Raw genomic sequence first — 72089 nt, forward strand, 5'->3', positions numbered from 1 at the left:
AATGTCATTGAAGTTTGCAGAGCTACTCTGAAATCACGGCAGTTTAACTGACTGAAGAACCTGTATTTCTGAGAAAAGTTGGATTTAGGGAATGCTAGATCATCTGATCTAGCAATTAATGAAGCTAAGCTTTATGGTGATGGGGTTGAAGAAATGCTGTCACAAAACAGAAGCATCTAATCCAGCAGTTCCAACTGTTCTTAAGACTCCACACTAAGGAAAATAAAAGAGAAGTCTCACTGCACACTAGGATGGCCACTAAATCTGAGCTTTGGTATATCCAAGTGCAAAACAAGGCTGGAGTCCAAGAGTCCTCACAAAGAGATATCCTGTCTACTGCCTCTGGCTAAAACAGGAACCGTTATCCTAAGAGTATGGGATTATAACATGCTGAAAAAAGTAACTGAAACTTGAATTCCTACATAGTTTTTCAAACTGGTAAAAATGCCACCAAAAAGCAAAGGGTAACAAAAAAGAATGTTAAACCTCTGAATGTCTGGAAAATTAAGGGATTGAAGAAGTTTGGATGGAATTAAATCCACTTACTCCATCGTGCCAAATGGCAGCAGAAGCAAGCCACTTATTTTCTTATTCTCCTGTTTCTTAACAATCTCTTCCCTCTTCCACCTCCTCCCAATGGAGAATTGCATTCAAACATATCATATGGTCTTAGCACGCTTCTCTAGAAGTAACTGCCAACATGACTTCTCTGTGTCATTCTGCAGTAAATTATTCAGACTATCTAAGCTAACCTCTAACAATTTGTCCCAGTGTAGAGCAGAGGATGTAAAGTAAATAGTTCCTTTTGCTGTCCTGCCCCTTTCTAACACAATTTCCTGGAACCTAAACCACAGGACAATAAGGAACAGTCTTCTGTGAAATATGTTTCTCCTATGGCTCTCCTCCAAGGATCCCTTCTACTCTCTGAAATAGCCAAGAGCGCTAAGACATATGTGGCAAGAGACTGGATATTTTAAGAATTGAAGGAAAGGTATGTGCTGGCCCCCTTGAGACACTCCATAAATTTTTACTCACAAGGCAGCCCTATGTAGGGAATCCTGGACCAGTGTGAAGCTAGCACTGAGTAATTTAGGCTAGTATCTGCAGTGCAGTGCTCAATTACTAAAAAGTCTGTTAGAGTAGTATTTCCTGCTTGATTCCAGAGGCCCCTTGTGTGTGTTTTCTGGAAGAGCAAATTCCCACCTGTTCCCCTCTCTTCCCCAAGGAAACAGCCTGGTCAAATTCAGATTGGACCATTGCAGAGCAGTAGTGTTCGATACACACAGAGTATCTGCTATACTCTCTCTCTCTCTGGCTTGAAGTATACTTGAAACTGTGCACATTTTACAGAGCTTGAACAATAATTGACAGCAAATTATATCACCAGGGTTAATATATTTATTTGTTATCCTGACAGTACCTCTTCATTAGTGTCAGGGCTGATTTAGTTTAGCTGTTGAATTATTTTTTGCATAGTTTTGACCCTTTCCCCCTCTGATTCTTGTTTTTCCCCTTTCCCACTGTGCCTCTCTTACACTTCTGAGTCCTCTGCCTTCACTCTCCCATTTTTCTACCCTGGAACTTCTCTTTCTTCACACATCCTACTGCTACCTATTCTGGCCCACAAATACTTTAGTGCAGGATGTATTCAATACTTGGGTTGCTTTAGCCAAATTATAGATCATCTGTTGATAGAATAACCAATTTCCCAGTTGTTCTTCACATCCTGTAAGTGTTTGTTATGTAGGACATTTTAATTAAGCAGTTTGTCCTTAGGTGATTAAACAACATTGTTTTATCTTCAAGTATGCATAACACTAGTTACAGAATTGTGCTAGGACCCATTTTCCATTGACCCATTTTCTTTGAGCCACAAGACAATAGGCTGGACTTGTTTCTAGGAGAGATGTGATGCATTTACTATTCAGAATCACTTTGGATAGCAGTCAGTCAAAGTTTTAATATTTGGATCTAGATTTTTTGTCTTCTTTTCCATTTTTCAAGTACAGATCTCAGATTCTAAAGTAACTTTCTGCAATATCAAATCTAGAAATACAAGCAACAAAGTAAATTTATAGTTACATAAAATACAGAAAACAGCAGATTTACAAAACTAAAAATGTCACAATTTTATCATCTTTTTATTCTGCTTCTGCCCCTTTAGACCTATTAGTTGTCATCTTACTCCACTTTGGGTTCAGTACATTTCAGCATTGCTGTCTTTTCAAAAAAATGGGAATGGGTGTTGAATGCAATCCCTTCTGCTTACAGTCACTAACGGATCTCTCACGGTTCATATGTATTATTCTTCACAGTCATTGTTCCCAGTTGCTTCAGCTAAACCTTTAGCCATGAATACAACTTCCAACATGCAGATGCTGAAATTGCAACCCGAATGATGACTTTTCTGTGGCCCTTCTTCATAATGGCAACAAATCCAAAAAGTCCATGTAATACAGGACAGTATTGCATTAATCCATACAGTATTTTACCAACTTGTCCGTTACTAAAGCAACTTCCTCAAAAGCTCCATCTGATGAGAGATACCCGCCCTAGCAGGGGGAGCTTTTAGAGTGGAATCAAGAGTCGTATGCATTTAATTGGTATTTTCTGGCATTTTATTTAGCCGTTTTTCTGAAATTTATGAAATGTTGGAGTATTTCCAGCATTTGTTCCAATAGGTACAAGCAATACCTATCTGCGCTGTAGACCTCTATATCAGGGCAAGTTACCCCGACTTTGTATAGCCCATGGAGAAAAGTTTATACTTTGAGAATATAATACCTCTTGTCTCTAATTTGGAATGAGATGAACCGTGTAGTAGAATAGCCAGCTTTCTCCATTGATTAATAATAGAATTGATTAATAGTAGAATGAGTAACTTAGATGCGCACAATTTAAGTTAGATGAATCCCATGTCAGGCAGCCTCTTTTCTGCCTGAACTCAACTTTGACTGGTGGCATGGCAGTGCTGTGTTTTGAAGTTCCTTATTCTTTTTGCCAGATCTCTAGGCCTGATGGTTGTACTGGCATAAAGGTAAAAGTTGAAATCTTCACTCATTTATTAAGCTAAATTTCCACTGAAATCAGGGAACTTATTGGGACATTACTGCTTTAGATGTGGACTCTAGGGACTGGGGGAGGGACAGTTTGTCTGTGTCTGCCCATCCCAGGCTATAGACCGGGTTGCTCTTTAGAAATGGGAGGGAAAGACAGAATGTATTGGTTATTTCAGACTCCCTAGCAGTGGTTTGATGAGCAGTTGTATCCATATCATCAAGATCCATGTGGTGACAGGACAGTGACTGGGGAAAATGATATTTGTAAGCTACTGTTACGCTGGACAACTAGCAGTGTGTGTGAGAGGGTTGTCCCTTTGTGATTGTAGAGGAAAGTGTGTAGGTCACTGAAGTGTAGAGATTGCTGACAGATTCAAACTATTTGCTGTCTATTCCCTGTGGAGGAAATCCTAGGTCAAGCTGCACGTTTATTAAATGGGTGGGTGGGCGGATGGATGGGAGGGGACAATTTGTTATGACACACAAGCATCCACATGGAGAAGAGGTTTGCCAAGTTCCTGTAGAGGCCAAAGTGACCAGGAAACAGGCTGCAAGAGTGACGTAGAGGAAACTTGGTGGAGTTGCACAAGCTTAGCAAGGAACAGCAAAATGTCAAAGTTAGCAGGCGGGAGGCTCTTCTGTGTGCCTGGGTGGAGGTTTCTTTCTTTTTAGCAAATTCACAGTGATGATAGTAGTAGACAATATGATTTACCTCTGCATCTCCTTAAGGCAACAAAATTATATTTGCTGGTTTACAATCGGTTTTAAGAAACACAGCCTGTTTCCTTTTTCTCATCCAGACCATGGCAGCTGAGAAGTAGATGAAACTTCAAGCTTCCTTTGCTACCACTGACTGCGAGCTGTCAAGATTTTATTTTAAAATACATAAATTGGAGTGAAGGTAGAAACCAGACCACACTAACCTTGTGTCAACAGCCACTGTCCTGATGGAGGAGATGGCAGAGGGCCATGGCCCTGGACCAGAATGGTGTGACTCTGCAGTGTTCCTGGCAAAGGCTCTGGGAAGTGTGGAGCTGAAGGGACACCCATAGTGCACCGCCTGCCCCCAGCTTGGAGCGGATGTGCCCCCCCCCCCCCCCCCCCGCTTCTGCTGCACTGCTTGGTGCAGAGCAGGGCCTGCAGCTGGGGAGGGAACAAAGCTAGGGTTTCATGAATGCTGCATTTGCATTAAAAATGTCTTCTATTAAGTAACGCAGGAACTCATCCAAAATCTTTGAAATTTTCTCACACTGTTTTGAAAACTAATATTTTGTTATAAAGTTTTTTTTTTCAAAATTTACAGTGTTATGTCTCTGAGCAGAACTCCCTCTTTTACTGTGTAGCTTTAGCTTTTAAAATGTGTAAGATCTTCCAGTTAGCTGTAGCTCATGCAATCCCATATAGGACTGCATTTCTAGACCTGCTGGTTCATAGCTCTATTACCTGCTCTGGGGGGAGGCACGCGAGATTGATTAGGGAGACTTAGCAGGACTTGCATAAATAGATTGCATCCAGACCTTCATTGTAATGCTGAAGTCTGTCTTGCTTGCAAGTTCCCTCCTATTCTTTGGAAAGAGAGTGAGAAATCCTAGTGCTTTTACATGATGTTAATACCAACTCTGGGACATGAGACATGAAAAAACAGTTTAATGTGGGCCTAGGAATTGTTTGTAAAAGTTTGGTGTGGGGCGATAGTGCACTTCTAAACTTTTGAGGGGGCTGTTGTTGATCTAGAAACTTAAAGGGTTTTCAAACTCTACTTATATTCTTCTCTTATTTTAAACTGGAATTTCTCCAGGAATGGCTCTGCTGAGCAAGGAGTCGCTTTTCTTTTTTTAACACATTCCTTTTCCAAACTACATTCACATTCTTAATATAAAAAGAACATCTCTTCTTTATGCTTTTCTTTTCCCATTACTGTATTTTCCTTTCTTTCCAGTTTCTTAAAATCTAATGTGTGCAACCATGTTAAATGCATCTGTCACCATGGAAACCAATGTTTCAGAAGCCCAAACATCAAAAGTTGTCCCTTCCTGATTCATGTCTGGTTCAATCTTTTATTTGAAGTATATAGAAAGGTCAGTTATGTCTGACTGTATATATGAAATACAATTGTATTACAATATCTTCACCTGTTCCAACAGTGGAAGGGATGCCATAAATATTGTAGTATGCCGTGCAAATCATGCAAATTACAACAAAGATATTTCTGTGCAGTCAACATTTAGCTAAGAGGAAAAAATAAATTAGTGAATTTTTATGCACTCTACTTTCTTGGTTAAATGTACAAGTTTGTGTGTGCGTGCATTTATATATATTTTATACGTATATATATTTATACATACATACATACATACATACATATATATATATATATATCTCTAGTAACCAATGGGAACTCTGAATCACCTACTCTGTCCTCCTGTCACAGGCACTGTATTACTTTACATGCCATAGTTTACATTTTTTTTAAGTATTACTTTCTAATGCGTATCTTCTAGAACTGCCTATCCTTTTGATCTGAAGATATGAAATGCAGTGAGACCATCATAGCATTTTAGAATAGTTTAGATCAGAAGCAACCTTTGGAGGTCATCTGGTCCAACCTGCTGCTCAAAGCAGGGGTAATTTCAAAGTTAGATGGGGTTGTTAAGGCCTTTTCCTGTTGAGTTTTAGAAACTGCCAAGGATGGAGATTCCACAGGCTCTCCAGGCAGCCTGCTCCAGTGTTTGACTGCCCTCCCTGTGGAGAATGTTTTCCTCGTGTCTAACCAGAATTTATCTTGATGTAACTTGTCTGTTTCCTCATTTTGCCTAATCCGTATGAACATCCTTGCTGTAGACTTGTGCTGTATTTCTTTTTAAATCTTCCCATCTTTAGGTTCTGTTCACTGGTGCTAGTTATACCATATAGATCTATCTGAGCTACATTTATATAAAAAGTCCTTTTGCAGCCCCAATTTTCCCTCATTAAGGTAGGCACTGTGAAAAGTCAGCTCAGAACACTGCATGGAGAAAGACATGGACTGACCTCCTCCGAGGTCCATCGATGTATAGAGCTCTTCAGGAATAGCTTCTTTCTGCATAATTCTCACATGTGAGCAGCTTATTCTGGAATACATGTTTCATACTCCTGCTGAGCTTGAATTTTTTAGCTACCTGGAGACAAGCTCTAGGCCTCCCACAGCAGGGCACTTTCTCCAATTGTTCTGGACCTTCCCTTTTCTTTCCTCCCAATATTCGCCAAAATTGGAAATGTGAACACTGGACCTGCACCATTGCCCATCTGAGGGTAGGTGCTGCTCTGTTCTGTACTTATCATCAATTTATCTAAGATCTTCCCTTCTGCCTGTGCATGTGCCCCCAACTTTTGCAATTCTTGCATTTGAGAAATAGTTAAGGCAGAAAAAAGTAAATTTAATTTTGCTGTCATATTTTTTCCCCATCAAAGATTTCCTCATGACATTAAGGGCTGCTCCAGATACTTTGGCAACAATTTTTTTTTTTTTGAATCAGAGATGTTTCACCTTTTGAAAAAAAAAAAGCCCCAAAATATTTCTCTGTGAATTGTTTTGTAACAATGTATTTGAAAATCTCCATAGGAAATTGAATTTTTTTACCCACCTTTATCAAGAATCTCTCTTTCAGAGTTTATTGCATTTGGCTGCATAACTTTTGTGAAATCTAGCAGAGTAGTGTGCAAAATGGAAAGCAAGCTGCTTGTTGTGCAAGTGGAATAGTCTTCCAAAAATGTTGGGTCTTATTTAAGCTTGTCCCCTACAAAGATACTATGTGAAGGTTATGACACTGGCAATGCAATCACCTGCCAGCCATTCCAGAGGAGAGCATTTAGTTCCATCAGATTTCTTTGTTACCATGAAGCTGTTGTGTGGTGCATCTAAATTGCTTCTTCAGTCAGCTGCAGCAAGTGACAGCATATGATAATGGCTACATGGTGATAGATATTGAGAAGTATAGTGTTCATGCCTGTGCTGTGCAATTAAAACTCCGGGAAATTCTGGGAAGTCATTTGAAGTATACAGATTTTTTTAGCCAAGTGTCACAATGGTCCTTGTTTTAGTCCTTTCAGAGTACGACTGCATAAGGAAATATGTAAAAATTGCTAGGGGACTTAAATGGGAGTGGTGGATCATTTAAAATATTTGTTTCCTTTTTTTATGAACCTATGTTTTCCATGGCAACATAGAAATTAAAGCACCTGCGTAGCACCTTGCCAGGTTTTCAGCACTGGAGTTTACTGAAGAAAGTAGTCATGAACTTGATAAACTAAGAACAAGCCTGTCCAAGGGATAAGGAATAGTGATAGATGTAATGTAAGCTTTTTGCTGTAGCAATATGCTTAGTTTAGGAAAAGCAAGAAAGTCATCTGCTTCCTCAGAAAGTCAGAGGATGCTGATTACCTTTTTAAAAAGGTGTTATTCACAGTATGTGACTGACCCAAACATAAATATTGCAGATGATAATCTCAGACTGGCATACGGAAGGGATATCATAAGGCTTACTTATTAGCCAAGAAAGGACAGAGATCAAAGGACAGTACACCAAGTAATGTAAAAGGAACTGAGCCCTTTTCTGTTGGATTTTTTTTCGCAGTTATAGATGGTGTGCACAGCTTACCTATCATTAAGTTCACACTTCCTTTGCTGAAATTTTTCATGCTGGGTAACCACTTTGGAACAATTATTTTCTTTCTATTTTTGTGGGAGAGGAGAGGAAATAACCAAGAAAGGTTTAGCCTTCTACTGGAATGAGGCTAAGGAAAAAAAACATATATATTGGGGTATTATTTCATTTCAGGAAACTTTTAAAATAAAAGCTCTAATACAGTCACATGTCAGAGTGAAGGATTTCAAATCTGGCAAGTATAGGATGCAGATATAGTACTGTTCCCCTCATGAAAACTTGCCTAAATTTACCCAACCCATGCTTGGAAAATAAAGATTTGTAGATGCACAGTATAGATTTGGATAGACCTGTATCGTGGCTGTAATTGGCCATAGCCAGTGCAAAAGTAGCTCTCCAGCATGCAACAGCCAGCCTGTGACAGCAGAGATTTCACTCTTCCCCTTCACCTGAAGCAGCTTGACTTGGCTTTCATTTACCCCTCTGTAAAACCTGAAGTACCCGCTATTAAAGTCAGCAGAACTACATGCATGCAGAATCACTCTGATTTGGACAGACTCATGCCCAGTCTTGTATATTTTACAGAAAAGTTTGGGGAAAGAGCACTCTGTGCTCTTTCAAACAGTGTGGTCTCTGCAGCTTTGCAGGTTTTTGCAGGCCACACAAAACCCTCAGCAATGCAATTACTGAACAAATATTTGATATTAAGGCCTTAAAGATAAGTCTTCTGCAGCTTAATGTCATACATCACACAACAGAGGAAACTTGCATACTGCGTAGTAAAGAGTCTGTTTCATTTCCATGAAACAGGCAAATAACTTCATCTGTATAGACAAACAAAAGGTCATGGCTATTACTACCTACAAATATATTAAAATAAAAAAATAAAGAATGTATTCAGTGTAAACTGAGCACACTTTGAGTTAACTGTACAAAAGAAACACTGGAGACAACAGTTTTCTCTGGAGCAGCTGGCAGATTTGCTCTTGCTTCCCTTGCGAGGTATCTTGAGGATGCTGCTTCCTGCCTGTTTGCCTACACTCCCTGTTGCTCATTGTTTCCTCGAGACTTTGTTTTCTTTGTTTTAACTTGCCAACTAAATGAAAATGTAAAAAGAACAGCTGTCACTATTGACATGTCCCATTTGAAACAGCTCTACCAAGTCCCAAAAGATCTACCAAAAGGTACAGATGATGGGGGAGGTTTCAAAGGTACAAAGGGGCCTTGTAATGAGTCAGTGGGAGTTGTGTGACTATTTCCCACTCCTAGCTCTGACAATCTCCCTCTACTCAATAAAACCCATGTGTGTATGTGTATGTGTGTATATATATAATATACATATATATTTATATAATCTTGGTGCTTATAAAAATAAATGTACCCTCTAAAAGCCTGTCTTTTTATTTAAAAAATTTTCCATTGACTTCAGTGCTAGCATCACTCCAGTGAGGAGTTCAGGATCAAGCCCACTTGAACTTTTTATTAGATCTTTTGTAATTGTGTGGCCAAAACAGTGGGTTCAATTCTTGCCAGCCACAGAGCCCATCTTTGCAGCTGGTGCCAGGGGGAATTTGAACAAGGCATTTTGTTCCTTTGCAGTTTCACACCCTCTGGAAGGAAGTGGCATGAAGTGTAAAACAATTGTAGAGGCCCACAGAAGAGCTGTTTCTGAAACAGAACATAGTGATTGTAATAAGCGGGCACCTAAATCAAATGAGATCGCAGACAATGAGTAAAAGCAAACTAAATACTGCTCAGGGCAGGACTAAAACAGAGAGATCAGCATGAGATTTTGACTGCCTCATTGCTGTCGAGGAAACTTTAAGATAAGAGGACATTGTATTTATAAAAACATGGTTTATTGGGGTGATAAGGGTGTATGGAAGAACTACTGGCATGGGAATGTTACTCAGGAATGTGTAGTGTTTAAGTGGTAAATCTCAATTTCAGTGCTTGGCAAATGGAACTCATCTTCCTCTATTTTAGGTATCTGCTTTAAACAGGTCATCTAGGCTCCCTCTATAGTCACTAGAGGGACATGGATTCCTTTGAAGAGAAACAAAGCCCTCCTATATTTGACACCTTTCTTTGGACAGGATGTAACACCCTTTGCAAGTACTTGTCTCTCCTTGTTGTCTATAGAAGGAAGTTGGGCAATCAGCTTCAGCAAGAGGCCTTTATGAAAGTAAAGTTATCTGTGATGAAACTCACCCAAGTAAGGCCAACATCCTCAGTCTGCCTTTTAAGAGCAGGTAGCTTGAGGCCCCAAGAGCGTAAATGGTTGCGAAGATCATGCAATGAAATGATGGGAGAGGAAGAAAAATAAGAACAAACCTGACCAGTCTTTATTTTCTTGGTTATTTTCATTCAGGTCAGTTCTGTGAAAGAACCTTAAACTAGTCTTGAAACCTTCCCCTGAAAGACAAGGCCTTTGCCTTTCATCCACAGCCAGACCTTTCTCTAATGAGCCTCTGCACATTGGCTGGTTGATGAGAAGCAATCCATGCAAGTGGCACCACCACTCTAACATTTTTCTGCTCCTTCTCTGTATTGTCAAATAGTGAAAATATCAGCAGTGTTCTTGTGAAGTCCTGTTTTCATCTCGCATGTCCTTTTGAACAGACAAGCCTACATTTCTTCCTCTGATGAAAGGCTTTCACCTCTTTCTAGTGGGACTTCCCTATTACTCTGTTCCAGTATTTAAGGGTGGTAAGCTGTCTTCCCCACACATCCTACAAAGAAGAAATGCATAGTTTAGTATAGATGTAGAGAAATAGCAGAAGGGATGTTTGTACAGCATATCAGTGTATTAATATGGTAAGATAAAAAAGGAAAACTATTTGAATTGCATTATACAACAAGTGATCGTTTTGCTCTTAACCAAAGCCCCCTATGATTAGAATGTTCTGTACTCCAAACTTCTAGCAATCCAAAAAGCATTTTGGTCTCTTTGGGACTGTTGATTCTTTTCTGCTTCTAGTTTTAATCTAATCCTGATCCTACTTGATATTTGAACAGCAAAAGTGATTATCTGAAAGTTTCATTCAGGTATTGCATTATACATGATTCAGACTGTCACTAGAAAAACAATAGTGATGTAATGAATTCATAGCACAAGATGTGAAGGTCAAGATGTGTAGTTTGTAAAGTATAACCAAAAACCAATCAGTGGCTGATGTCGGTTGTTATGATGTTGATAAGGCACAAGTAATAAACATGACCTCATGTGTATGAAATCGAGATGAAATAACGTAAACACATAGTCCAGGCACATTCCTTTTTTGGAATGTGGTCAGCTGCTGTGGAATACATAGTATAAACATGCACTGTTTTATGTTACAGGTATCTCCATGGCCCTGTGCCTGCCAGAAAACTGGACTGCAGAATGTTTCCTCCTCCATGGCATGGAGTCACGTGTGGAGGTGCTCCGGGAATTCCTAGGTACTTCAGTGTGTTCCATGTATTTATAAGCAATTCAATCATACGAAAGCCATCTCATTGTATCAGAAAGCTAATTAGATATGTTGTTGTGGCATATGCAACCCTACACAACTCAGTGGTGAAATACAAAGTGGGAGGAAATTCTACTCCCTCCTACTCTCCTCCTTGTGGTTGCAGCAATAGTGTTACTGTTGCTGTGCCTCTAATGAAAGCACAAATTTGAGAGTCCTTTGATTTTTTCATCCTTTCCATCTTCCTGGGTTAGGAAGAAAAAGTAGGCTTTTTTATCTCTCATTCGAAATGATTACTTATCTTTCTTTTGAATGAATTTGCACTGTGAGTCCCTTTTATATTGTTATGTATGAAATAGAAACGATTTTATTCACAGGTGGTGTAATGTCACCTTTTTCCCATGTTGAACAATGTATTTTGATAGTTACAGACCTTGGGCAGTAGAACAAGCTAACTGTTAGGCTGCAGGTGTTCTTCAGCGACTAAAGATTAGCAGAAAAGCCAAATGTTGGTTGGCCTGTATACTTCCTCTCTGAAAAGAAAATGGGAAATCATCCAACACGTCCCATTTTCCTTAGAGGAAACTAGTCACAGGAACAGGAAGGCTGTGTCAATAAAAAAGGCAGAGCTAAGCATTTTGTGATTGTTTTTAGCCTGAAAATGTTGAGTAAAGGCTATGAACATCTATCTGTATATCTTAAAGAGTTGACACTGTCTAGCAAAGACACAAACCAAACAGTTTCAGAATTGACCCCAAAATCCACCCAAATTTACTGACTTTGTTTGGATGACAAAGTCTGCTACAAAAGACAGAGAGATTGCTACAGAACTGTAAAAGTCAGAATTGTTTTATATCTACTTAGGCTCAATTCCAGTTGGTAAGACACATCATCATTTTGTGTCATACTCTCCAATGTGTATGAAAATCACATTAACCCTACAGATGTGGCAGGGCTACACAACTCCTCATCTTCCTGCTGACTGGCTGTCTGGAAAGATCATTTACTCCAGGAGAGCTCTTATCTTGTGGCCTGGTTTTCCAAAGTCATGTCAGTATTCATTCTTTATTAAAACAACCTAGGAAGAAGGTTCAAGATGGTTACGTACTGCACCAAAAAAAAAAAAAAAAAAAAAAGAAAAAAAAAAGGACAAGGTTTATTTTACAAATATTTTTACTTCAAACTGACAGCTCAGTTTTGAAAGGCTGCCTCCTGATATTGTCTGTGATTTTTGGAGCGCAAATGCGCTAAGGTAAACATCATGTCATTTACACCTTTAATTACCTGGCTGCCTTGGCACATCAGATTGCAACTATACAAAAGACATCGTTTTCACCCACAAATATCCTAAATTAACACCTTCTTTCACTCCTATCTAGAAAACGATAGGCTGATTTTCAGACACAATTTAAGAGCATCTCCTTTCTGACAGAATTTAGGACTACTTTCTCAGGCTCTGTGTTCCTTTTCCTATGGCCTCCTGCCAAAAGTCTGGAAGGTCCTTTGTCATAGTAATTGTGTTTTGAGTGCTATATATGCCTTGGGTTAATAGCAAGGTGTATTGGTGTGAAACAGACAATTTAGGAAGCATTAGCTCATGAAGTAAGTGTATGTAAGCCAGCACCTTAAGGTGTTTTGCCTAGGGCAACAGAGACGCAATTATCAAATGAGAAATTAGAGACAATTTGCTTTTAAAAATGCCATCACGATTTCCAATTACTGGAATGTGAAAAAAAAAAGCTCTCTACCCTAAGATGAGGCATTTCCTTCTTAACCCATCCGGGGAACATGGGAGGAGGAGAATGTATGGCTAGAAATATGGATGCTTCTCTATGATGGTGCTCAGATGCTTGCTTGGAGGGGTAGGAAACATTTCAGAAACCTCTGATAGATGCAGGTGTAGTCGGGACAGCTTTTCAAATGCTATGGCATTTTTCATTCGTGGAATAGAGGGCTACAGATATGCTCAGGAGTGGACGCAGCTGTAGCATGGATTGGGGAATGGTGGAGTGGGGAAAGGCCTGCTTAGCTAGCCTGTGAGGCCTCACGCTGCATGCCTCTGATCACCTGTATTGCACTGTTCCTGTCAGCAGCATGTGAGGACTGCAGCCTCCCTTGCTCATTTTGAGTGCCCCCTCACTCATCCTCCTCCCTATCTGTAAATCTGTGACTGTTGTTTCCATCGCTGTATTAGAAAGAGGCACATGAGCCATTCAGCTGTGCTTGTTGAGCTTCTTGTTTGTATGTGTTAGGTCATGATATTTGGCCTTGATGTGTTTATAAAATACACTGTCTCTCAATGATCATTGCAGAGCTGTCAGTCTTCCATGGTCAAAATGTAAAATGAGAGCATTTTTAAAATTTTTATTCTGCTGCTGCTGTGATCATTCTCGTTTTCACAATAGAGCTAGATAGCTGCCTCATTTTTGTGCCATCCATAACCTATAACTTTCAAAATATACTCAGATGACCATTGCCATTTATGGTCTCTGAAGAACGGGCACATAATGTCCTAACATCACAAACATCTTTTATCTCCCCACAGCCATGCTAAGGAAAAAGCAACACTGTTCCCTAACTAAACAGAAACAGGGAAATGGTGCATATAAAATAGTATATCATCTCTGAACAGATTACCAGGTATCCTTCAGCTTTCCCAGGAGGAGGGAAGAAGAGTCACTTTGTTTCTTTGTTTTACAGTACTGTTATTTTAAGTTCACAAAAGATAAAGAAGTCCATGTACAACTGCTAATAAAATTACTCTTTCTGATGGAGGTTTATCATTACAGCTGTTTTCTGTGGCCAGCAATGTTCAGGGTTTTTTTTGAAAACACAGCTCTTGAGGCATTATGCATGCAGAGTCACACCCCTCATCGTTACATAGCAGTGATATAGTAGGGGCAATTTCTCTTTTTTACCTCACATGAATTTCCTATGAGAGAAAGAGATAAAAGATCCCAGCACCATTTGTTGCCTCTGCCAACAAACAGCATGGTGAACTCACTGACCTTGCATCTTTTTCTTTTGGCTAAGATAAAGTCAATTCCTCCAGGTTTCACCTTGTCTCCACAAACCTTACTTTCATGGTCCTAAACTGGGCATCTTACCTTCTCTTTCACTAAGGGGTGATGTCTTGCACCAGCTCACAGCGTCTCTGGGTAAGACTGTGTATGTGGGTAGCCACCACTGAGCAGCTGTGTCATTTCACAGCAATCCAGCAATCCTCCTCTGGGCGCATTGCATTGCCTAGAATATTATTCCTGTGAAAAATTAGATTACTGGTGGGTTGAGAAATCCTGGTGGGTTGAGACCCAGATAAGGATAGCAGTGACATGAGATGGTAAAATATTTTTTTCTAAAGGGTGATGCACAGATTGGCAATTAATATTCTTAGATTCACTGAAATCCAATGGGAGCTTTCCAAATTACGTTATTAGGGCCAAGATTCTACCAAAGTGTCAAGAGACAAAATCAAACACTGATTAATAAGGATAAATCCAGACTACCCAGAGTTCATGCCCTAGATGTTGAAAAGCTGTAAGTTATTCTCTACATTGGACTAAATCTGTCTGTAGGTTATTCAGTATATAGGTTACTCAGTTATGTGGCATATATAGGTAAGCAAGAGTAAACACAAAATGTCCACTGCTGAAGCTGTTATCACAGTCTGGTGTATTCTTTCTCCAAAATAGGAATATATTATTCTGTGTTTTTTATGGAGAATTAGTAACTTCCTACTATTATGTTGTATGCATTTTAAATACTAGTTTCATATATGTAGAATATCAATTGCTTTACATGGAAATGACCTTTCAAGATTATTCTTTTAAATATAATTCAATTAGTTATTTTGCATGACAGAGATAATACAGTTTAAATGCTTTCCTCTTCTTTTGAATAACATCCAACAATATTTTGACTAGTCATTTCTGTCAATTACAGCTCTTGAAAAAAAGGGAAAATTTTATCAAAAATAATCATAGCATGTAAATATGTGGCAAATATATTTGAAGCATTACAGTACTGTGATGACAAACATTCCCTTGCTTTGTACTCTTCAAATACATGAAGAGAGCAAATATACATGAAGTGGTAAGAACAAAATTGCTTTTCATCTTTTGTGGATGTTGGTTTTCCAATGGGATAAGGTAGGACAGCATAGAAAAGTTCCACACAAATAATTTTTTTGTGGAAAATCCAAATTCGAGGTTATAACATGTTCAGACTAGAGGGAAGGAAGCATTTCTGCAAATGTAGAAACTATACAAATTCATAGACTAAATATTGTTAAGGAGGTGTTCCCTGAGGAAAAACAGATTTTAGACAACTTCACTTATAGAGTCCACAATTTGAATATTAGCTCTTCAGGTGTTTAAGTACGAGAGACTGGTCTTAGCTATAGGAGATGAGTAAGGAAAAGGTAAAACCAATATGCTGAGACTGCTAGAACTGTGCAAGTGACCTAAATTTTACAGGTTAGTAGTGATAGTACTTATTGGCAAATAAGATATCCTGTCCGCCTGTGCTTGTGCAATGCCAGTCTCTTTCTGTTAGTCATTTAGTAGAGGTTTGATGACAGTTTTGCGTTCCTGGATCCTGGGGAATGACTGAAGGACCTCCCTCTATATGTCTTCTAAATGGCAAGGTGTACACTGGGACACTGAAGGTGCATGTTTTTATGCATATTTGCATACGCACAAGGTTTTTTGCAGAAGCAACAACAACTTGTTTGGGTTGTGCCGTGGCTCATTGCTTCCAAAAGGCTGTGTATGCCAGGCCTAAGCTCCCCTAGCTACTTACTTTTTTGGTAAACAAAGCAAAGAAGATTCATGGATCATTACAGCTGCCTGGCATGTTGGTGGCCTAAGTAACTTATCTGTTTCTGTAGGCTTTATGATATTGCCCGCAATTTCCTGGAGGTGTTTCTGGAATTTACTAAACTCAGGACACGTGAGAATAGTATTTCATGGAAAACTGACAGACTGCCTAGATATGCAGCCAATTTGTGCCTCTAGCTCCTTTCCTTGAAGCTGCTGCTTTTGACGTGTGCGGGAGGTCTAAAAGATGGTTAGAAAAGGCTATAAGTGGCAGCTTGTATTCATCTTGCTATCCAATATTTGCTGGAACATACTAGTTGATAGTGGTCCAAGATGGCTTGTGGCGATGCCACTGGGCCATGAAAGTGGGATACTTAGGGAGTAGTCACTTCCACAAACCTACCCAGATGAATGCAGAACATCTTTTGGCATGTACATGTGCTGAGTGTGCCTGGACATATCCACATGTGAATGTGCTCTGAATTAAATCTCTTTAAGAAGAATCAAATGCCTGAGAGCTACAGAAAATTAATTTCTTTAGGCTTGAGTTCTTTTATAAGAAATACAGATACAGTAATGACTGATCTTTGTGAAGTATTTTGAAGGGCTCGAATGCAGATGAGGACTTAAAATGGATATATAATGAGAGAGAATGCTACTATGGTAGTTATTAGAAGGGATAAGAGGGTTCTTCCCTCATAGAGTTTACATTTTCAGTATATACACAGCAAGATAACTACCGACTAATTACATACCCCACAATTAAAAAAATCAGGGTGAGAAGCTCTATCAAAATGCAAAACATGATTATTGCTTTGGGGTCATGCAATTTACAACATGAAAAGCAAAACATATGGGATTTCTATGAGTCAGAAATTAATTTGTGTTTCTAATGAATCATTGCCCTCCTGATGATGAAAGACACATGTATTGTATTCTGTTTACAAGTTTTATTCTGTTTCCTTGGCATTGAGGGTAAGAGTATTTTTTACATCAGCAGTAACAGAAAATTATGTAGACAGAATACAGTTTTTTTCAAATAATAATCACTTGTGTTAGCTCACCCTTTAATTGTAGATAATTCTAGATAGTTGTTCATATCATAATACCTAAGTGATTTCTTTGTAAAATCATAGATGTTTACTGTATCTCTCTCTTTCTCACACACATTCACCTGCATATACATATTATGCAATTTAGGCAAACATTCTAATCCAGACAATTCTTTGAGATTTGAGAAATCTATATATAAATTATGAATTTATTTTTGTCTTTACAAGCTTACGCATCTTTTTATCTTATGGCTGTCTCTACATTTTTTAATTCATATGCCTTATGCTAGGGAAAAAGGCCAATGATATAAGAAGTAGTGGTATTATCTCAGCAGAGGAAAATGATGTGAAAGTGATACATTTCTTAATTTGATAAAATGTGTGCTCAGCCTTACTTTGCACAAGTCACTTTTTTTTAACAGTAGTTGCCAATGGAAATACTTCAGAGGGAAAATTGTAAATCTTGGAAAGTCTGTTTGATGGGAGTAAGGTCATTCCTAAATGAATTCTGTTTTGTGAAAATTTTTAAAGTTTCAACATTTGTTTTCAGTACTACTAAAATCATGAGCAGTATTTATTCCTCTTTTGGCTTTTATCTGTAATGTTTTACTTATTTCAGGGGTGTCTTTCATTTCAAAGAATTGATACTTTCCAATTAAAAAAAAAAATCTATCCAAAGATACGTGTCCTGCACTGTTAAGAGTTTAGATCCTCAGGTGTTCCAGAGCTTGATGCACTTTTGTGATAAGGAACAAGTGAAGATCAATCCTGGAAAAACCTCTTGTTTTGTGAAAAATATTGAGGCTTCACCCTCAATGCCTTTTCATCACTGTTCCATCACGGAGATTCTGGAGCCTAGCATGAATGAGTCAGTTCCTGGCAGAAGTTAGAATAGCCTGGAGGCTGCTTTAATTTGAATTGGCCAAAATTGCTTTTCTAGACAAATTTCCCAGATTGCTCACCTACCTTCAGTCAAGAAGAGGTGTTCACCCAGTACACTTCTTCCTCTCCTACATTGCCCACTTTCTTTCTTGATTGTATTTCTGCACGGTTAAAGCTGTCTCAGGTGGCATGTGTACACACTGGGACACATAGATGGATATACCAGATCACGCTCTATTCTTGTTAGGAACTTTAGTCCAAGTGAGATAGTTTCCACAGACATGACTGGATCAAGCTGATGAGACGTTTCGCTCTTACAGCTGAGAAAATCTCATTAAAGGCATACTGAACTTGACCTATTTGAAAGGAAATGGGAAACAGGAATCCAGTTTTCCAAAATAATTGACTTAGATATATCAATTCCATATAGTCTAAGAATAATCTGCTGTTACGGAGTTGCTATACTCTTTTAACCTAGGCACACTATTGTAGTGTAAGAAGTAAATACATGCAAGGTCTTGTAATACGCCAAGCATCCATGTGAAAGAGACCCCTCGATATGGGAGTAACATTGTGGGGAACCTGCCGTTCTGGTCCACGCACATGCCATAAGGTGTTCGGATCCAGGCTGGGTATCCACGATGCTTTGTGAGGCAGTGTGATCTAGCTCACTGAAGGCCACACCTCAGGGTGGTGGCCTGGGCAACTCTCTTTGCTTCCCTGCTTTTTCAGTTTCCTCCCATGTTAAGTAGGAATACTGTCAGACATCCCTTGTAAAATGTGTTGACAAAGAGTAATGAAAAATGGTATTTATTATTATGGATGACTGCTGAGAAGGCTGTGACTGTGCATCAGAAGTGGAAACCTCTTGGCATTTGCAAGTTATCAAGACTCATTCCGTTGCATAACTATGAAGCAGGTAAATCCTAAATCTACAAAATGATACTGTGGAAATCTGTATATTATCTGGCAATGGTTCCCTGATCGCTCACCATTAAATGGAAGTTTTTACAGACTCTGCATATTTTACAGCTGCAGTTGACAAAGGATTTCATTGAACCTGCTTTGGAAAGTCAGATTGATGGTAAAGGATTACTGCAAAAAGTCACCTATGAATTTGTAGGAGCCTATCCTGAAGAGCACGCAAAATTGAAAGAAGTGAAATCAGACCTTAAAATTCCATAGATATATAAACATTCAGTATTGTACTATGAGGTACTGCTTATGCGTATTTCTAATTGTTATAGAGGTTGACTACTGTTCACCAGAATTACTGTTAGAAGAACTATGTGCATAGGGAATATTTTGATACAGTTACTGTAATCTCGGAGACAACCTAAAGTAAATACTCAGTGATTTTTTTTTTCTTTTTCTTTTTCTTTTTTTTTTTTTTTTGCTTTTTAAACTTTGTCTTTTGTTCTGCTTGTTTGTTTGGAAACAGGGATAAATATTTCATTTTGATTTTTTTCATATTTCAACTAAAATTATTAACCAAATTTGATCTGAATAATTGTGAACAGTGTCAATCCCTCCCCAACTGCATGATTCATTGAAATTACTACCCCTGAGAAAAGTAAACCAAAAATGTCATCAAGCTTTGCATATGGAGAATTGCTGTGTTTCAGCTTATTGTGCTATGGTCTGGGATTTGCAGAGCCCTGGGCACAGAATATCTACTGCCCCAGATCTGAAGTTTTGGAATTGGGTGTGTACCAGGAGGGAGCAGACGTAGATGTCTGTGGGAGAGATGGAGAGAGACTGGGAGAGGGTTATCAGAAGACACTCGTATAATACAATAATGAGATTTTCAAAAATAATATTTACCTGTACCAAAGTATGGCTGCCCCTGTTCGTCACTACTGTGTGCTCATAAAAATCTCTTTAGTTTCTGTGCAGTAGCTACAAGGTCCAAGTACAACTAGAAATCAGTACAATAAAATAATGTCTCTAAGAGCATTACTACATTACACAGTCTGACAAGCTTTGTTCTCGTCATGTTGAGGTAGAGACTTATAATTCTCCTTACACTTTACATCTTATCTTCACTGCTGACGGAAACTTTTGCACAGATGGGAATGAGGGCAGCTTACAGGCCTTAAATCTGTCCTTTTGAGGAGATGACCAACGGTTTCTCAGCATTGAAGCATATTAGCCTCCAATATGAAAAGAAAGGCAACTAAAGGATTTCAATCTCAGCCCTGCCACATTTGATTTTATTCATGCAGAAAACAGAGCAGACTCATCATGCCAAATGCTCAGTAGTGATGCAGCTGCTTTCTGCCAGTGGGTCATCTGAGTATCACAGAGCTGTCGTGGGGACTCGTGCCACAGATCTTCTTTTGTCGGAGAGGAAAAGGACTGTAATGGGGACTGGCAGATTTGTGCCAGAACTGCACTTTAGCCCCACACAACTACACAAAGCTGGTGTAAAAATAAGAAGTGCTTGCCACAATACAGAGGGAGTATTTGTGCTCAGGGCAAAAGAATGTACTAAGCATATTTGTTCTCTGCTTTGTAATTCTTAAGTATCTCCATGATCTGTAGTTGGACATGCTTGAAATGATCAATAAAATGAATTATCCTTTGTTAGGGAGGATTTCTGGGTGTTCATTTCCTTCATGGAGAAACCAAAGAAGGTTTTGTCTTACCCCAATTTCCAAAGACAGTTTTAGAAAAGCCAGGAAGAGAAATCCAGTCTGATCCCTCCTGGAAAAATAAAAGGGATTAGGGGGGATTCAGCTTGATGCTTTCATATCTCTCTATATTGTGATGCTAGTAATTGTATCATAACATGTCGGAACAGTTCTTTCTGCAAGTCTGTGTTTAATGAGTGCAGAGCCAAAACTACTAAGCTATTCCCATGCTATTATGTGGTTTTGTTGAACTTTAATCAGAGTGCAACTGATATAAAATATATTTCAAAGGATCTGTTCTGCACAAGTTGTTCTTGGTTCTAAGGTAAGGCTTTGTATTATAGTACTCTGAGCATGCTACTCTGATAGAATTAATCACAGATTTTCATGCACCATGAAAGTATAGTAACAGCAGAGAGGGATCTGCTGTTGGATCATTCTGTTGGAATGGTAGTCACAAGCATGGGAGTATGTTTAAACAACGGCAACCCCATGCAGCATTATCCTGCTCTTACACTGTAAAATATTTATGATTTTCAAAAGTATTAAAGTCATGCTAAGGATCAAACTATTCTGAGTTAGAGCTGACTAACTATTTCGGGATGCTGAATTACCTACAGTACTCAGATAATTTATAAGTACATAGGTATATTGGGGCTAATTAAGAATTGGTTCTCAGATGTAAATGGTCATTTACAGTTTTCTGAAAACAGTTGTGTTTTCTGCTTTGATCTTCTGTCATCACTGTTGAAGATATAATTTCACTTTTCCCCAAACAAATATGGAGTGGAGTGTTCTTAACTAATAAAGCAAAAATCACAGCCCATGAAATAAACCACTAGCATAGAAATTAATAATGAGCTTGTGTAATTGCTTTAGAATTAGTCCAAACAGTAGTTTTCAGTCTAGCATTTCAATAATTTTTCCAAACTTCTTGCAGAATTGTCACTAGGGCTGCTGAATAGGGCTGCTGAAATTTGTCATGCCTTCCTCCCAGAACCAGTGGCTGCTCAGCTGAGACGTATTCTGTGCCTTTAGATTCTTGTTTGCACTTACAAGTGTTAGCTTAGCCAAAAAAGCGCTGATTAAGCTGTATTTCACAGAAGGTGCAAAGTGAGATAGTCAGTTTAGAAGCTTTAAATAATGATATGTTGACTTGTTCCCTTTTCCACTCAATGCCATGTCAAAAATGGCATCTGCATATAGAACAGTACAATGTACAGTGTGATTATGAATGATTTGTTTTACCAGTCGCAATCTGAATTCCACTGGGATTGTGTAAGGCACTTGGCATGTTTAGTATCTTATCATCTGTAAGCAGACCAACAACACAGTAATTAGGAAAAAAATGCGGAAGTTCCTTCAAGATAAACCCTGCATCTTATCAAACCTTTGAGGTTTTACTCATCATCCTCTGCTTTCCAACCCTTCCCCCTAGCTCTCGAGTATCTGAGTTCAGCTTTGAAAAGTCATTCATTAGCTCAGCCAGTATCTAAGAGCTAGACTTAACAGATACAGAGTAGGTACTGAACATCAAAAGTACTTACATGTAGCAGCAAACTAAATTTGTACAGCTAAAGTAGTTACTGCACTAGCTGGCCACTACCTGTCCCAGAGGCTAATGCCCTCATACTAAAGATGGACAATTAAGTGTGCAAATAACCACAGTTTGCAGCCACAGTTGAAAACCTGGTATATGTACTGAAGATGGCATGAATTTCAGTTCACATTAAACACCACATTAACAGTGCAAGTGTTACACTCAGAATTGAGGCATTGCACATAGATGTGTGTCCTGCTCATCGCCCCTGTCAGGAATAAGGCATGATAGGTGCTGAGGGAAGGGTCGTAATCCTCACAGGCATCCAAGTTTCATCAGTTGCTGCATGTCAATCAGTATCTAGTTTGTTACACCTTCCTGCCAACTATTTAACGGAATTTACAAAGTCCAAGTTAGGTGCTTTGACTTATTATGAAACGTATGGAGCAAGTTAGGACATGTCTACCTGGGGTGCAATGGAGCACAGTGCAAAGACTTCCTGACCTGGTAAATTCACATGGCCTTACTGGCCGGGGTCTAGAAGCAGAATCACAGTATTTGTGTGATGCTGTGCCAGAGTTAGCTGGTCATGTATGCATGTAGCCATCATAGTGTCTCTGCAAGGTGTTCCCCAATGCTGCTGTGTTAACAGAGATGATGACAACATGGGTGTATCTGCCTGAAAGCTATATATAGGGTGTTAGGGGCTTAGGAATGGGGTCTGCGAAAGGTAGTCCTCCAAGAGGAGGCCACCCAGTTTACCTGTTGGTGAAAGGCTAAGTAGAGGGAAGTGTCTTATACCCTGACTTCTGGTACTTATATCAAAGTCTGGCCTGCAAGGAACCACTTCTGTCTGCTCAGAATTCACAGCCGTGAGCATGTTCCTGAAGCTGGACCACTAACCATCTTCTTTCAAAAAATTAAACAACGGCAAAGAAATCATGCTTCCTTTTCAAATCATCATCAACAATAATGGTAGAGTCTAGTTCCCATTCTACTGAATATTCAGCATAAAACAGGAAGTTCTTCAGTGAAACAAGCTCTGGGCCCCAGTCTTTTCTCTCATTAAGCTTACAGAGTCATGCTCCCACCTACTCTTTTTCTGGTTCTGCTGTCATTTTTCTGTACAAAATTGACAGCTTCTCCAGGAGGAAACGTGAATGCCCTCATTCCAGAGTACCTTACTGACTAGCAGCTAGGCCAGTCTCTTTTAGGAGGTTAGAAAGAAATTGCATCCTAATTGCCATGGGTGGGTGCTCTAGCCATTAATACCATAAGATATTAGATAAAAGGGAAACAAGACCATGATTTGTCTAGAGCTCTGTCTCTTGCACATATTAAAGAGACACCTGCTAGGTGAAGCCTTGAGGCAGGACAGGTAGAGGACAGCTAGCTCGTGAATCCCATGAAAGCTTAAGTGTGAATTAGTTGCTGAACTGCCCCAGACTATCAAGGTTGGAACATTTCTGAGCAAAGCCTGAAGCAGAATTTTAGGCAGCTAAAGAGCTTTATAATTAAAAAGTTAGGTGATTAAGGACTTTCTCTACCTCTAGGGCTGGTTGTAGCTGAGATAACTGTAGAGTCTTTCTTGACAGAACAGCTATATTCACAGGGCTGAAGAGAGGGGGTGAAGGGCCGTTGGCGTGATTGGCTGAGGACAGCAGGGGATTTCTTGGGCCTGGCAGAAAGCAGATATGAGCAATGTGGGTCTGGGAAGGAAAAGTTAAAGCCAATTCAGTCTTAAGCAAGCTTAATTACATTTCTCATCGAAAGGTTTCTGGGTCAGCTGTTGCCTATGTGAGGCTTTACAGAGCAATTAAGGTGTTATGTATAACCAGGCAGAAATAGGGGTTATGTATGACATTTTAGGCTATCTTTTAATTTAATAACTGTCATTTGTCTTCCCATCCTGTCCCATCTTCCTCATTTCGTAAAAGAACCTACCATCTTGACAATGAGAGATAGCAGAGGAAACCTAATTATCTACTGTGATAACACAATCCAGTTTAGGATTCACAATTATAATTTAGCCATTCAGATATGTTCAGAGTGTGAATATTCTGCTTTGAACATCATATAAAACTGCCACAACAATGTTGGTTTTATTTTGACATTTTCGTGATGTAATTCAGACTGTTGTCTTCTAGTGAATTCAGACATGTTTACACTCCATGGGAAATATGATGCGTTCTTATCTGGAAAAGACTGCTACGAGGATATCTGCTACAAGGATAGTGCATTTAGAGAAGGTCCTGATGGTTTAATCTTGTCCACCTTATTTAGAATTAACCAACCAACCCATTGTTGGGGATCTCGCTGTCCATTCCACAGCTAAGACACAATGAGAACTTCTAGCTGTGCAGGTGGAACTGGCTTCTGACCGAAGGGTGAAAGGTGGTGGCAGAGTCTGCCTTGTGTTCTGCAGCTGCATGGGGTAGCACTTTGCTTGCACTGAATGTGATTTTTGAACAGCAATGGTATTGACTTCACAGCTTCCGTTTCAGGTCTCTGCATAGACATTTCTTCATGTACACTTACGTAAGTTCTTATGTTTGTTTGTTTGTTTGTTTTCTTAAATTCCCCCTAGAACTAAGGAAAATGTGGTATCTGTATGTCTTAACTAACCAGGCCAGGTTAGTTAATCTCAATTTTAGTCCCACAGGGACACTGAGGCTTGTTGTGAAGTGAGGGATAGCATAGGTAGGGGCTAAAGCCTATGGACATTACTATAGAAAAAAATTGGTTTTCATGGTGATTGGAAGGGAAAGAAAAAACAGACCTTCAGGTCCAGATTTATCTGCTGACTCCTTCTATGAGATGAATCCAGATACTGCTCAGTTTGACAGCTCTGTTGTTCCTGGGCATCTATGCCAAGTTCTTGGAGGTACTGCCCGGGATGGAGAAAAAGCAGCTAAACCAAATTATGTTCTATAGCCTGCAGGTATCAATAACCATTGAAGTATCAAAGTAAAACCATATTTCAAAATAAAAAAAAAAAAGAGAGACTTACATTCGACATATTTTCTCATTTTCTTCTTACAACCCTGTTGACCTCAAGGAAGCCCTGATAGATAGTCACCACAAGTCAGGTGACCAGATTCTGTCTTGGAGCAGAACTGTTTTGTTTGTGTTTATAGTCTGTATAGGGTGGATTTAGCTCAGCGAGTTCTTGGCCAGACCTATAGCTAGAATGTCCCACATGCAAAAAAGAAAAAATACACAATGTTTTTCCAGGAAGGAGCGTTTTCTTTGGTTATGCTAATCCTCCATAACCACCATAGTAGGGACAAAATAATGAAGGTTTTTTGTTCTTGTGCAGTACTGTCAGCAGCTGTTGACAAGTTTCAGTTTTTTAGAAAAACCTCGATGTATCTTCCCTCTTCCCACAATATACTCTTGCTTCATGGAGAGCAGACCTCAAACTCAGGGAGTCCTCAGATCTAGTTTGTGCATTTGTTCATTTCTCTTCTCGCCCTCAGTGTGAGATGTCAGTCCCACTCTGTTGCTATAATCTGTCTTTTTCAACATTCTTCCTGATCTCTGCAAGTATTTATTTAAATGATGACTGTTTCTTTCAATTAGTCTTACTGTCATGCTTCATTTACCTTATTCTGCAGTTAAAATTGATCATTGTATTATCTGTGTTGCTCTGTGATATGAAAGTAGTCTGGCTTTGTCTGTCTCAGTGGGTCTGATGTAGATACCATCTGCATGACCGTATATTGGCTGGGAAAGCCCTTTTCAAGTAGTGTAAAAGACTAGCTCTTAGTAGGTAATTTCATTATCCTAATTTTTCTCTTAAGCTTTAATATTCCAATTCATGTTTTTAATTTTGAGTAGACTATGTTTCTCATATATATAAATGAGAGAAAGAACATTACATTTCAAAAAAGATATTGAAATGTCATATTTATAGAGTTTTTGTGTGAAGAAAATGCTGATTTAACCTGAACTCCAATTCTTTGGTTTTCTTAAATATAGGCCTAACTTTAAGCACATGAATAGTCTTACTCACTTTGTGAGACTGCTTTTGTTCACTGTGCTTTTGCTAAGTCTGTGCTCTAGAAAGTAGCCACTGATTATCTTTAAGAAAGAGAGAAGGAAAGAAAGAGAGAAAAAAAGAAAGAGAAAGAGAAAAATGAAGAGAGAAAAAAGAGAGAGAGAGAAAGAAAGAAAGAAAAAGAAAGAACGAAAAAGAAAGAAGAAAACTATCTTTAATTTAAAAATTTGAACATTTTATCTGTAAGTTCCTGAGAATTCTGGTGACATAAAAGGAGCACTTGAAACATCAAAAAATGTTTTTCTCCTACTCTGTTGCAATTTTCTAATCACTACTACCCCTTCTGTACTTTTCATAGGTGAACCACTTAGCTTTCTCTATTAAACCCCATTAATTGTGCCCTGTTGTATTTTAGTTCACATTAAAGAGATCCAGGCTGCAAGGACACTGAAATACAGAACTGTCCTTTCCTAAAATATGAGGTCATCTGGATACAGAATAGCTGTTCTTCATTTTGCTGTATATTTTGTGTAAAGCCTTAGATTTCATTGTTGCAACATGACATGCTGTTTCCATTTCTGTTTCAGTGCTATGAAGATTCACTGAGGTGTACTGAAGCATAGGGAACAGTGACCCAGCTGAAAATATCATCTGAAGACTGTGGTAGTAGAGGGCACTGTACTTGGAATGAAAAAATTGTTTTTCTCACTGTTGTTTCTTGCAAGAAAAATGAATAGAAATAAGCAAAGGAGAATTTTCCTGAGAAGACTGTTCCTTTCAATTTTCTAAGGAAGCCTGAGGTACACTGATGATGAAAATCTGCTGTCTTTGTGTTTTTGCTTTGGTTTGTCAAAATGAACATTATTCTGGTGGCAAAACTTGGTTAAGGCATACAGTGCAGCTGAACATCATGTATGTGTGCCCAGCATTTCTGGAAATGCCTGTGTATGTTTAAATAGTAGCATGAAGTTACACACAGAGGTAAAGATAGGCACCCATACAATTGTATAGTATTTAGGGGTGTAGGGTTTTAGGTCTAGGTTAGCATGCAGCTACCAGGCCTTTCCTGGAGGCGCTGAGGATGTGAAAGTGTAATTTTTTTTTTTGAGATGTTCATCTGATGCATCTGAAAAACTGTGTGTGATGTTTTTGCTCTAGCTTATTCCAGGTTCCTGTGCTGGATTTACTAATTGAACCCTGCTATTGTGAGAATTGACTATAAAGCATAGTTGTTTCAACTCTTTTCCTTCCCCTGCATCCTAACACTTTTCGAAAAAGCATTTCCCTCAAAGTTATAGGGAACGGACACCAAAAAGGTCACACATGTAGATGGCTGAGTAGATAGTAAGAAAAAGCCACAGCTTAAGCTACGTAGCTGGCATGACCTTTTAGCTTGTATGATCTTCTAGACTAAATTAAAGACATGGGTGAGGTTTCAGAAAATAATTGTGGAGAGCAAAAATGAATCACATCTCTGGTCTGTGCTTGTGTTTGCAATGTTTAGTTTATGAACCCTGGAAGTGGACTTTGCAGCACCCACTTGAGGATCTGGGCTGTTTCATGGGGAGGCTGTGGTTCTTTCTCAGCTCGCTCTGGCTTTCCCATGGCAGCTTGCTCATAAAACCATTCCTTCAGTCTGAGGAACTTGCTCCTCTCCTGGCTGTTACCTCTTGTGGTTATGGTTGTCTGCCAGCTTGGAGTGTGGGCAGAACCTGCTTGCAACTGTCTGTGCTTATCTATGTAGACAGCCCTGAAGGTAGATGGGCGTTGTTAGCAGTGTGCAAGGCACAGTGGCCTGAGGATAGCTAGCTCTCCGTCTTCAGAGGGAGCTGAGCGTTCCTCAAGAATTGCTTTCTTTGCTGTGCCCTCTCTTCTCCCCACTTCTGAGGTCCTTCAAGTCCCTTGTGACTACAGTTTACCTGCTGGAGCTCAGACACTGACAGGCCTGAGAGTGAAATGCTTAAACAAAACTGCTACTTGATTTGTGATCAAGTGACAGGTCGCAGGAAATGCTACTTTCCTCTAGTGCTGTTTCTGTTTTCTCTGGCTGTTTTCACTGTCTCTGTCTTCTTTGCTTCTCCTTTATTCATAATGTATGATAAGGCAGCAAAGAGTTCTAGGTTGACTTGATATGGTGTGATGGGAAGTTTTATATCAAATCAAACTCTACTGTAAATTGCCTGTGGAAGTGAGCCTGACTGCTCACAGTTCATGAACCTTTCCCCTTGGTCTCTAATAGTTAACCTTGCATCATCAGCCCCATAATTTTTAATGGCACTTCAATTGCTAGAATGTATGTCAAAAACAAATTGGCCTTTGTTTTTACACAGAGGAGTTGAAAATCTGTGCTATAAGATGATAGTCAGACAAACAGTTTCCATATATAAAGGAAAGGGAAATGAAATTTGACAAAATGTCCAAACATGACAATGTGCTTTCGCTTTTGTTCCCCCAAGCCCCCCGCCTTTCGTTTTAGGCTAAATAGAGCTTCTGCTGTTTCTGATATGTTTCTTTCAGCATCTCCAACCCAGAGCTAACCAAGGAACACTCTGCCAAGGCCTATAACAGCCTTACATTATTATTTTTACAGTTTTACTTTTTGTCTCAGCCGCTCAGTCGTTGTTGGAGATGTAGCTCACCCTTCAGAGAAGACCTCTGAGCATTACAGGCTAACGACAACAGCTGACATGCATTCATGCCTCAGTCTGCAGTGTAATGATTTCAGCAGCTGTACATTTTAAGAGTGCTTTGACACATAGGTCAGAGGCTGGTATCCAGGGCTGAGCAGAGTTAACACAAAGCTCAGGGGAAGTGGATTAGGATCGGCCAGGTTTTAGAACAGCTGATCACATATTGTGGGACTAAATGTAATTTATCTAGCCCTGATAACATTAAAAAATAAAACAAAACACAACCCTATTTTACTTGAGATAATACATTCAATTTTAAAATACTGGAAAGCTGAAATGGATCTTGTTACAGTGTTGCAGTCCTTATATGAAATATGTGATGCCATGTAGGGCCCCTGTCTAAGAAATGCACTTTGTGTAGCCCCATGGATTTTCTTGATGTCATTTACTGTTGTTATAGGTAGGCAAATATTTAAGTATTTTGCGGAGTCAAAGCTCTGCCATAAGGGGCAGGTCTGAGAAGTGTGTTTCCCCTCCTGCCAGACTCCAGCCTCTCTCACAGCCCGTGCAGATGATGCCCCTGCCCAGGACTGTGCACACTTGTGCAGTGAACCCCATGCCATGGGCAGCTGCTCAGGCTGTGGGCGCAAAGGTCTGGGCAGGGTGGCTGCAGTGCTGATGACAATCCAGAGAGAGATTTGCAGAGTTCCAGAGAAGAAAGCAAGCTGTTTGTTGTTCTTTTTATATACATACATACATGTATATAAAAAACCACATGGACATATATGCATCATCCTTGAATTATTTTCCCGAGGACTATCATAAATGTGTTTCCATATTTTGTGCTAACCTGGACCTCTACTGAATTTGAAACATGGTGGATGGGGAAGAGGAGGTAGATGAGGCGTACTGCCACATACCATCTAACTGTAGGTGGTCTGAGCAGCTCACCAGGTGCTCTGCAGGAGCAGAGGAAGCCCAGGTTTCCAAGCCAGGTGCATGAGGTAAACAGCCCCCACTGCAGGGCAATACACCAAGCTTAGGCAAGAGCCGGGTTTCAGGTGCACTTGATCAGACCTGTGTCTTAACCACGGAGGGCTTATTATTCTACCTGAGTTTCATGCCTTGTAGCTCAAGGCACATGGGTGCTGACAGTTGCATGAGCCAAAGCCATCTACCTGAGCTAATAAGCTGTGCTGAGAGGCAAGTTGTGATAGCTCAGGCTCTGTGCCCAGCCAAGGCAGGAACACATAACACAGCCATGCAGACGTGCCCTCCATTGCATGAGACTGATGTAGTCCTGGTGTAACAGCTGGGTAGAGCTGGAGTGATGAAGTGGCTGAGCAGAAAGCTCAATTTGGTTTTAAAAATATACATAGTCATTAAAGACTTCTGTCCTTGCTGATCTGAATCACGTGTAGGGAGGAGGGGGCTCTGAGTCTTATTCCACGCTGCTATGCCATGAAGGGGCTGCTTGTACCTTTCTTTTCTCTCTCTCTCTCTCTCTCCCCCTCTCCTAATTTCCTATATACCTAATACCTAATTTCTGCGGGTCTAGGCATAACATAGGTGAGGGCAGCAGCTGGCTGAAAGGAATGCTCTGTCCCACATGATCTCTGTTTTCAAAGGGGAGGGTAAAACCTGTTTTGGGGGTTATACATTCTTTTGCCACCCAGCACACATTTCAAACACCTCAGAAAGATTTGGGCTGCCAACAAACTCCTGATTAGCAACATGAATGAAAAATAGTACAGCCTCAAGTTTTTTCTGTGGAATGAAACATTGTCTCGAGAATTTGTTCCCCACCTTCCCATGAAACGGGCTACCCCGTCGTTCTCGTAAAAATGCTTAGGCAGTCCAGAGGTGCTTTTATACTGTGCTTTGGTTTCTAAGCCAATAAATTGTGAGAGGAAAAAACAACAAAGAATGCATCTGCAAGAAAATAGTGGAGGAATTGCTGACTCTTAAACCTGAATGTCAGTGTGGTGATTTTAGGTGTGTATACAGGGAATAATTAAAACACTTAAATTTATTGTTCATTTTAGGAAGTTGGGCTAGGGCAATTTCAGTCAAATCACTTCACTCTAGAGATCTATGTCATGTCCATTTGCAGCTCCTTGACCAACCACTGCTCTTACTATGCAGTGACCTATTGAATACTTCATGTTTTCTTTCAATGGGTTAAAACTGTCATTCTGCAAATTAAATTCATCATTAAACTATGAAGAAAGACTACTTGATACAACTGTAATCTGTCTTCTGTGAGTAATCTGCTCTGCTCTTTCTCTGTAACAATACCTTTCATTTATCCTAATCTATTATAATTTTAATCTAGTGTATTTTCCAGTTGACAAAGGTCATTAAGTTGTCATTTATCTTCAGTGCAAGTTTCTTGGGGCATTGGCTGTTTCCTTATTTGTATCTGTCTCAGTGAGCTATCCAAGTACATAAACAGGGCTGCAAGATGTGCCGCAATTCAAACAGTAGCATAGAATTTATTATAAAGTTTCATAGTTATGCTAAAAGCTCTCATAGGAGCTGGGCTTTCTCTACAACCACTACTGCTGAAAGAGGCAGGAATGACGGTAGGTCTTGCATTTTCAGAAATTAAAGCCAAACTCAATTAATATAGCTTCTAGTCAACTTTTGCAGGACTACACTCTCCATCAGATACAAGAAAACAGATAGGGATTATGTAGGTATGCAGACAGTGCTATTTCTTTCTTAGGGAAAAAATAACATTCCTCAAGAATATCCTGATAAAATTTTTTCTAAGTTTGCTTTGTTTACAAAATTGTATCCTAATTCCTCCTCATCCTTGAGATCTTCTCTCCAAATAATCAAAAATATAACAACATTTACTTTTGTGTGTGATTTGCAGGAAAAAAATCTCTCTCCTGTGAGCTGGGTCCCTCAGGAAAGCCCTAACCTGCACTGGAAGCACTTGCACAATTTAATAACTTCAGTGGAAGTAGCACCAACACTTAGTGTTACATAAATGGATAACCCCTTCAAAAAGTGTGACTGAGGCCAGGTGGAAACAAGCCATAAAATGCTTTGGAAATACAGTTTTGTCTTTTACCTGCTTAAAGCTGTTTGTAGGATGAGTGCAGCCCTACTTAAATTTAACAGTACAAGTAAACCCTAAACCTCTGAGAGTCTGTCAGAAACAATGTTGCAAAATGAGTGATTATAATGTCATTTCACTCCCCTATGATGTCCCAGGAATCTAAGACTGTTGTACTAACATCACCCATTTGGAAACATTGAGCAAGGGGCATCATCTTGCTTCTGGCATCCTTTGAAGTAAAAAAGAATTGAATGCCGCAGTCTTCTGAGAACTGAACAAGCAGATCTCACTCATTATGTACCGCAAGGAGAAAGATAATTTCAAGTCACCACCTAACCTTCCTGACATATTACATGTCACACACACAGGCTTTTGAAGTCCTCTGCTCTGAAACACAGAGAAATGAGCCCTGCTTTCCAGGGTAAAACTGAGTATCCCACCAAACAAAACCAGGAAGAAATGAATCCTCCTTCCAACAGACAGCAGAAGTTATTTAATTACTGAACTCACGCTGTTAGCCAGGTGCTTCCTAAGCTGCTGTTGGAAAGAGTTGCCTCTGCCCCTGCTGTGCTCCACGCATCGGAGAGGGCAGCTGCGAGCGTGGTGCCTGCTCTGGCGCCCTGGCTGCCGAGGTGCAGCTGCAGCTGGGACTGTGCTTCAGGCAGCGCAGCAGGTGCCCCTCTGGAATTACTTAGGAGAGGAAACAAGGAGCAGGCAGTGGACCCATGCTGAAGATGTGGCCATAATGGTGTGCTGTATTTAACAGGGGGGCATGATCTGTGTACAAAAAAGAGAAGCTGCAGGCTTTTGTGGCCTTGGTGCTGCTGGCAGGAGTGAGCGGTGCACTGTGAGCTCTCCAGACTGGCAATTCTGCAGGAAGAGCCTCAGGAGTGTTGGCAGCTGCCTTACATCTACTGAAATTACTTGGCATGACATACTTTGTGCAAATGAAACCATTTGCTTCATCATAGAGAAATCATTGCAGAGAATGAATATCTTCTGAAAATGATTACCAAAAAAAAAAATCTTAACAGCTTTGTCCCTCTCTTCACAGGCACCCTTATGAGATGTTTTTGAACTTGTCTTCTTCAAACAAACACCCAAACTGGTATATAGCTCTGGGAGGAAGATACCCTTTCCTTGTAAAATTCGATGTATAATACCTACAGATATTTCACTGTAGGTACTGTGAATGGAGGATGAATTTTGTGTTATATACTATGTTTATACAATGCAAACAAATAGGAAAAAAGCATATGGACTGTCACACAACTAGCAAACAGGATTTTCTATGCAGATTGAGTCCCATATTTTCAGAATCTTGTACAGCTACATGAAGTCCATGAGGAACAGTTTCTGATGATTGCTGCTACCTCTTATTATTCACATTCTTGTTCATGTTTTCTTAAATCTTTTCTTTCTTCTCATTCCAGTATTCCTTTTCTTTTCTACAGGGACACGTCTATTTACTGCCGCTTCCCTATGTTTGTGGCTTTGCTTTCAGTTTCATTTCTTTAGTGGTAGTATTTGATTGTTTTCCATTCTAAACCCTTTAATGAAGGAAGGTTTTCCCCTGTCCAGCCTCATAGTCCCAGTGTTCCCCCTGCTTCTCTGACTGGGTCTGTTGCTTCCCTTCCCTGTCTTAATATTTTACCTCCCAGAGTGCTAACCAGGTCTCCTCATAAGCCTCCCTCCTCTGCTTCCCACTCCCGACACTCATACTCAGCCCCACACAGATGCCTGCTCTGCTGCTGCCTTGCACCAACATGCAGAAACTCCTGTTGCCACGTTTCCTCCCTCCCCCCAGCCCCCCAAGAGAGACTCTCAGACATGCTGTCCCCCTTAGAGACGCTCACGTTCCCAGCTCCTCTCAGCGACACTTCTGCCTTACCCGCACAGAGACACAGTGCCATATTCTTGCTCTCCTCTATTGTCAAAAGCTCATGGTCATTTTTTCATGTCCCCCAAGTTCCCTCTGTCCTATCGTTTCTACTCTGACTCACATAAATATTTCCATGCTGTGCTCCCACATGCCCATATATGTCAGCCTAGTTGTCAGGAGCTCATTGCTGTAGTCTGCTTTCTGTCACTAAGTTACTATCCACCCTTAAGCAGGTCACACAGGCTTAAAGAGAAACTCTCTTTTCTTTTTTTTTCCTTTTCTTTTTTTCTAATGGGCAATACTTTGCATCCTCAGAGGTGCATGGTATACGATCCTTTTCCACTGATGTTTCTGAAAATCCTTAAATTGAAAGCACAAAGGAACTATTTTGTTCTTTTATTCCTCAGAACCTTGTGTTCACCTGGAGTTGGGACAGGCTGCTGCGAAATCCCCTGGTGAGACAGCAGAGGATCCTGGAGTCTCCAGATCTGTGGTCTGCCTCAACATGACTTCTCTATGAGATTTTTCTAAATTAATTCAATTCTCTCTTTTATGTGCCTGCTTATTATAACATTTTGCCTCCTTCTTAAACGTGCTTCACGTAAAAGAAAAGGGAAAATGATTCAACAACAGTTATAGTAATGTTCCACTTGTGCATTTTGTTTTATATGTGCTATGTCTGGCTGTGTTTCAAGTAATTGTAGAGATACTCAAAACATTTTTAATTCTCCCAGTTGAAAGTGGAAAGTACAGGGCTGTGAAGAACACAGAGAAAATTAAACTTTAGAATTTAAATATTTTTTTTTGTGCCTTTTTCAATGCTTTGGGATGGGAGGAATGGAAATCTACAGGCATTTGCATTGTAAATTGCATTTGAAAATTGCCTGAGTTCACCCAGCTTGTGAGTGTCAGCTCTTGACATTTGATAATGATCCTAAATCCTGCACAGACTGGAAAAAGCAGGATTGCTTTGTGATCATGAGATCCACATCTGCATTTTTCAGCGGCACTGTGGGACTGTTAGGCAGTGCCCATGTGTAGTTTGTGCAAGGGACTGAAGCTCGGCGCTCACTGGGCTGGGCGCACATTGTAATTGCATGCCAGCTCTGTGCAGGGGCAAGACCTGGGCACTGTGCAGCCCCTTCCGTGCCCCTTTCTCTCTAATCCCTGGTTTCCACGAAAGGATGCACAGGCCCACAGGCCCTACAGGAGACATGGCATACATATTCCAGCAAGGGCATCAATCGAGTGGCAGTGGACAGAGGTTCCAGGGAGTGTAAAACTAGACACAGCCAGAGAGACTGGTCTCACCCTTCATTGCTTCTGACACTGAAGTGCTTCGTAAGGGGAAAGCACGCTCACCCAGAGACATTTGGCAATGTGCTAACACTGTAGACAAAGAACATTTGTTGCCATTTTAATTTCAGCATTTGCAACACTTCATAGTCTCCAGCTCCTTAAAGCACTGTACACCAGTTACACAATTTAGGCTGCTACACTGGAGTAAAAAAGAAGGCATAAATTCCTCTTCCATAAAATATCTCTATGTTTGCAGGATTCTTCTTTAGCTATCACTGAATGAAGCTTCTTAGCTTATTGCTCCCATAGCTGTGCCATTACCTTGTGATACGCTGTAGGATAGTTGGGACAGTGTGTGGAGCCGGCTGGAAGAAAGAAAGGGACCATGACAGGGTAGGTCTGTATTCTCATAATTTTTTTGTCCCATTGGTGCCTCCTAAGGAGGGGAGCTGAGTTACCACTGAAAGCCACTTTCCTTTGTAGACAGCCCTTAACTACCAAAAGTTTGTTGACCAAACTTTGGCTTCTGAATGCCAACTTGAAGCCTTTCTTTCTGCATTGTCTTCCCCATCATTATTGCACGTCTTTATCTAGAAGCTCTGGACAGAACACATTCTCTCATGAATATGATGTCTTCCATCTAAAAGTCATTTTTCATTTTAAAAAATTGAAGTATGGCTCATCAATTGAATCTCCTTCTGCATTAATCTTCTCTGGATAGGCAAAGCTATTTTAGGAGCTTTCCTCATAATCTGGGGCAGTGTGAAAACCACTGATTTTCTCACTATCAGAAGTGTTGCACTAGCATAAAAATGATGCACCATAGCCTGATTTCATATCAATTCTCTTCTGTTGAAGAGGATTATGCTACATGGGATTCCTTAATCTGTGAAATCAAAACCTATATGAATAGCCATAGTGAAATCACATGAAACTATAGCTTTGCATAAAGTACTGCTGCAAAATCAAAGCTCAGATTGTATTAATTGTGTCATGGAAACAGTTCCAAATGAACTTTGAGATTTTAAAGTTGCTTGAACTGTAAACTCAGTGAAACTTAGGAGAGGAAAGAGAAGCATGCTCACATCCTTTCCTGGATTTTAGGGGTGACTCCTATGAAAATAATTTACATATCTACTTTTAACCACAAATTGTAGGATTAACCCCAAATTAAATGCTGTGTGGCTATAAAATCAATATAGATGCAAAATAGAAGACTCAAACTGATTGCATTAAGATAATTCATTTCGGTTCACTTCTTTCCTTTACTGTTACTTCTAAACTCATCTGCTGATTGTATATTTCTTATGAGCACAAAGATGTCATCTTAATGGACATATCTTTTCATTAAGGAATGAGGCTTCGTTTTTCTCCTTTTAATGTAGAAGCTTGTCCATCAAGCATTTTCATATCATGCAGTGCAGAGAACATATGATTTGTAGGTATTTTGATAACTTATGAGTGATATTTAATTATTATTTTATTACAAAATCTACCAACCACTGTTAAGTGTTCAGTGTAAGAACCTGAGACTTAACACTGGATATCCTACTAGTCCTAAATGAAGGTTTTTTATTAGGCGTAATTAAGCTGGCAAATAAAAACATGTGGTCTTTCACTTTCTGATGTATGCTATAGCAGGCTTGAAAGTCTTAAGTTTCCAGAAGACAAATGTCGGTACAAAAGATCAAAAACACCACTGCTAACTACAGGATTTATGATGCCATTGATAAATGAAGTCTACACAAAAAGAATTAGTAAAAATAATTTAAAAAGAAATCCCCTTGTCTCAGCTCATATGTCGAGGGAGGAGGGAATGGCTTCAAAAGAAAACTACAGCATATAGCATTAAGAATTCTAATTGCTACATCAAATTACAAAGGTAAGTACCTCATTAAAAATTATTCTAAAAATACATTTCTGTACAATGAGAAACAAATGTATAGCAATTATATAGAAAGCTACGATCCTGGTAGTCCTGTAGTGAGTCATTTAGATTTCTCCAGGATGCTGGTGCAATATAAAAATATAATAGTAACAATGAATACAACTCCTTTTTCACACATAAAAACTCAAATTGTTTTAAGTCCAGTTAGTTATATTATTTATTGGATATTTTTTCTCACTGAAACTCACTCTACAGTGATTATGAGTACTTTGGTTTTTCTTAGATAATTCAGTACAATTTGCTTTATTGAACCACAAAAGATTGATGGAGGGAAGACTCTTCCACCTGCACAAAAATCAGTGATTTTAAAGCCTTTGTAAATCTCATAAGCTCCCTTTTCGGTGGCGAATGACCAATGTTTCAAGGACAATATAGAATCACAGAATAACTTATGCTGGAAGAGACTTTAGGGGCCATGTGGTGCAACCCCCCTGCTCAAAGCAGTGCCAATTAGAACAGGTTGCTCAGGGCCTTGTGCAGTCTAGTTTTGAGTATCTCCAAGGATGGAGACTCCACCACCTCTCAAGGCTACCTGTTCCGCACACCGTCCCAGTTAATATTTTTTCCTTACATTTCATCAGATTTTCCTGTGTTCCACCTTGTGTTTGTGCCTCTCATCCTTTCCCTGTGCACCTCTGAGAAGGGTCTGGCTCCACCTCCTCTACAGTCTCCCTTTTGGTAGCTATAGGCAGTAGTAAGGTCTCCCCCAATCTTCTCTTTTTACTGCTGAGCAAACCCGATTCTCTCAGCCTTTTCTCCTATGTCATGTTTTCCAGTTTCCTGACCATCTTGGTGGCCCTCCGCTGGACTTGCCCCAGTATGTTAGTGTCTTTCCTGTGCTGGGGAGCCCAAAACTAGATATCCATCCAGAGTCCACAAGTGCAGATCTTTGTGGCAGAGAGAATTAAATTCTAATAGCAACTTGAAAAGCTGTCTTAATATATATTTGTGATAATAACTTTTTTTTAACAAAGTAAGATGAGCCACAAAGGATTCGTTTCTGTCTAAGGCATCATAGATCCCACAATACTCTCTGGTCATTGGTGTTTTCAGACAAACACGCACATTCCAGTATCTGTCCTTGCAGAGCTCTTTAGACCAAGAAAACCTGTATGGACACTGCAAGAGATGGAGAAAGGAAGCAGTTCTATATCCCATTATGATCTAGTTTCAAAGACCCTGAAGATTTGTACAATTATAAGGATAATGATAGAACTATGACAAAGCAAGAATAAAATTTGTCATAATTTTTGCACAAAGCCCATCTTGACAAGAGCCCTTTCTCTAAAAGACACTAGTAGTGTCTACATAGGGAAAGAACACAAAAATCATGGTATGGGCAGCATAAGTCTCCCACCAAAACATCTTCCTAGTAAGTGGAAATTAGTCCCTGCAATTAAAACTGCTTTTCAGTAAGGGGGGAATATTGCACTAAGTCCTTGTAAATCTGTCAAAGTAATTTCTCTAAGAGAAAAAATGTCTCTATAGTCAAAGAGAATGGAAAGTAGAGGCCTTTCAGTAGAGTTGTTTGGCAATATATCTTCATAATTCTTCATCAGGAAATGCAAGTTCATCTAGAATGCAAATCTTTACAGAATCACACCCATTTCAACAAAAAAAAAGTGTTTTCTTAGTTTGGCATATACTTTCAAAGAAAACTAGAATGAGATAGATGTCATTCATGTGCCATTCATCTGCCTTAGTTTCAATGCATAAAAATTAATTATCTAGCTCTGGGCAACTTACCCTAGAATGTCTTAGCAGTTCCCTCTAGAAGGAGGTTCATTTTATGTAAAGACTGATATCCAGCATCAGTCAGATGAATCAGCCTGTGGAAGTATCTATTTCTCTACCTGGACTAGGGTCCCTAGACCAGAATTACACATTCAAATTTCAGATGACTAAAATTGAAAAGGTGAATTTCCATATAAATCTCCCAAATTCCAGTGGCTACTGAAACCTTTGGGAGATCTGTCTTTCTGATCAAACAAACAAACAAACAAAAACTTGCATATGATTTTGTCTGGTACTAAAGCAAAGCAAAAGTACTTCTGTAATCCCAGAGTCTGTAGAATGGTAAACTTATCTTTATATTCATCTATCACACACTTGGGCTTATGGCCAGTAAAAAATTTACCAGTCCTTCTTCTAAATTTTAAAAATGCACAAGCAGACGCTAAGATCACCTAGTTGTCTATATTATTATATGATAAATGTTATGAAAATAAAGCTCTTTTCTTTTTCTGCATTAGCACATTATCATATGAGGTGACTGACTATAAGACAGTACCAGTAAAACAAGATTAGGACTTATATCTTTCACAGTAACTTTTTTATTATATGAATATGATAAAGTGCTAGTAAAATGTAATGGAAAATTGTGAGGATGATACACTACTCATTCCTAATGTTAAGATAAAATCTCTGCAATATCTTTTTTAAAATGGAACTCTCAGAAAATGCACAGGAAGAATATTTTATTATAACTACGGATGCCATGTCATCTTCAGGGAAAAAGTGAGATGACTAAAGCAAGTATTCAGCATTACATTTATAGGAGAAGCATCAGTCTGATTGTTGGTGGTTTCTTTTGCATGCAGTCACAACGCTTGTTAGGAAAATGTTAAAGCTAACCTTGAGTGCAGCAACTGTTGTTTCTGAAGATCAGCAGATATATTTAATTAATGCCAGATGCCTATTTTGTGGCATATAATTCAGTCAGTTTATTTAAACTATTGTCAACCTGTTAAAAATAGAATAGCAGCATTTTTCCCCAACTGGAATGAAATTAAAATATAATCATGCAATTAAATGCATGCATTTTTTCCTGATAATTTAAAATTCTCAGCTTCATGTTAACTGATCACTATAATTTAAAAACAAAGAACAGTGATGGAAACAGTAAGCAATGAACGCTCATGTGAAAATTAAAAACGATTTGCATTTGAAAGCTTGCAGGAGCAAAAAGTAATCTCAGGTTACTTCTATGATTTGTTGTATCTTTTAAAGGTAGGTGAGAAACACCATTTTCACCAAAGGCAGGTTTGCGTGAGTTACACTGCTGGATATCTCCTTGCCAGCTTAGAAAAGTGTAACAGAAATCAAAAATTAACTTATGTTTGTGTAGAGTAACTCCCACCATAAAAGCCTTTGGGTATAGGAGTATGTTTGAAGCCCCACAGTGAGGTAGATAAACGTTGTACTGTCTTTACTGATGGCAAAACTTAAATGCAGAAAATCCAAGTGGCTTTCAGGAACTCATACCGGAAGTCAAAAGCAAGCCAGGAACAGACCCTTTGTTTTATGGCACCCAACCCATGCTTTAAATAGCAAATGTTCCCTTCTGTGACAACATCTTCAGTCCTGCATTGTCCAGGGCATGGAATGATGACCTCACGGGACTTTTCCATCACCAGCAGCTGGGCTTCCACAATTAGTCATGGCAGCTTTGTTGATCCTGTGATTAGCGATGGCTGCCTCAGAGTTTTAGGTGTGGTTATGATAAATGTTTAAAGCTAAAGTTAGAGGTGAAAAGGACTTATTAGCTCATTTGACCTATACCCCTCCCATGCAGCATGGCTCACAACCCTACAGGTTTCTAAATGTTTCTACCATTATGACTTCCACCATCCCAAGTGTTCAAGGATCTTTCACTTCCTTCGAGTAATTATTCCACCACTTAATCCTTTTCCTTCTCATTCAGCCTTCTTGATAGTCAATCAAAGCTTTCCCTATTTGTATTTTTATGTCCTTACTCCCAGGTTTTCTGATATCCACATGACTTTTCTATATAGAATTACTTATTTTCTTCCCTTCTTATGGGAAATCCTGACCCCAGATAAGTCAGTGGGAGATTTGCCATTAAAGGATTTCACCTTTCTCACTTAGTCATTAAAAAAAAAAAAAAAAAAGAAGAAGAAGAAGAAAAGTCCCTGTGTGGCCTGATTAATACTGCATGAAAAGTCTGAGATAAGGTAGGCTGGCTGTGGCAGGGACAGTCCTCACCTGCTCTCTTTGGCCCACTCACACAGCCCTCGGAGACCTCGCAGACAAGGAACTAGCTGCTCTGCCCCTGCCAAAGTTGGCAGTGGTGTGCTGTGGTCTGCAGAATTGATGTTCCTGGAAGATACTGACTGAGGCAACAGATTTGACCGTCACCTTACTCTTCCACCCAATGCATCCCAGGGTTGTCTGTGTTGAACCCAAAGGTATAGAACCTGCTTGGTGGGAATCAAGAGGAAGCCAGAGAAACCAGGGACTGCCATGTAATGACCTGTTCAGCTAACCTCCTGCATACAGGACTAAATCCATATCACTTAGTAGATTACTCCAAAACAAAACAAAACAAAGCAAAACAAGTTGCTTACATTTTTCTTCTGCTTAAGGACAATGGGGTTATTTTTAGTACATGACTGTTTCATTAATTGCAATCGCTACTATGAATGACATCATGCTAGAAAGGGGAAATTCTCTTCATACACTTCCGTGTATGGAAGGCAAATAATAGAAATAAGCATTTTCCTGAGAGGAGAAGCCTTTTTTTCTGATGAGATTGTCTTTCATTAAATAAAGAAATATCTCCTTCTCTTGTGGAGTGCACCATTTACCCAGACCAGTTGTTTTTTGTGTTTTCAAAGAGTTTTTTTTTGTCAGCACTCTTTAGTCAATCAGTTCAGCTCAGCTGTACAATTCATGCAGCATTTTACGCTGGAAGCAGACACTGTTGTTTCAGGCATGTCCTTGTAGCCCTGCATCCGTGGACACAGCTGGGTTACTGAAGATTGCCTCCTCATGGCACAGAGAACGGATTCCTGTTCTTGTGCAGCAAAGCCAGGGTGCTTTCACTGCATTCACGATTTTGTTGCCCTAGGGGCTACAGGACCACAGAAGTGTCCATTTCGGAGTAACTGATGGCTCTGGCAGCTGGACAATTAGTACCTGGGTAACGGATGGCGTAAAAGTTTGATAGTTCATAACTGAGTTGTAGCTGGATCCTTTCTTCAGTGTTAGCTGACCTATTGAAAAGGTTTGGATGCATACCTTAATGGAGAGGTGGGGCTGGGGAGGGGACGACGTTAAGCTGACACATATGCAGAGAGCAGTTGAGTTCGTAGATACTTTCCTCATAGACTTTTTAAAATGCATCTTAGAAGCACACTGAGCACAAAACGATGTCCATAGATTTTCTAGGCCTGAACTGGTTGTTTTCTTTTGGGAATGTGGCCCTGCAGGGATGCCTGTAGATTTTGAGTGTTTCAAGTGAGGCAACTTGCCTCTCAGGAACAAGCTGGCAAGCTGTGCCTGAATTAGGTTTGGGCTAGAAAGGCAGCTTGGGCTAATCACAAGGCTCTCAATGTGTACAACTGCTGCATCTGCAACATTTGCTCTTACTCATTTAAATTCCAGTTCAGAGGAGACCGATCTGTGTCAGGACTTTGTAATGGCACCTGCAGCCAAAAGCAAACAGCTACTGTTTAGAGTAAAGTTTTCCTCCAGTTTCAGGCTGAGTAGACTTGATTGCTGACTGTGGGTGCTGTCAGATGTACAGCTCAGCATATCTGATCATTTGATATGATCATGTATGTTCCAGTCTAATTCCAGAAATACTGTTAAACCACAGAAGAAATCTCTTGCATTTTATATTAGAGAAAAAGGGGTGGTTAGCAGTTTCAAGTATTAGAATCTTTATATTTTCTGACTCAGTTAAATTAGTATTTTTTTCTCAATTGATCAGAGAAACACTGACCTGGGGCTTGCATTGCATGTTTATATGTGTAGAAATCTTCTTACAAGAAGAGGTAAACAAAAATGCTGTCTTCCAGAATTCATCCATTTTGTGCATTGAAGGAACCTCAGTAAGGCTTCCAGATATTTTTCCTTTACTAATGAGATCAGGCTTTATTTAGGCAAAAAGAAATCCATCTCTCTTTATCATTATTTTCATAAGTTTATTGATATCTAGTTAAATGACACAGGTATGATATAATGAGCAGTCTGTTCTGCTGATATTTAAGATTAGAAATATCTACCAGACAGTAGTTTACAAACATCACCATGAAAGGAGCTGGAGATTTTTTTCTTCATAAACCAGTGTTTTGTGAGCTTTTGGAAACTTTTTGCCTCGGACTTTTCAAAAGAACTCACAGATACACATATTTTCATTTTCTTATTAAAACTTACGCACACAATTATAATTGGCGTTTAACCTGACAATATAAAAGGCAGCATGAGTCTGGGAGATGCACATGCTCAATGCTCAAACTTAATGTAGTGGATCATATAATTAAAACTGGTCCAGTCCCTAAAACCAGAACCACTTATTCAGATACAATGGAAATCCAGAACACATGAAGTGCATGCAGCAGCAATTTTTTTCAGTTTCAATGTTCACACTTAGAAACATGGAGTAATCATAGGATTCTCATTACTAACTGGTCCATAACATTAAGTGATTTGTGAACTGCTACTGAGCTTCTTGAAAATGTTACAGTGAGCTGTAAAAATACATCTCATGGTGAATTCTATTTTATAAATTAACCAAAGATTTTATTTTCCATTTTCCCATGCTTCTACTGTTTTTTTCAACACTATGCCTTCTCTCCTACAGTGCAAAAAATATCTTACTTAAAATAAAATATATGTGTCAACTGTTTATTTGTTGTTGTTTTAGAAATACTAAAGTTGGGAAGCAACACAGAGAAAGTAAACCACAGCATCTTCAAATGACCCGCACTGTAGCCAGCCTTATTCATGTATCTGCCTGCTTAATTTTTTTAGATTTTTATATCTAGCTTTCCAATCTGTCTCAAATTTAATTGAGGATGTATTTTGACTTATTAATTTTTCCAATCATAACCTATATTTCAGAATAAAACTGTTATGAAACACTCTCTACCTCTACACAGTAGGTTGGTCACAAGCCTCTGTTCACCGGTCTCTCAGGGAAGCTGAGTCCTCACAGTGAAAATCCATGTTTTCATTAGTAGCTCATGTAAGTTAAGCTAAAGCAGCTGGAAATTCCTATGACATTCCTAAAATAAAATTTTATTTTTGCACTCAATGAGCAGAAAGTCAATTAATCCTGAATGAATTATAAGCAAGCCACTTCCATCTTTGTAGCACAATTTTTTTTTCAAAAGAAGTCTGAAATTGAAAATAGATTAAGAAGGGGAATATGTGTCCTTTTTTTTTCATTTGAAACTCAAACTTCATCCTCCAGGCTTTGAAACCATGCTATTTCCAATTACAGTATTATATGAAAGGACAGTATAAAATGACCAATAAACATTCCGAAATATGTTTTGATTGACACGTTTTCTTTATATTGTTCCTCAGTTATGGTTTCGGTACCACTGCTCTGTGGCTAATCCACTAATTCTCATTTAAACGTGAGCTGTAGTAAGAAAGTACTTGAAAGGTAAAGTTGTCAGAAATGTTGCATGAAAGATATCCTGTATTTCCACAGAATATGCAAACTCAGATGTGGAAAGAAGATGCAAAGAGGCATGCAATTTAGTTCAAGGGTTGCCCTAGAGCACCAGACAACCTGTGTCAAAAAGCACATGGGTTCAGGCTTTCTCAGGAAATCTTTGTGACTAATTTACAAGCCAGAAAACTACCAGGGCAAATGTATACAGAGAATAGTTTTCTGCACGCTAGCACTGAGTTGTAGTGAAGCCTGGAACAAAGAAAGAGTGAACTACTCGAGATTTTAAAAAAACAGTCTGTTCAAAGCTCAGAGGAGCTTCTTGTTGACTGCTGTTTTGTTTGAACAGGTCCAACTATCCCCAATTTCAGAACAGAGTTCTTTATTTCTAAGAGTCAGATAACTATTGTCAGCCCATTTGTGGCTACCCTACTGTTCATGTTTGAGGAAAGAAAAGTTAATGCTTTCAAAGAGTGTTTTATTGAGTATTTTAAAGGTTTAGGAAGACTGCCACTAATGGAGAAGGTAATATTTTTTTTAACGTTTAAAAGATGATCCAAGGCTGCTGTTTTTCTTTCCATGAGCCTCTACAATTCTCCACTTCAAAAGATGAGTGAACAATAGGAAAAAAAAAAAGCCTCCACTAGTTAAACTTTACACTGAAAAACAATTTTGCTTTCCTTTCTGAAAAGGAAATCAGAAAAAAAAACCTGTTCACCTTTGTAGAACTTGATGGATAGATTACCTTCAAAGGGAAGGTAAAAGATTACTGATAACAGACAGCAAACAGCTGCGTCTGTACATTATTGGGATTTTGGCTATGACCCTAAGGTTTAAGTCCACCTGGATTTGCTGCGAGTTGTTGGAGGAATTAATTCAATAGTGTGTTGCCAGATAGAATATCTATTTAGTGATATCAGTATAAGCTATATATTCTATCTACAATTTTCATTCCCTTCTGCATGCAACAATACATGAAGTACTTCATATTTTATTATCTGTATTTCCTAAGAGCTCGAGAGGTATTTTGATCCTAACAGTCTGTTTTCTTTCAGTCTTTCTCTTTTCTTTTGCTTTCCTCTTCTATCTTTAGATTCATCTTCCTCCTATTTGCATGCTTTCTTGCATGCACTCCCTTTTCTTGTCCTCTCTTGTCCTACTTCATTTCTATGCCTTGTTTTTCATTGCATGACCTGAAAATTTCTTCTTAATTTTCAGCTGTGCTCCATGATCAAGATCAGTCCATTTTCTTGGACTCTTTTGCTTTCCTTCATCCAAAGCTTCAGTTTCTTTTACACTATTGTCTTGGAGCTTCCTTTTCTGTAACCCCCCAGGGTATGTAGGAAGGCTTCAGGCACATCAAAGAAGGGATGGGCTGCCACATAAGCCCAAGTGATCTCAAGCCTATAAATTCAGCAAACATTCCAAACTCAGCCTAATTCTTTCTGGGGATCAAGCTGACATTTGGTACTATGGACTTGAGGGCACTTTTAGGTTGGTTCTGCCTATCACTACACATGGCTTACTTGCATCTTTCAGCTGATACAGCTACTGGCAGAGCTAAAAGGAGGCAATCAGTCATATGGATGGATAGCCTAATGTGAAAGAAACTACTGTGAAGACTAAATCTCCATGTTCATTATCTGTGATAGGCATCAAGATTATAGAGAAGCAATAATATCTTGTTACTGGAAACTTGGGCAAGTCATGGTAATATCTACTGGTCCAGTGCAGCTGCATTTGAAAGCCCAGAGACACAGGATTCGTGGTTTCTTGTAGAACTAGGAATGTTTTGCATAACTTCAATTAGGCTCAAAGCTGCAAATTCCTGAGTTGTGTTTGTGTGCAAGTTTTCTGACAGTTCAAATTGCAGAAAAGTGATTGAAGTGTACTTCTAGAGAGCAGGCCTGGTGAGGGCAATGAGTGGCTCAAAGACAACACCAAAGTCTTTAGTAATTTTCAAGGGTGACATTTGACCTGATGCAGAGGGACAGTATGAGCCCTGCATATCACTAATATACCATGTAAATCTTGAGTTACTTAATTGGGCCTTCTGTTTTCTCTAGTGTTCTGAATGTTATTCAGCATGAATACGTTTCAAAAAAGCACTTAATAACAAGATACCCAAATCTTCCATTTCTTGTTTTACAAGCGTAGCTAGCGTTATCTGTAAGCCGAACACTGATATTTTACTGCCCCCAGTAGGAGAGCAGTCTTTGAAGTGCCGGCTAATTGGGGCCAAAGGTAAACATGAACGAGAGAGAATACTTTGCATAGTGAATAGAATTTGTATTTGATATTTTTCCTGCCGTTCCCTTTTGTGTATATTATACTTTATAGTAAAAACTGCGGTGATGTAGTGTCCCATTTACACAGTGTGCTTCTGAGCATAGACTTCTTTGTTCAGTACTGTACTTTCAGTACTACATTCAGTGTAAACTCAATGGGTGAGAAGGCAGCCTAATTCGGACTATAGCGACTGTTTTCATACTGTGACTATATTGTTTTTGAATTTTTTTTAGGACTTTGAATATAATTTTTACTCCACTTCTTCTTTTCCACCTTCCCCTCTGGTCACTTTTTTTTTTTTTTTTTTTTTTTTTTTTTTTTTTTTGCCAGCTACATATAAAAATATTTCAGCCTGCTGAATTTTCCATCCTTTCTTTTCCTTGACTTTGCACCTCCCTGGCCACTTCCTTAAAAACATCTTTGATGGCTATGGACTTTAGATAAATTAAATTTTAGCTGTTCATTTTTTTTCCCATGTTGCTGATGAAATAAGCCAGTGACAATCAGTTGATAAGCCTCTAGAGACAGATCCAGGGAAAGATGTAGAATCCTGAAGTTAGACAGTATAATACATAGCTTTTAGTCACCTGGTCCCCAGAGCAGACCTCTAAAGACAGAGTTAGGCACTTAGGATCCTGATAAAATTATTAAAGAAATTTGGCATTTAGGAATGGTCTCAGAAATTCAAGCTGAGTGGGGAGACATGCAGAGCTGATAAATAGGAGATGATGAACACAGACATGCCTCTGACCTCCCATCCCTTTTTAGTGCTTAGGCACTTAGCATAGACCTCTTCAATGGCAAGAGCCTATAGCTATTTTTTGAAAGAACCTAGTATATTTGTTTTCCTTTTCCTTAAGGTGAGAAGACATGGCCGTGGTGTTCCCTTTTTCATATGGCAACCTTGTTTTTTGAGGGCCCTACAACAAATCCTGCATACGATAACTTCTGGGACAACACCCCTCATCTTTTTACGGCATATATGTCTCATACTATTCATGTCTATCGTCAAACCTAGGCCTTTTGAAGATAGGAATGCAAATTCATGGAGCCAAGGCAAGAGAAAAAAAGAAAGAACATAAGTCAGCAGCATAGTCATTAGTGCACTCCTATAAGAGTCTTGGATTTTACTATTGACTTCCCTTGTTGCCTATGCATTTTATGTTAAAGCAAATCTGGAAATTAAAGATACTGTATCCCTTTCCGGTCCTGCTTCAGCAGATGGTATGGCAAGTAAACCTCTCTCCCAATCAGTATACAGTCTGTGTCTATTGCAAAGTGGTCCTTTGATCAGTGGAAGAGCAAGATCTGAACCCCCTCAGGTCAAGGAATGACTCGTTTCCTGGATGACCGCATTAACCCCTACGCTGTTCTGTAATGGCCTCTTAGAAAGAAAGCAGCAAGAGATACCATTTGTGAATGGTCTGAATGGCTACAGTTCATCTGGCTAAATGTTGGCTTTTGGGCTGAAGATGTCGAAGTCTGAACTAATTATCCAAGATCCTTTTACAGTCAATGGAGAGAATTAATCACTTACAGGGCATTATGAACGCCAACAATAAGGCAGATGAACTACACCTGGAAGTGCTTCGTTGGCTCCAAAGGAGTGAGGTGAACAGCTCAGCCACAGACAACTAAGTTGTAGAACATGTGGCTAGGTGAAATGAATCCCACCCAGCGGATCGAGCATGCCTGCTGGATTATGCCCCTCAGAAGACATAAGGAGAAGCAAAATTTCAGAGCTTTCTGGATTGCTCTAGACTAAGAGTGAGATGTCAAGGGAGCTCTAGGTGGTTGCTGAAATCAGGGAAAGAAGCAGCAGTTGAATCTCGTGTCTAAAGCCTGGTTATTTAAGGTGTCTAAATCCCATTTTGAATCTGGTCTTCAACCATTATAGCAATAAACCTGGCTACAATTGAAGTTCAAAAGATGGGCTTAATCCTTTGTTTTCCTTGCAAAGAACTTTGTCCTGATCCTTATCCTCTCCCAGTTCATATTGGGTTTTTTTGCCCTTTGTCATGCAGAAATTAAATGGAGAACAAGGAAAGAAAACCATCTGAACAAACAAAAGCACTGCTATGCTTTGGAAATACTTACCCTTGCGCATAACAGATACTCAGAATTATGATCTTTAAATAGTCAAACAGCACAACCAGGGATGTTTCTGTAAGTAGTAGGTAATTTTATATCTTCAGTATGAGAACAAATTACTTGATGGATAAAGGATGAATTCTGTTCAAAGTAAATTGTGGAAAGGTATTTTCGCAAATATGAATCAAAGTTGATATGAAAGAACGCTAGACTAGGATTAGTACAATTTGTTATGTTTACAGAACAGTGCACCATTTCTCAGTCACCTAATTCAGTGAGCTTTAAATTAAAGACATAAAACAAGTGTAATGCACACCATCCTTCTGGGAGAGCTGACCTTATGCTCACAGCTTATGAAAACTCTTTCTTCTTTTGGGATAATCTGATGCATGTCGATTCTTTTTTTAAAGATTCTTTAAAAAGGGGATTGCTATTATCCTTACTAACTTAATAGAGACTAGCATTTCTAAGAAATGCTAAGGGAATCAGGACTTCAGTCTTTCTGAAGCTGGAAAAGTAGCTCTTGGATTCTTTTGATAATCCTACCCAAACAGCTAAATAAGCAGGCATTACGAGTGATTATAGTGCATTTTACTTGGGATCATCCAAAGGCAGATTTATTTGCTGGAAACATGATTGCTGGCCTAACTATTTAAAAAGTTTTGGCTTAATATAAGATTGAGATAAAATTCATCTTAAAATGAAAGAATCAGCCTCTCTAGTCTTCTACCCAATGTTATTAATGAATCCTTATATTCGATCAGAATTGGTGCACTGTAGAGACTTTTTGGAAGAGAAGGACAAACATTAATCCAATAATTATATTTCTAACTAAACTACAGGATCATTTTCCAGGCAGGATTAGTTGGTCATTCTTCTGTTTACGGAAGCATTTCTCACATCATGACGCTGTTTGAGGATGGCCGCTTGATGTTGGAGAAGAAAGAAAATGCAGGGCAGGGGAGGCAGACTGATTACTTCTATCTGTGTAAACTCTCAGGAAACCAGTTAGATGTGAAAACATCTTGCCCATTTTTTTATCAAGTCAAATAAGACCCCAGGTTGTTGAGTGCTAGTGACCCCTGGGAACACATCCTAGGCCCGTACTATAGGAAAGCTGCTAGCAGACTTTCAAGTGGGGTTCAGCTGTGTGTTGGTCTGCATGCTCCCCTGCTCTGCATGCCTCCTGAGGTGTGTGCAGACACTGCTGGTATGGGGAAATATTAGGAAATAATTTTCTTCCCTTTCCCTGAACTCCAGCAGACTATATATACACAGGGCTCACTAGTCTGTTTGCACGTGTTCCCCTGTGTGCTTTGAACTAATCCAGTGATGATAACCAAGGAAAACAGACATTGTGTTCCTCTTTCAGAATGGTGTTTTTTCTGCTAGCACTGGAGCAGAAAAAGTACAGAATCCTATAAAGTCAAAAGGGAATAAAATGCAAGATTTCATAATTTTCTTTCTTTTGTAATATGAAGATTTGTTTTATTAAGGGTAGCTTAGACAGAGCATCATTGGAGAGGGTATGTAAAATTCAGAGCATTAAATATGCCAGATGCTCACAGAAATTCAACCGGAATTCTTTCTTTGACTTTATTATCTGATCCCTGGCATTCATCTCTGAAGGTTTATGAGTAGTGTAATTCATACATATACACCACGTTTTGTAAGGCATGTTTGCTTTAGATAATAGTTTATCCAAGTTAGATTACATTTCTTTCATCCAAAAAACAAAAGTAAAATTATATTATGAGCTCAATAAACTCTGATATGGCCAAGAGAACTTCCCATAAACACTTATTCTTAAGGTTTTCCTAGCTGATTCATAAGAACATGAGCTGGATTGGAAACATTAGAACTCTTGTGTTTTCCTTTTGTAGTAATAAAGATACCAGACATGAGGTATTGTTTCAGTTTATCTTCTCGCCATTAAATTAAAAACATCCTACTATCGGAGATAAGTGGCATCTCATCAGAAGGAATTTATGGGTAGAAGTGAGAATGTTCCCTGTAACTCTGAGTCAGAAGTGATAAAGAATTTACTGTAAAGTGTTATATATGTGTAATGATAATACTCCCTGGTTACAGTGCTATAAATATGTGCAAGTTTTATATCCTTTGAAGATACCATTAATTTAAAAATAATTCAATTTAAAATACACTTTCATACCTGTGGTACTAATATTGCTTTAGAATTTTATTTTCTGAAGAAGGTTTAAGAAACTTACTTTTCACAGTGTTTGAAATTTGTTTTGTTTTTGCATTTTGTCCAGTTTGGAGCATGCAGACTGGCTCTGGAACTGCTTGTGCAACTCAATGAGAAAAGGAATGCAAAAACTGAGGCACTTTTATGTTCCCTCAGTCTTGGGGCTATTATGATATTGAGAACTTTGGCACATCAGAGTTTTTGTAGAACAGTTGAAGCTATTTGCCCACAGTCCCAAGACATTATCCCCTTCTTTCAGCAGATCTTTCAGACATTTTATGTCCCTGGGTCAAAGCCACTCTCCAGTGTTGGTCTTTACAAGATCTGTTGAGGATCTGCCATGGCAAACAGTTCCACATTACTGGAAGATTCTCATATAAAAGAAAGCCATGGAAGTTGGCTATAGATCGGGTTTTCTCTGCCTTTGGTTAGATAATAGCGAGACTTGAGATAAGTTTTCATTCACTCGTGGAGCAATTCTAAGACCTGAGTGTGGCTCACACGCACTGATGAAACGTGTGGGCTTCTCTTTCATTGCCATGGCCACCTGATGTCCCTCTCCAAAGCGCACACACTGCTTACAGGGCAGAGTAACATCACACAGATATTCAGATAGGTTAGCTGCCTTTAATACAGTTTAGTAGCTGGCAAAAAGAGGGCCTGAGTTTAGGCAGTTTAGCGCTCTCCATAACCCACTGAATACATGGAGAATCTGATAACCTATGATTAGAGGCAGTAAGTGACGCAGTAATACATGCAGTATTAACAATATTGAAATTGTTAGAAGAAATCTTTACCACACTACCTTGCTCCACACTGTCCACATAGTGCAGGCCAGCCCTACCTGGTTGCTCCAGGAGAGCTGTGCCCCTGCCTTTTCCCTCTTCCCAAGGCACAACAGGTGGAGGTAGGGCAGAGCTTGTCAGCTTCAGCAGTGGTGATGAAGGGGTGACACCTTTCTCCTCTCTCTTCCTGAGCTGCCAGACGACTCCTTTTTACCAGAACAGACGAGGTGCTGTGCTCATGGGCCACTGGAAATCAGGTGTTCTGGGGACAGGGTAGGTGGAATATAATGTTTTCTACCATAGGATGCTGACTGAAATGCAGAGGGTCCTATGTCCTTTTTTTTACTGTGCTGCAGTCTCTGCAGTGATTTAAAATTACACATTTCTGTGAAGAGGATAATCCGTTGTAGTTCTGGACATCTATAGGTTAGACACCTAAGACTGAACAAATCTTAGACATTCTCTAGGATAAGATGGAGATAGCAATTTCACTTTATTGAATACAAAGGAAGCTTTATAATCAATAGTAGTCTGACTAGGTCAGACATAGGTACCTAATTAAAAAGCAGCCAGAGCTGGACAAATGGATCCCACTGATGTAATCGAGAGGCAAGTATTACTGTTCTCTCTCTCTGTGCAGATTCACAGAGGATGCAGGCTCTTTACGGCCCCCAGGTGCAGAACCTGGGCTTTTCAGCACAGACTGTAGGAATATTGTTTTGAAATTCCAGTGTCAGCAAAGAAATTTTTATAAGATCTGCATAAGGTTCGTGTTTGCAGTTGTAAACATCACACAAAGATTGCAGCTACTTTAAAATTACATTCCTGAACATGTTTCTGTTGAGGTTAGCATTTAAAACCAAACAAATTTGAAGCATACACTGCCTGAGGGTCACTTTATTAATCTTCATGACCTATGTAAGTATCATAAAACATTTCTTTCAGTTAAACTAAAACCCCCAAAAGGTCACAAGTAATTTTTAGGTCACATTTACATTTAAGTGAGAAACAACTTTTAAACAAGGCTCTTCCATCCTGTCCCTCCCCTTTGAAAGATCAGTGCAAGTAACTCTGACCAGCAATAGTTATCCCCCGCTCCACAAGTGCTGGTGTGCAGGCTAGTCTTTCTTATGACACAGCAGGGAGTTCTGACTTGAAGAAAAGTAAGCTATAAATTTTAAGGCAGTTTCTCTTTTTATTGCACAGCTAGCATAGCCAGAGAAGCTCAGAAGCCAGCAGGATATTAGCTTGGCTCAACTAAATTACAGGGAAAGAGCAGAATTTGGCCCAGTGAAGTTGCTTACAGTGTAAATCAGTGCAGAATGTGTGTCAGTGGCTGCCTCTATAATAGCAAACTCAGCAGAACCAGGCCAAGGGCCTGACACAGACATGTAATCATCTGTACTGTTACACAGTCTCTGGCATGGTTTTGGTCTGGACCAGCTAGGGCATTTGCAGGTGATGCCTGGTCTGAGGGTCAGCATGAACCATGAACCATGCCCAATAAGCAGATAAACCTCCTCTAGTAAGAGGGGGATTTCAGAGTTTAACTGCATGAATGTGATATTTTGCTTTTAAAGCTGGGATTCAAGGAATGAAAACACTCTGTGGTCCTTTTTGTTCACTGTTTTAGAAATAACCAACTTGTCTAACAGCAATACTCCTCAAAAGAAGAGGGAGAGGAAGGGGCTTCTCCTAGTTTTCTGAAAGAGCAGTGTCTCAGAAGGGGAATCTTCCAAACTCCACCCTGAGTCTCTCCATGAACAGTTCAAGCCATGCTTTTCCTAGGCAAATACAGGTTTTCCAGCTATAAACGGCAAATCATGTTTGTTTAGTCACAGTGCATCTTCTGGTGCTCTACACCAAATGGGCCTGGGTGCCATTCAGGTATGTGGCCAGCATACTATTTACAGAACCACAGAATAGTCAAGGTTGGAAGGGACCTCTGGAGATCATCTGGTACGAGACACCTGCTCAAGCATGCAGTATGGGGCAGGGGCCATTGGCCATCACTCCCAACACTGCTGTATGCACACCTGGCTCTTTCTTCCTCTCTGTCTTCTGTTTCTCCAGACTGAATTCGTCTAGACTGACATTTTTTGAAAAAATGTAATGGTCTCATTTGTATTTCATGCCTTTTGTATTTCCTCCATTTCCTCCTTCTTCACAAATTAAAATTAAGAAAGTCCTTCATTCCAAATAGGGGATGAACACATACCTAACCAAGGATAAATATCTCAAGTACAGCATGATCACAACACTGGGTGCAGCAACAACCCCACTTTTACCAGTCATCCTGTTACACTCAAAATCTTGTTTATGGGCAAAGAGGAAGCACACTTTACATATACATGTATAAAGTCAAGAATTTATTGTTAGTATAAATGAAATCTTAAGAGTCTAATCATTATTAGTCCAGATCTAATTGATACAGAAAAATAAATAATAATAATACAATTAGAATACTTCTATAAAGAAAAGGTCTCAATAATAGCAATAATGCAGTTTAAATTTTTATACCTACTTAGGTTTTATCCCTTTTCCTGGGGTTAGGCTTACCTTTCCACTGTTTCTCTGCGTCCTAAGGTTCCACTGTTTCTCTGAGTCCTGGTGGTTTCATCCTGTTGGTGGCAGTGGTGATGGGGGACATTATGGCAAGTCGTCAGGAGGAATGCGATGTTCATGTTGATGGTTTTCTTCTTCCTCACTCCATTTGTGGTCATTTTTTATGTGTTTGCTAAAATGCTTTTACACTTTTCTTTTTCTTCATTGGTCTGCAGCTCCATGTTACATCTGAATTAACTGTATATGTTACTTTTACATATGTTAGATATTATTTCCTTGTTCTCTTTGTTACCCCTAAAATCAGTTTTGTCTAACTCCAGGTCTGCATTTCTTTAACTGACCATGAACGAGTTATTTACAGCCTAAGGTTCCCCGAGTGCCAGCCTGTGCTGATCATCCCATGCCTCTACTCCTCCACACCACATACTGTGTCTCCACTTCTCAAAACTTGTGCTACTGTACCAGGCCTATATTTCACTATACTACGTCATTGTGTACATTGAACACGTACATTGAACTTATTCTACATAGAATAACTGCTTGTTACTGTTGTTTGTACAAAACTATGGTTGTATCACACAAAGATTACAAAAGTAAAACAATTGGTTGTAGACACCTGAACAATTAGAGAAATTGCTGTCACAGCCAAAAAAGGCAAAACAAAGCTGCAGGCAGGTCAAGAAAAGTTCAGGCAGAGCAAGGCTGACAACCCTTAGTCCTGAGGCCTTGCAAATTCAGCACAAAGCTTATAGCCTGGCAATAGAAATACCGTATTATACGGCTACACACTTACAGTCCCATAGCATTGTTTATAAGAGTGCTGATAGCCTACGTATCAAAGCACTTTAAGGTGAATTAATCTTTTCTCTAACATTTGATGATGCCTGTATACATCAGTAGAAAGTGGGAATGTTATCTGAAGCACAATACTGGCAATCTAAGTGTGATGACCTTCAGGATGGGCATGCTACCATGCCTGTGGAATGACACATGTGATATTAGCCTATAATATGATTTGGGCAGGGGGAAAGGGTACAGGTGGCATTGAACAGCTACAGTTACGGTTCTTAATGCTTTATGAAATAGTTGTTATTGATCTTATGGTCAAATAAATGATAGAAAAATATAACAAATTATTAAAATCTGTTCATCTTGGAAGTCATGTCAAAAAAGTGGTGTTTTGGAATGTGCTTTCTCTTTTGCTTCCTGTCTATTCATCTATTTACAACTATGAATATCAAATGGAAGCTAAATAAGGGTCTCACACCCATGACTGCCTTACAGACTATACATGATACAAGACAGAGAGAGGAGCAGCCATTATTTTTCAGACTCATAGATTTTGGGGCCTTTAGGCTGGAAGAATATAGTAAAGTATCCTTCTAATGGAGTAGGAAACATTTTCTGACTGTTGAGGCTAAGAAGGGATTTCTGTTTTATACGCTTCCATCCTTCTTCACCTGGAGGATGTATAGGGAGCAAGGCTCTTCCTATGGGTCTATCTGTCAGGAGAATCAGAAGAGCTATTTTAGGCTGCTTGTGATTTTCCCAACAAACAGAACAGCTGGATTCCCTCAAGTTAATCTCGGCTTTGGTGAAAGTTGAATTCTATGTATTTATCTCTACATGTTCATATGCTCTGAATGTAAAGCATGATACCTCTGTGTGGATGTCTTTACCCTCCAGGACTTTTCTAGTGGGTATATTCCAGTTTTATAGGTCAGGTACCACTGATGGTGGTACCCAAATAAGTGAAGTTTAGAAATCCTGATCTTGTAAGAGTGGCTGTGAATTCCATTGTGCAGATAAAGCATTTATCCTCTTAGAAAGGTCTAAAAAGCCAGAAGAGGCTACTGTCTTTCTTGCTCCATCTTCTGACCAGTGAAACAGCTACAATCAATGGCTGACTCACGCAGAAGCTGAAGGCATCCCTGGAAACTGAAAATCAAATAACACCTGGGACGAATGTCCAGAGTCTGATCTCATCTTTGTCTGTTGAGCATGCAATCTGATTGCAAAATACTGTGCAATTTGAGGCTTCTCTTCAAGAGACAATTGGGATTGGAATAACAAAGGTGTGGTAGAATAGGAATTAGCTGCATTGTTTGAGTAATGTTGAGTAATTTGCACAGTACCTTCCTAGGCTCTGCCTCACTCAGCGAAGTCCTTTGACTTTGTGTCTCCCACAATCTGCAACTTCAGTCACTACAGAAAAAGCAATCTGTAAATAAGAAAATGTGGGATCAGAACTGTAGCACTTTGGTTGCATTGATATGTCCTCCAAAATCAAAAATCCTTCCTCATAGTTTCTAAACTGTTTTTTGGTAAGTCTGCAAGAAACTAATTGCAAAAATAGCTGCCTGAGAACAATTAGGCAGAAAACACAAAACGTATCTCTCAGATGAATTCATTGTTCTAATTGTAAACATCCACGTGGGTATCTCACCCTGCAAAAGTCATTAAATTTCCCTATGCATGTAGGTTAAGGTTGTTCTTTCCTACGTACCGCCAAGCCATAGTTGCTTTGCATGGGGATACAAAAAACACTTTTTCCTCTGTATTCAGATATGTAAATAACAAACATACAGCCAGAGTTAGGAGATTATTTTTCTCCTGTTATTAACTGGTCATTAACCATGAATTTTCTGCAACACAATCAGAAATGAGAACAATTAGTAAATAGGTGACAATAATTTACATTCAGATAAATATTTCAAAACTGCTGAATTAAGAGTCTTGCTCCTCTTTCACTATTGTTTTCTTTTAAATATTTCAAAGAAGAAGAGCTTTTGGGGGAGAAAACAAATATATTATGTAGATTCGTCCTTTCTTGTCCTCTCCTCTGCTCTTTGTACCTCTCTTTCTTCAAATCACCAGCAGAGGCATAAACATTCATTTAGAAGAATACAGACTTGTAAGTCAGCTAATTCCTACTTCTGCCTTATTCTAAAAAGCCTGACTCTGCTAAGAACTTAATAACATTCTCTGTGCCCACCAGAAGTGTTGGGATATTTAGATTCTATAAAGGAAATGCTCAGACCTAACACAATTAAGCCTAATTCAGCCCCTTCAGACAATAAGGCAGTTTTAAAATTTTGGAGTCCATATAACCATGATGGCAGGGCCAAGCAGATAACAAAGGAAAATGAGAGAAAGGCTGTTGTAAAAAATATATATATATACAATATTACAAAAAAATTCACACACATATAGTTGTATATATGCATTTATATTATTTTATATGCATATATAAAATTATTTTATTTTATATCTAACTGTAAATGTGTAAATATACATACACACATGCTGTCAAAAGCTACCCTTAGAAAGGGAAGGTAATTGTGACATGTAAATAGGCAAGCTAACAACAGCTGGAAGTTCAGATAGAGAGTCTTTCCTTGTCTCAGAACCCTGATGTTTACAGACTGATTCTTGGACTTTGATTTTCCTGGCTTTGGTCAGATTGTATTGCATGAGAATAGTCATTCCTTTGTTTAAACATCCTCACAAACAATGATGTGAAATCTATAATAAGCATATATAGCTCAGTTAAATATTTGATATTATCTGAATGTGTATTCCCTCTTTAGGGAGCATGACTGACAGGTGGGTCTCACTCAAATGTCTTTTATTTTGAGAAAATAAGTCATGCAGTCGCCTGTATCCAGCACAGGGCCAAATATTACCCAGTGTTTCCACATACATTAAAACACATACCAATGCTTTAATTAACATTGCTTTGATAGATCAGAATAATTTTAAGGATATTTGAAAAACGACAAAAAAGTCCTTTTTTAACATATAATGCAAATTCAGAGAGAAAATTTGCACAGAATTTAGAGAAAGATCCCTAAAAAGCTAAGGAATGATCCTTTCCAAAAGATCTCTTCTCAGCCTGCATTCAATGATTTAACCTATAATGTGAAAACTTATTGTCCTTTCTGTAGGGCTTGTTCTTAAATAATTACTGGTAGACCAAAAAACCCCAAAGTCTTCTTTTGAACTATGACAACTGAGAAGCACCTTCTGTCTTTTACTTCTCTTCTACACTCCTCCCACCTCTTACCTGCATACTACAATATCTTCAGCCTAAAACTCTGGATGACATTTTAATTGTGATTGCCAAACAAATTAAAGCATTCTTAAAAAAAAGAATGAAAGGGGAATTATTATGCAAATGAGGTTAACAGTTTCATGGATCATCAGCATTGCTATAATACACTATGCTCACTGAAAAAGAAATGTAATTTTTCATGAGTGTTATATCCTGTGTAGTGAGTGTTATGCCCACTGTCACACATATAGAACCAAAAGAATGATGAATACCAGAAATTACCATTTTTTTTTCTGAATTTGCCGCATATAAAATTCATTCACTGCTTACAGTGCTCAGACAGTGGAGGTGTCTTTTAAAGGCCCACAGCTTTGTAGCCTCCACTCCCTGATGGATGACAATTTACCCTAATGTTTCATTTGGAGAACTTTACAGAAATTATTGGTTGCTTTAAGAAATGGCATTTTTAAAATTTGTCCTAGAATCCGGCAGTCTGTTTATAGCCCCAGTCCTGCCACACTGTCTCCTGATGGGCTTTTCTAATGTGCACTTTTAACATTTGTTCATCATTTCTTAGCCCTCTACACTCTATTATGGATTGAACCCTTTTTTAGCAAATTTTAGTAGACCAATTTCAAGTTACACTGACTTCAGCTGACGTTAAAAATAGTCTGTGCCAGTTTCAGGTCCATCAGTGACTCAGAAGAAAGACTCTCTCCTTCCTTCTAATAGAAGGCGCTTCTAGAGGGTGTGCTGGAGCCCCGCAACAAAAGCAGACTGAGGGAGGTGCCTAACATATCACAGCTCCAGTTCATATGTCAGCATTTCCAAAATGGCTTAAGGATTTATTCACAGATTGCAGTCAGTGCACACATTTGTGCTGAAAGCAAGTGAGAGTAATCTCACCAAGATGTACACTAAGCTTGGTCTCAGGCCCCTTTACAATCATATGCATACCATTATTAAGAAATAAAAGAAGACTGCGCAGCTTGTAATGCGTGTCTTCGTACTGAAAAGACATTTTTATATTTTAATTATTATTATTATACAAAAGTATAAGTACTGAGGCATTTGATACAGAGGTGTGGCTCCAGAAGTTAGCACTGACGTTTCTCCATAGGTATGGCTAAAGGCAGGGACATCGTTAAGGAGGTTTTGAAACAGCATCATCCTACTCCTTTGAAAATACCTTTGGGATTATTTCAGTAGCACCTTGTTGATGTTGCAACTATGAAAATAGTTAGGTCAGAGACATTAACATTCCTTTGGCTATGCTGTTCCTGCTGCATGACTAGTCAACTGAGCCCATTAAACTAATCCAGGGCTGGTAGTTTCCCCAATTTTGCAGATCATGTAGCACATCCTTATGTATCCATAAATGAAGCACGACAAAGCTTTTTCTTTTTAATTTTTAGCATCAGTGTTGTTACTGCATATATCATAAAACCCCAGTTCCACAAAGAGACTTAAATTTGCTCAACTTTGAGCATCTGAGTGGTGCCATTGGGTGTAGCAGGGATTATTTGTGTACTGACAGTGAGGCCTACACTTTAGGATCTTTCTGATTTGAAAACTCACTTGACATTTTTGTGAATTGAATTCAGAGCCTCAGTATGCTTAACCTCAGCCAAACTACCACCTGACGCCTAGCAGCAGGTCTAGAGAAAAGGGTAGTAGAACTCAAACTGCTTTTATGAGACAAGTCATAATCATTAGTGTTTTGGAAAAGTAGTCATCTGCAGGCCTTACTATTTCTATTAAACTCAGTGTTACTTGCTGTCAAAAACTGCTACCTATTAGGGACAATAATTATATATAACTGTGATTATACTTTAAGTGATTCAATGCAATATTATGGCCCCATCCCTTTCTAGTCTTCCCTTACTTACTGTAATAGAAAATCATACATAAGCGTATGAAATGCTCGCTATTGCTAAACCTGGCTGTGTGCTGGCAAGCAGAGACATTTCATATGAGTGAGTGGATATGACGTTAGGTAGGCCACTGATCCATCATGATGATTCCTATGTCCCTATCCCATTTTAATCTCAGATGTGTATTTGGTCTGTATGAGTATGGAAATCTTGGTGGACGTTCTTATCTTTTTCAAACAAAGAGTACTTCTCCCTTTAGCTCCCTACTTTTAGTGCCAAATAACAGGCAGAGGCTTCAGATGTATGTGCAAGACACAGGACATCAGGATAGTGCATGTAAATTCTGTGCGCTTGTTTGCACTCTGACTCATGCCTCTGCCTGTCAAGCTGTGTCCTTGAGATCCAGCTGCAGAATAGGGCATTGGGTAAGAGAAGAGAAAAATGAGCCAAATAATAGTTGGAGGGTATCCTGAGACAGCAGCAAGGTAGAGAGCAGTAGTAAGTCTGTTGCTAGACAGAAACCAAAGAATAAATGTCTGCTGTGTCCATTTTTCAGTGTTTCAGGCTAGTGGTTAGGACCTTGGAGTCAGTCAGCTCCTGCTTAGCAAGTGTACGTAGCACATGCCTCCCACTGCCCGGAGTTCTGGTGGATTCAGGTTGTTTTTAATCCCAGCTCAGCCTCATATTTGCCTTTTTCCCTTGGTAAGCTCGCTTTTGCTTGGCAATGCTCGTCTGACAGTGGCTGCCTTTGATATCCTCACAAACAGACGGGCACCTCATGTCTCACATCGTGTAAATGAAGGGCCTGAGAATAACAAATCTGAAAAGTATAGGGAGGAGTTTCTCAAAAGCAATGTCAGCTGTTGTGTATGTTATGTAACTCATACTTGACATAATTGAGAATTGGGGATATAACCTTGATTTGTGCCCTTGAAAATCATTCCTCATCTGCATTAAAATATGTTAAAAATTACTTTGCACATAACTATTCTGCCATAACCAGTAATTCAAAAACATGAGGTTAATACATATACTATTCAGCAGGATTAAATCATGGAGATATCAGAGTTTCAGACCTTTAGGAACAATACTGCTATTCATATACCTGAAAGGTCCTTCAAGAGATTTTAGGATGTTTCACAAGGCTTTTCCTTTCCTCTTTCATCCCCATTTGCAAAATTCCTTGTTTCCTTTGACAAATGCTCGTTAGAAATTCTTTTTTAAAAACTAGTTTTGTACTGTCATAGCTCATCAAGTAAGTTATGAAAAAATGCCATATTGGGCCAAAAATAGGTTCGCTCTCAAAGCAAAGAAACTTAAAGGTTTGTAATCCCTGTCCTGCTGACCAGTGTCATCTCACTGTCCCTGATACCTCATACCTAAGCCTTCCATTCGCTCCCTCTGCTGATAGATTGTAGGTACTTTGGGGCAACAACTTTTATTCTGGAATCAGTTTTTATGGAGTTTAGCACAGTGTGCTCTTACTGTGGCTTGTAGGTGCAACAATAATTTAAAAACTCATCATTTCTTTTGAACTGCCTAATTTAAAATCAGCTATCAGAATTTAAAACTCAAGGGAGAACACTGGTAGACTGTGCCTAAAATACTAATGCAAATACTTGGAGTGTGGTTGTAAAACAGGCACTTATACATGTATCATGACTTAAGCGTCTAACCATCCGTGTGTGTGTGATGATATCTGATTTGCATAGCTGGCTGAGAAGACGTAGGAGTGCAGTTTTTACAGGACCCAAATCTAAAGTTTTAGCTCACACTCTTTACACTGGTAGGTTAATGTGTCTGTCCCAGTAAAGAATTGCCATGGTGCATTTTGTTTTATAACAGCAATTGCAACTTAATAGAAAAAAATCCTCCTCAGTAGTCCGGAGAGATGCCATGCTAGTGTGGTTAACTTGGTCTTTTAATGTGGTGCTTGTCTGACGATTCTGGGCTCTGTGAGAATGGAGATGGTACTGTGAACAAGCTGCTAGTCTGGCACTGGGAGTTACTCCAAGAGATTAACACTGTGTCCCTCTAGAAAGTAAGGAACAAAGAGGCCCTATATATTTCTTAAAGTTACTCTTGTGTTCCAAATTATTATCAGATATCAGGTACTTACTGCAGATAGAGATAACTGATGGCAAATTTACTAATATGTACAAAAGGAACAAATCTGATAGATTCATCGTTGCTAAAACCTGGTTGTTTGCACACAGACTCTGCTTTGGGAATTTCAGCAGACAAAACTACATCCTGTACTTGGGCATTGAAGAAACGATGACTCACTTACTCCTGCTATAAGAAAATGAATCTTTGACGCAGAATTTTATAAACAAAATCCCATAATTAAACCCATAAATGTGTGTTTGTTGCTGCTTCAGCCAATAAGGTGTTTCTGCATTTCAAAGAGAACCGGGGACTTTTATATGCCCTTGATTAATGAAGATGCAGACACAACAGCTGTAAAACATTTAATCCTTGAAGGGTTTTTGCTTCAGAATGAAACAATGAAAGCAGGTTTTCTTAAAGCGTAGGCTTGAATTTGGTTCATTTGTGTTTAAAGATATTGACTAGAGGAATTCAAATGCTTGACCGAAACAGCAAGACTGCAAGAAAAGAACATTGCCAGGAGAAGGTGAGCCTTGCAAAGGGTCCCTGGAAAATAGGCTCTGCTTATGGAACATGGTCTTAGATGAATGGACACGCAGGACACAGGGCTGTGTGATATTAAATGGGCATCAGCATTATTAGCTAGCTAAATATGGAAGGAAGGCTTGAAACTCAATGAAAACGTAAGAATCCAATATACAAGGGAAACTGCAGTCACATGACCAAACAAAACTGCAGCTGCGTGAGGAGGGAGCAAAGGCAGCGACTGCTATTTCCAAGCCCAAGCAGGGGTCCGCAGCACTCTCCCGCATGTGGCAGGCACACCAGTGCTTGGCAGCACCCTTGCCCTGCATTAGGGCTGCCTAGGTACACTTTCATTTAAAGGCATGGGGAAGATTTAGCACCAGAGAGGCCAAGATACAAAGTAAGAGGATGCCTAACCTAGCTGAGAGTCCACTTCCAAATGAGATATGGGAGCTAAGTCCTGACTCCGTAGAGACTCCTGCTGTTTGGGGTTCCCAGCTATGGCCTCCTTGTCTGGAGCTGCAGTACTGGCAGAGAAGGATATGGTGTCATTCTTTTTGCCCTGCCTTGTGTTCAGTTGCTTGGGGTTAAAGCTTTCATGCAGGAGGTAACAAACTCAGATTCCTTGCCCTTGTCTGTCTGGGGAGGCTTGAACCAGTATCTCCTCTGAGAGCGCATGCATTACCTGGCCATAAGGTGTTCTGGAGTGGGACTTTATCACACACTACTGTTTTAGCTGTTTCATACATGAAATATTCATGAAGACAAAAAGAGGGACTGAGAAGGACCCTATAGCCTCATTAGGGCACTAATGTAGGCAATGGGAGACAGAATTTCCAGTTCTTTCTCTAATGAATAGTTAATACAAAAATAGTACTTAAGTATTCCTGGAGCATGTACTGAAGCCTCCATTTCCCTCCTCTCAGCTGAGAACCCTAACAGTGAGATTATGGAGGTGGGGGACCACTCACTCCTCTGCCTACGGCTGCTGTGAGGCCCAGTTCGGTATGTTTGGTCTCAGCATGACTGCTGGATCCGACCTTGCAGGGGAAGTGTGGAGAAAGTTTATCCTAGGCGCGGGTACGCACGCATACTGCTCACAGCCAGTTCCAGACCTGGTGGGCACAGGCTCTACACAGATGTGCTACGTGAGCAGCTGGGGAATTTAGCATGTGGAAATAGTGGTGCATAGCACGTCAGACCTCCAGGATTTGACTACAGCCATGCAAATCTTTGCTATCTTCGTCTTTGAGGTCTTAAGAGATCTGAACTGGCAAATAGGTGCTTACATTTCTTTGTGGGTCTAGCCTTAGCTGACTTACACAGGAGATGTCCTGAGTGAGTGCAATGGAAGATAAGATGGACTTGTGCTATCATGTGCAGAGACCTAGTCAGGGTTTCTGGAAGGAAGGGCATTGACAGAATGCCTACCTTGGCCAAAGACAGTTTTATTTATGGTAGAGACAGATAAATAGGCAGACAGATATCTCATGTAGGTGTACAGTATCTATATATGGTCTGACTGAAAGACTCTTGTTAATAACATCTTTTTTTTCTGCTTTAATGCACAAGCCTGCATACATAATTCTCAAAGTCAAAAGCACTTTTTTTCTCAGATTTTACACGCTTTTGTGTCCACATTGTGGACATCTTACAAGCTATACATGTACAAATATCATTGGAATATAGCAAAGACAAACAGAAAGGCTGAGGTCCCACTAAAAAAATGTATCTTTAAAATGAAACAGGGAACTTTTAAGCTTTCATTAAGACTATTAAAAATGATAACATAAAATACTATGTTAAAATAATGTTTTATGTTCTGAGAAAAAAAATCAAAATACATGAAAATGTATGCAATTTGTTTGCATCTAAGTGGTTACTTATTTCGCTCATAGAAAGCAGAAGCCCAGAGTTTCAGTTTCTCATAAGGACACTGTATTTAATAGACTGGATAGAGCAGAGGGTACATTGGTGTGCTTTGTTAATACAATTAAGCATAAACATGCAGTATTAAACTGTGTGTGACATGCAGTATTAAACTGTGTGTGCATTCATTTATATAATCAAGTTAATGTTTTTGTCTTCTCTATCTGAACCTTGAAGTATGCTGCAGACCACTTTACAGAGGCACAACTAAAGCAGAAATTCTGAGTACTGGGGGTAATTTGGTTGACCAGAACAAAGACCTTAGCTTAGCAGATAAATATTGTGCCAGTAATATGATTTTCAGCTGCACCCACCTCATCTTTTAGGACTTCAGGTAGGTCTATACTACCAGAGTAACTAGCCCTGAACCAGAGTTCATTACAGTCAGAAGATTTTGTTCCAGGAATCCTGAGATTAGTGTACATAGATATACCAACTCACTTTGGCAGAACAGATGTGTTACAGTGGAAATCATTCTGGTCCAATTTTATTTCTTCTCTTTGGAACTGGGCAGGTTTGTATTTTTCCAAACTGATGGAATACATCCAAAAAAGTGATAGCCAGTCACCATATTTTTAATATATTAACTATCCATTAGATACAAACTTAGACCAAAATGAATTTCCTTGAACTTTTATAGGGACCTAAGAGATATTATCACAGACAATGTACTCCTAAATTCCCCATATGTACTTGGATATAATTAAAAATGAGACAACTTTATACTAAAAGGCAGACATAAGACATTACTAATTGCAGAGCAAGAAGTTTCAATGTTCCTCAGAGAAATTAAACTGCAATTAGCAATGGAGATATTAAAGATATTTAGAATAGTCATTCAATTTGGGATAAAATTGCCAGTGACCAATCAGAATAGGTTATTGGCAAAAAATAAAATGAATTGAACATGGAACATGAACATAGAACTTGAAAGGTTGAAGTGCAAATTTTCTGAGCAGTATTTCATTAGGAAAAATCCTGAAGTCTTCTTCTTTTCAAACTACACCTACTAAACAAACATCAGCTGCTTACAGCTCATTGGATTTAAAGGCCACTTATGATTACCAAGAATGGAAGCTTGTCTTCACCTCTTCAGCTTCTTCAGTTGTTACCTTCTTTACTTTAGAAAGGGAAGGAGGCAATTTAGACTATGAAATAAAAAAGCCAATCTTCTTTCTCTTTAAGGCTATTTGGATACAATTGCAGTCAAAATCTGATGTAAGATTTCTCAGGCTCTCAATTCCTCAGTCTTGCATTGTATGGTATATGAGTTTTCTATTTAAATCTATTTACTGACTTTCTAAAGTGGGCAAAAATGGTTGTAGTGTACTACAAAAAAACACAGGAAAATAGAGTAAGATATGGTAAGCTGAGTATATTTTTTGTTAAATCTAAAAAAAAAAAAAAGAAAAAAAGGCAAAATTTAAAAACATAGGAGTATTTGCTTCCATAATTACAACGGATTGAATGACAGGAATTTCCTGGAACAGCAATCAAGCTTTCCACAGAATGCTTTTTGAATATCCCAGTTCCCCTCAGGTAAGACAAGGTTTAATAGAAATTTGGTTGTATCCAGCAACAGCAACAGAGCACAAGCCTAAGATGATTGATGTGTTGCCAGCCAACACCAGACTGGATTATAATATCCTCCTAACATACAGTAGCACAGTATTACCCTGACTTAGGTCCAGACTCAACTTACTAGCTCTCCAGCACGTTGCTGTGCTGATGCCTCACAGCTCTGTACTGTCTCTATACAGCTCTATCCCTTTACTCAAATTTTGTCCGGCAACACAAGACCAGGGTCTCTGAAGGATGTTCCCTGCTCTTCTTGGTTAGGAGAGCTGGCTGAGAAGGAAGAGTCTTGCTGCTGGTCCCAGGCCTGGGCTGCATGTAAAGTACAGAAATTCATCTGAGAGCACCAGGTATTCCCCCTTCCATTAAGGGCCCTAATCTCATGTTTTCTCTCTTACTCTAACCCATTATATTATCTATCTATTTATTTACATGATGAACATAAATCCAACAAAATGACCAGTGGAAAACAGTTCTTAGACAAGAGAACTATACATGGAGGGAAGAATGGAAAAGATAGCAAAGATCAGCACCCACAATGCTATTTTTTATGAAAGTGACTCATTCTTATCCATGGATATATCAAGTAGTAACTACTGTATATCAGCAGCTACAATCTCTCACTGGTATCCAAAGCATAACTGCATAGCAGTGGAGCAGATCCAGGTTTCTGGGGCTCTTTTTCAGAGTACTTTATTCTTTCAATCATTTATTTCCACATAATTTTCCCCTTTCTCTCAAATGTTCTTCCTTCACAGCATCCCCAGTCTGGATTCTTTACATGGAGATTTTCTTCTGATGTCAAAAACAGATTAGTTCCACATCCTGGGCCTCCTAGATACATCTTTGTTGCGATGGAAGACTTGAAGTTTGGCCTAGCAAATTGAAATATTTTTTTTGGAGCAATTGGCTTTTTTTTAGTTTCTTACGGAGACATCACTCTTCTTCCTTGAAGGTGAAATTATCCACCTTGCTCAGAGTGACCACTTGATGTGTCTTTTGTTCCTATTCTTACTTTGTATTATTAATTTACCAGTGTAAGTTTTCCTTCATGTGCATCAAAAAGCATTGTAAATATTGAAAGCACAAAAACACTTCTCAAAGAAGTCCTTCATGTCCCATCTATAGAATTTGTTTTAAGTTTTTGACAATCTATAAAGCAATCCGTCAGTGTGTAGTGTTGTTAGATGCCTCTATAAAGCTCAACATGCTGCTGCCTAAACATTTTATCCCCTGCTGCAGGATAATTTGAGCCTAAGCCCTTTGCCATTTATTTTTCATGCAGTAACTTTTCTTGGGGGTATGTGACCTTGATGTGTTGCTAACACCCTGAGATTTATTCAGCAGTTTCCTTTGATGAGGCAGACTGCTTCATTAAGTCAATCCCTATGCATTTAAATCTCAAGCCATTGCTGTGAGACATGTTTCAGGTTAACAGTTTGTCTCCCAAAATGGTCTTTCATGTTACACCTGTAAGTGCTTCCACTGCACTAGTGCAAGCACTTGTCTTTGCTTCATGTTAACTGCAGGTTGAACTTCCATTCCCCCTCCTAAGGCAGAGTACAGACACACCCTGGGAGCCCCGATAAGGCTATGAGGTAGCTTTCATCTTCTGTTATCCTTCACACAACTCCCTAAGACTCCATTTCTGAGTACAGATGTCCCGGGGAGAATTTCATATCTGACTTCTCAATGTTCTTGGTCTTACTCTGCTTTCAGGGCTGTGCGCTTCATGTATTTTCAGTGTTTGATACAGAGTAGTGGCTCCATGGATGCTATGCTTCAAAGCAAAGTTGTTTGGTGGTGCAGACACCTCAGACCCTTTGAACCAAAGGGAAATAAGCCCACAACCTGAGCTCCAGAGGGGGAATCTTTGCACTGTATCAGGGAGTGCAGCTGTGGGAAGAATGCAGTATCAAACAAACTGTACAACAGTACGGAGTGAAGCAAGGGTGAAGTCAGGGATAGTATCTCCCTTTCTCCCCAGCTGCATCTTGGAAAGACTATGTGCTCTTAAAATCGGAACTCATCCATGGAGCAAGTATTAGCCTAGGTTTAGAACTGGCTGCCAGTGAAGGCTACATATAGTCTTTTCCACAAAGCCAAGTAGTTAAGGAAAAAGAAGAAAGAAGAAGCAGAACACGAGGCTGCCCTTGCTGCTGTTATTACAAAGGATATCGCAAAATATTTGGAAAGGTTCCTTCCGACAATTTTAAGTTTGGCCATGGATACAATACCATTCTGCTTTTCTCTTTCTAACACCTAACTCTCCTTTTCACAGTATTCCAAGTGGCAGACAAATGTAAAGAAAAATACATCAGCAACTTACTGTGGCAGCATCCAGCAGCAGAAACAAATCCTGAGATACTCTTCTGGGACAAGCTTTTTTCTCCTGCCCCTATAACGCTCCATCATGTCTGTCCAACAAATCACACAGTGCATGTGAAACTAAGAGGGGGTTTCTCTCCCAGTGCTCGGAGCTGCTTGTCTTTCTTCTTGCTCTGGATTATGTAGCATTGTAACATCTTTTAAAACTGCAGCAGTCAAACACATAAACACCATTCCTGCCTTGACAACAACTAACTGAACTCCCATCCATCCCTGCCCCCACAAAATCTTTTTGCATATTTGGCCGATTCTTTCTTCCCTGGGATAACTTTGCAGGAAAAGTTGTAAACAGGCAGAAGTTTTAGTGCCAGAATGAAAAAGCAAAGGGAATAGCATTTACTGATATAAAAATAGTTTATTTCCTCATACAGTTACATCAACCAGGAATAAAAAAGCATGAAAACAAAGATATTCACCAGTTTCCTCTGCCTCAATCTTTTCTCTGTGGAATAAGTGAAACAGGATTTGGTTCACCAATCTATTACCAGCAACTGGAGTGGGGAACAAAGAAGACTTGCAAGTGGTTGTTGGGAGAGAAGATAAAGGTTTTGGCTGTTGACATGGATAAGGACATAGAAATTCAAAGAGGTACACTTCAGAGCTAGTTAAGGATCTTGGACCATAAGGTAAAATCCCATGGAATGACTTCCATGCTTCCGTATATCTGAGATAAAGTAAGGGATCCATGGACATGCATCAGCATCATCCTAATTCTGAAAAATATGTCAGGAAAATAACAGATATACTAGTGATATTTATGGTCCTTATGGCTGATAAGGAGCTATGTAATATTTGTACATACTTTCACTGAGTTAAAGCAGCTGACATGCCTTTTTTTAGCATCAGTAAACTTTAATGAAGCTGAGGGGAAAATACTATCTGATTCATGCACAAATGTTACATCCAAATATAAGGTAACTACCTTAGTGCTCCAGGAATAGTCCCTTTATTAACCTTGTTTCTACTGGCCAAATATCCTAATACAAAAGGCACTCTTTACAACTTTGTGATAGTAATCCATAGAGAAATTAATGGCTCATGTGGTCTTTTTTGGCAGGATACTGCCTTCTCACCTCACACATAGGTGATACTTTGGTGTGACTTTATCAAAGACACCAATTCTAATGCACCAGTAAGCTACATCATTAGTTGGCCAATGGTACATTTCACTACCATCTTGCTCAGCAAATTATTAAGCTGATTCTCATCCTTCTGGTGCATGTGAGGATACAGCAAGTGCAGCAGAATGCTGAGTAAAATTTGGCCAGACACTCCACAGAATCACTGAATATTTGGGGTTGGAAGGGACCTCTGAAGATCATCTAGTTCAGCCCCCCTGCTCAAAGCAGGGTCACCTAGAGCAGGTTGTTCAGGACTGTGTCCAGATGGCTTTTGGTGATGTTCGTATTACATACCAGTGTACACTGGGTTGCCCATGTTTGACAAGGGCAAATTTCTAGAATGCGATAGGTTGATGAGAACTGCCAGTGATCTGAATCAGTTGTCCATGAATTCATCAAAGCGATCCCCAAGGGCCTGTACAGTTGCTTGCAATGAGGGGGCTAAATGGGAATACACCTCATTAATCACTTCTACTAGCTTGGAAAGGTCATCTATGCAAATTTTCCATGGAAAACAGCATATCATTCATTGCCTCCAAAGCGTTATGACCTCAGCACCAACCTGAGGCTTACCAACCCCAAGATAGCTGTCACCAGCTGCAGAATGGCTCACTTCCACTGACAGTGGAATAACATATTGGTACTAGTTCTTGCATCCATGTGCTGTCATCTGCTTTGCTGTCAGGACAGTGGGACAAGATCTTCATGTAGTGCCATCAATATTTCCTCCTTTATTAAGACATACTAAGCCAGTTGCTCACTCTACGGTTCAATACAGCGGTTTTCCACTGGTATGTGCTAGTGTTTCTTGCCTGGCAACCATGGGCTGTGAAACTGCATTGTTCCTAACTGGGAATGGCTGCCTCCATTTTCTCTGGCCTCACAGCACCACTTAATGCAAACCTCTGCCAGCATCTCCTGGCAGCAGCTTATGCAGAGTCATGAAAAAGAAATTCTGCCTTCATAAACAGCAGTAGCTCTTGGCCACAGTTAGGACAAGTAAATGCGCATGAACTAACCTATTGCCAGGAAATTAATTTTTCAAGGCTGGTAACCCACAACAGACAAGTTTCCCCACAAGCCTGGCAGAAGGAGAGCATGAAGTGATGTGGAGAGTTGTGCCACTGTGGAAGGTAGATACAAGGCCAGACCACTGCAGTCCTTGCCAGCCACAGAGCGCCAGTGAAGACCAGACCATGGCAGCTGAGGACTATCAGAGACAATGTGCAGTAGCAGAGTAGAATACCACACAACAACTTCCCAATGGTTCATACAGCATATATGCAAAGCCTAAGACTAAAGAATAAAACAATACATTTAAGAGGAGCTTAGCTTGGAGCTTTAGCTTGGAGGCTAATCCTATGCTCACTACATCTGCAAAACATATGGAAATGGCATTCTAAGCTCATCTTTGCTACATTTCTGCATAGCACCTCCACAGGCTCCCTGATCCATGAGGTGGTATAGTCCAGTCAGGTAATGCTCTTATTAATACCTACAGTCCTGGCCAGCTTTGGATGTTGTTGAGGGTGGAAACACATCTGGGGAAAAAAAAAGTGTAATTGTGTGAAAAGTACTGACAAATATCAGTGATCTCTGTGCATTGTTTCTGTAGTCTAATTTGTTAAAAATCTGTTCATTGTGTGGATTACTACAGATAGGGTTAAAGCCTGGGCAAAAGTGGTAATTTTAGCTGTATTGGGCTGGGGTTACAGGCATCAGATCTGATGGTTTGTCGCAAGTTAACAACATAAAAAGCTATTTGCTATGTACACATTCATTAAAATCAGCCTTTAGTGGGGCAAAAACAGGAAGGGATACATCTTGCCCTGAGCTATGGTTTTACAAGCTTGGCTTCCATATAGAAGAAGTGTGTGAAATTATGTGGCCTGTGATATACAGAGGGTCTTTATAGCCTTTAAGTCCATTGACCTGTGGATAAGGCTTCTGTTTATGCAAGCCTCATGCTGAGGAAAACAAGATACAGTGATAAAAAAATGGTGTCTTGTTAGTACAGTGGATGCCAGGACTGCCATTAACATCTTGACCAGCTTTGTTGGTCAAGATTTGCACCTGATTTGCGCAGCATAAGCTTGTAGTGCTGATCTCTCTTAAGATACAGGAAAATTAATAACAAGAAAATATCAGCCTTGACTTTAGAAGACACCCTTCGGAATTCTTAAAGACAGCTATATGGGGATTTAAATTCAAGAAACAGCCACTTTGCTTTGTTTGATTGACT

The 72089-nt window shown here is 39.4% G+C and overlaps 1 long non-coding RNA gene across 1 annotated transcript; it reads left to right on the plus strand.

The window, feature by feature from the left end:
• The first annotated feature begins 894 nt into the window (after positions 1-894).
• On the plus strand, positions 895-34445 carry LOC135324421 (uncharacterized). Its single transcript, XR_010385803.1, has 3 exons — positions 895-991; positions 11045-11143; positions 34068-34445. It is a non-coding gene; the product is annotated as an uncharacterized LOC135324421 (long non-coding RNA).
• The last annotated feature ends 37644 nt before the right edge of the window (positions 34446-72089 follow it).

This window comes from Dromaius novaehollandiae, chromosome W, assembly GCF_036370855.1.
Source record: "Dromaius novaehollandiae isolate bDroNov1 chromosome W, bDroNov1.hap1, whole genome shotgun sequence".
NCBI lineage: Eukaryota > Metazoa > Chordata > Aves > Casuariiformes > Dromaiidae > Dromaius > Dromaius novaehollandiae.